This window comes from Schistocerca americana, chromosome 1 (assembly GCF_021461395.2).
Source record: "Schistocerca americana isolate TAMUIC-IGC-003095 chromosome 1, iqSchAmer2.1, whole genome shotgun sequence".
NCBI classification, from domain to species: Eukaryota; Metazoa; Arthropoda; class Insecta; order Orthoptera; family Acrididae; genus Schistocerca; species Schistocerca americana.
The window spans coordinates 13,182,335-13,254,423 of record NC_060119.1 but is presented as its reverse complement, the minus strand read 5'-3'; positions in this window follow the sequence as shown (position 1 = coordinate 13,254,423).

Here is a 72,089-nt window from a genome sequence, read left to right as displayed (position 1 = left end):
AAGAAAAAACTGACAATAATTGTCGTTAAAATAAAACACAGAACAGTGTCTCCATAGCATCAATGAGAACATCCTTTCAGCACCTTTGACCCAGGCAGTGAACACAGCAGCGGTCAGTCTATGACTTGCAGCAGGTGAATCCCAGTCAGCTGCATTGTTCATGCACCCCACATAAATAATAATAAACAAAATCTAACAACACACATAACCAAGGCTTGATTTGTGACAGTATACCACTGATGACGAAAAAAATTGGACCCAAAGATTTTGAGATGTGGTACAATATAACTTTTGCTCTAGTTGAAGCGGTAAGATGCAAATGTTGTATTCACACTTTTAAAAAGCTCAGAAAAGTGTTATAACTTTTTCAGAAGTCTAAATCAAACTACGGAAACTCTCGGTAGGAACTTCGAAATATAGGAAATGATAGAGTGCTACTTACCATAAATACATGTTAAGAAGTCTATTTTTTTTCTTTTAACAAATCTAGCACTGCATATTACTGCCAAATTAGTCAATACCTGTGATTGCCCCAGTGGCAGAAGTATGTATAATAATGTCAAAACATTTGTGACACTACACACTAGGAGAAGCTCAAGTTTCAGATACACATTGATTGCGTTCTTGATGATGCTATCCACATGTTCATCCACACTCTGCAAACCACTATGAAGAGTATGACAGAGGGTACATCTCACTGTACCAGATATTAAAGCTTGTTCATGTTTCAAGACCATTTAAATCTTTCTCTGCATGCTGTAATTAATCTAATATTGTCCTCATGGTTCCTATGGGAGCTATAGTTACAAGGTTGTAGCATATTCCTAGAGTCGTCTTTTGGTAAGCATACTTTCTTAGGATAGTGTACATCTTATCCTGAAGCGTCTGCCAATTCAGTTATTTCAGCATCTCTGTGACACTCTCCCTTGGGTCAAACAAACCTGTGACCATTTGATCTGCCCTTCTCTGCATGCGTTCAATTCCCCATTAATCCATTTTGATACAGGTCCCACACATTTGAGCAATATTCTAGGATGGATCATACAAACGATTTGTAGAATGACTGCATTTCTATGGTATTCTACAAAAAAAAATCTCACTCTTTCGCCTGCCTTACCCCTGAGTAGGCCCATATGACTGTTCATTTCATATCCCTACAAAGTGCTTCACCCAGGTAATTGTACGAATAGACTTAATCCAAGCAAGACACCCTGATACTGTAGTCATACCACACTGTGTTTTCTTCACTTTGCAAAATGCACGATTTTACATGTCTGAACGTTTAAAAGAAAGTTTGAAATTATCAAGATCTGACGAATGTTTGTACAATTTCTTTCAGACTGCGCTTTATTCTAGATAAATGCACTATCTGTGAAAAGAGTGCTTTACTATTAATATTGTCTGCAAAGTCATTAATGTACATGAACATGAACAGCAATGGTCACAACATACCTCTCTATGACACGTCTGAGGTTACTTCTACATCAGATGATGACTCCCCAGCCAAGATAACATGTAAGTCATTCCTACCAAAATATCCTCAATTCCAGTGACAAATTTCACTCGATACCCCTCACGGTAGCAATTTTGATAATAAGCATCAATCTGGCACTAAGTCAAAAGCTGTTCAGAAATCGAGAAATACTGCCTGCACCTGACGAGTCAGGAAGACGAAAGTTTGAAGGTCAGGTTGACAAAACAGATTTTTAATACTTTTGGAAAGAACCCTAAAGTTTCTGACATAGTTCAGGGGAATGACAAAGGGATCTTTGACAGGCTGGATTAAATCTAGGCGGCGTCTCAGACCGACCAGAGTTACAACTTTAAAGGCTTCTACGCTGAGCAAATACAATGGGCTGTTGGAGGAAGAGTGCAAAGGCAGCTTCTAGTAATGTGCAATTGCTATTCTGCGTGGTCTTTAATGGCCATTATCAAATTTTAAAAAATTAAGAATAACAATAACACAGTACACAACAGGAAGGGTACAGCAGACTTTCCCTGATTGTTCCTTACATTACCTTTCCTTGATTTTTTTTTTTTTTTTTTTTTTTTTTTTTTTTTTTTTTTTTTTTTTTTAAATGATAATGTTTCTAAGTCTTTCCTGGTTTCCATTGAAAGGTTTGGATTGCTTCAAAGATTAATTTACACATTTTTTAATATTTTAATGTATTCTAGGACAGGAACTCAAAGAGCACAAGTATAAAGAAACTGCATGTAGGACATTCATGTAAAGCTTCCCATTTTTAACTGCAAGGTAATGGCAGTCTATTTTGTTACAAGAAAATGAATCGGGACTTAGTTCTCCAGAGCTGATACTATTATAAGGAGTTGTGATGGAAGAACATGAGTTCCAAACAATGGATGCCTTGGATCTGTTTGCTGCTGCTTCTTTTTAATCTCTGCTGCTAATCCCATGAGTGAAAGATCTCTACCAATGAAAAAGTAGATTTGAATGACATCAAGTTTCTTCTCTTGTCAATAGTTGTTTCTACTGAAGAGAAATGAGTCTGGTCATCTTTGTCCATTTGCAGTAATTCAAAGGTGTCGTGGCACCTGACATGTATGCTTGAAAATAACAAACGATCAATATTGTAATTAACAAAAGTATTGACAGCAGTAAGCTGTATTTATCACATCCAAAAAGTTTGTAAAAGCTGTGGACCCTTGTTTTATCATGTCGATCCATTTGTGCCAATGGCTAACAGAGTACCATTCACCATCATGTCAAGTGGCAATAACAGTTTGCTTGCATCATAAATGGTGAGTGTCAAAAGTTAATTCCAACAATATGAAATAGGACAGATTGCTACTCACCAGTTAGAGCAGGCAATGGGCAGCAGACAAGCATACTGAAAAAAAAAGAAACTGTCAGATACTATATACTCAAAAAAACACTTAGGTACTGAAGGAATTATCCAAATACCAAATAGGGCTGAAATCAGTAAATGTGACATACATGTGAAGACAGAAAAATAATTACAGTTTCAGAAAAAACTGAATGATTTATTCAAGAGAAAGAGCATCACAAATTGGATGAGATGGTCCACCTCTGGCCCTTATACAAGCTTGGCTCTGGCTGATAGAGTTGTTGGATGTCCAACAGAGGGACATCATGCCAAATTCTATTCAAATGTCACGGTAGATAGTCAAAATCCCGAGGTAGTCTAACGGCCCTGCCCATAATGCTCCTTACATTCTCAATTGGGGAGAGATCCAGCAACTTTGCTGGCCAAGCTAGGGTTTGGCAAGCACGAGGACAAGCTGTGTGCGGACAGGCATTATCTTGCTGAAATGTAAGCAATGTATGGCTTGCCAAGAAGGGAAACAAAATAGGATGTACAGTATTGTCAACAGACGACTATGCTGTAGGGGGGGCATCCATGTCACTCCTACAGCATAGTCGTCTGTTGACCAAAAGGGATCTGTTATGAAAAGAAATCGCACCCCAGATCATCAGTCCTGGTAGTTGGACCGTATGGGATGTGACATTCACGGTGGCATCCCACCGTCTGGGGCGTCTTCAGACACATCTGTGCTGATCATTGGGGCTCAGTTCATAGTGGGATTCATCACTGAAGCCAATTATATTCCAGTCAATGCAATTCCAGACCAGGGACGTGCCTGGGGGCACACCAGATAGCAGTGCGATACCAGCCTGGCTGCTGGCTGCCATACAGCCAAACGAGGACTGATGGTCTACTGTGCCATTTCTTTTCATAACAGGACCCCTTTGGTTGTCATCTGTGTCACCACTACAACACAGACATCTGTTGACGATATTATAAACCCCATTTTGTTTCTCTTCATGACAAGCCATCATTTGCTTACATTTCAGCAAGATAATGCCTGCCCACACACAATTCGTCTTCATACTTGCCACACCTTATCTTTGCCAGCAAGGTCACGGGATCTCTCCCCAACTGAGTATGTCTGGGGCATTATAGGCAGGGCCACCCAACCAGCTCATGATTTAGACAATACAATGCGCCACTTGGATAGAATTTGGCTTGATGTCCCTCAGTAGGACATCCAACAAATCTATCAATGCCAAGCTTGCTCAAGAGTCAGAGGTGAACCAACTTGCTCAATTTGTGAAGCTCTTTATCTTGAATTAATCAATCAATTTTTCTGACATTGTAATTTTTTTTTTTTTTTTTTTTTTTTTTTTGTCTGTGCACGTACATCACATCTACATATTTCCATCCCACACAGATAATTCTTTCATGCTGCATAATGTTTATTTTTATCTTACGAGTGTAATCTAATGGACAGAGCCCACCTCAGCATAGGGAGTCTCTGCTGGTTGGGAGTGTGGAGGTGGACAGACAGAGAGAAGTGTACTAGGGGGACAGTAACAATGTGTGAGATTGGAATGGGAGCAGGGGAGGGCATTGAGGTGTGGGGCCACAGGAATGAAACCTAGAAACTTTAGCTGCGGCATATTCTTCACTCCTGTAAACCCCGTTACCTAAACCTTTGCTAGTCTCTCTGTCTCACATATCTAGGCCTTTACCTGCTCCCACCCCAGCCTCACACCACCACACCTGCTTGATGAGGGCTGTCCCATACTTTCTAATATCTAAAAATCTTCCTTCAATGTGCCAGTCTGCCACTCAGTGTCTCCTCTAGGTGGGGAGCAGAAAGCTATCCTATTTCATATTATTGTTATTCCATCCCAGATTTCCCAATGTTTAAAAATTAATTTTACGCTTGCCGTAAAGTATTACACAAACACTAAGTGGTGAGTGAAAATCTCATTCTGGAAACTAAGTGGTTATTTTTTCTGATATTCAAATTATATTTTACTCTCATTTTTGTCCCTTTACCTAATCAACTTTGCAGTGTGACATTTCACAAAAGTACGAGTTATTCAGAAAGTAGGTAAAAAGTAGTGAATTCTTCCTTTGAATCACTCTCACTTTGTCTCAGGCGCAAGCAAATGTGTGTACCCGTATATGCATTTAGCTGTATCAAATTATCTTCCCCAACACACAAAATGGGGGTCATTATTCAATTTATCTTGAAAGTATGTGTGAAACGCACTTTCCACAAAAAGGCTCAGATGCATAACTCTCAAAATATGTGTTTGCACAATAGGTCTGGAATTTTTAAAGACAAGGCGAAGAAACCATTGGATTGTATAATTTTTTTATTAATCACAAAGAACCAACATGATTCAAAGACATCAACAACAGCAATGGACGTTCAAGTAAAAATGGAAATGTCGTGTGGCTAGGGCCTCCCGTCGGGTAGACCGTTCGCCTGGTGCAGGTCTTTCGATTTGACGCCACTTCGGTGATCTGCGCGTCGAGACGTTCAAGTGAATTGTCTGCCTCCAATTCTGATCACAGAGAAACACTCCAATAGGAAGGAGGGCACAACATCCTGCTCCATTTTCAAAAGCTGCAATGTCAAATATTACAACCTGTAACAAAAAAAGGTCATGTGATAATTATTGTTTACATACCGATTACAGTAACAGAGGCATATATGATCTAATAGGAAGGGGGAACAGAAGGGCAGGACATGGGGAACAATGAACAGATGAGATGTGAAACCATGGTAAGTTAATAGTGGCGATAATGCCAGTTAATTACATGTGTGGGAAAAGCAACCACTCTTGCAACTCAGAGCTACTCTTGTTTCTGCAACTGATCTTCCGTTCTTTCACTGTTCCTATTTTTCTCATATTAATAATTCTAGTTATAGAAGGTTTTCTAACTAAAAGCTTATTAGCATTTTGTAATGAAACCGATAAACAATACAGTCTCATTCTCTAATGGAAGAACACAGTACATCGCGTTCGTAAATAACTTGATCCAACAAAACTTTTTATATGAGTATCTGGACATTCATTACATGACATTTAATTTTAAGTATCAATACAAACACTTACATAAAACATTATTTACACTCAAAACCCATTATTCAAAACTGATGTCCATATGTTTAACTGTTTACAGCAGCAATTATTAATATAGTTACTATTGCTAGCTTTAATATGGATTGTTAAAAAGTTTAGAAATGTTAACTAAAAAATGAACTGTAAGCAAAATCTTTTCTGTTAAAAAGTTAATGTTGAAACCACTGGAGAAACATTATAATGTATTATTGTAGTCATCATGTACACTGAAAAAAAAAAAAAGAAAAAAATTTGCAACACCAAAAAGTAATTAACGTAGAGTAATGAAATTTCAGGAACATATGTGTCTAAGTAACTTATTTAAGTGATTAATGTTGCAAGATCACAGGATAATATAAGTGCGAGATACACCATTGCAAATGTGATACACTAATACATTGAAATCCAGTGTAACTGCCCAAATGTAAGCATGCAAACATGCATGCATGCATTGTGCTGGATATGAGTTTGTGGGATGAAGTTCCATGCCTGTTTCACATTGTCATCGAAACAGGGATGGTTAATGCTGTTTTTGGGAGACACTGGAGTTGTTCGATGATGTCCCGTGTGCACTGAATTGGAGCCAGACCTGGTGATCAAACAGGTCAAGGCAACATGTTGACATACTATAGAGTCTACACCCATGCCTCCATCTTTGCTACCCTCCCTGTTTACCTCTACCCTGTTGCTTCATAACCTGGGTTGTGAGTAACTGAATCCACTTTCTCTTCTTCCCCTTCTTTCCCCTCTCTCCTCCCTGATGAAGGAACAAAGTTCCAAAAGCTAGGATACGTAAATTTTCTGTTATGTTTTGTGTATCTATTGGCTGTACTGGCCAGCCCCTCTATCTCTTTGTTAGTATTTGTTTCACGTCTTTATATGAGACTTTCCATCATCTTTATAATTTATGGACTTTATAATTTATGGACAGCCTAATCCATTATTTCCTGTCAAGGTTTGAAACTTTAGTAAATCATAATTTTTGTCTTGGTAAAATAAAGGTGATTAGATGTTTCCCTCATGCACATGTAAGAGACTGTCAGTTCACATCTACGTTTGTAATCTGCAATCCACCAGGAGGTGCATGGTACAGGGTAAGTCCCATTGTACCAGTTATCAGGGTTTCTTGCTGTTTCATTCATGTATGGAGCGTGGAAGAATGATTGTCTGAATTTGTCTGAATGCCTCTGTGTGAGCAGTAATCATCCTAATCTTATCTTCACGACCCCTGTGAGAGCAATATGTGGGGGGGGGGGGGGGGGGGGGGGGTTTGTGGTATATCCCTAGAGTAATCATTTAAAGACAGTTCTTGAAACTTTGCTAATACACTTTCTTGTTTCTTGGGATAGTTTACACCTGTCTTCAACAGTCTGCCATTTCAGTTCCTTCAGTATCTCTGTGACACTCTCCCATGGATTAAGCAAACCTGTGACCATGCTGCCTTTCTTTGTATACATTCAATGTCTCCTGCTAGTCTTATCTGGTACAAGTCCCACACACTTTAGCAATAGTCTAGGGTGGTGGTGGGGGGGGGGGGGGGGGTCGCACGAATGACTTGTAAGCATCTCTTTAGTAGACTGATTGCACTTCCCCATTATTATACCAATAAACCAAGGTCTACAACCTGCTTTACCCACAACTGAACCTATGTGATCATGCCATTTCATATTCCTACAAAGTGTTACACACAGGTATTTGTACGAGTTGGCAGATTCCGACAGTGACTCACCAATATTATAGTCACAGGATACTAAGTTTATACATTTCTAAACATTCAGAGCAAGTTGCCAATCACTGCACCATGTTGAAATCTCATCAAGATCTGACTGAATATTTATGCAGCTTCTCTGAAATAGCACTTCATTACAGATAACTGCATCATCTGCAAAAATCCTGATTTACAGCAAGGTCATTAATGGACAAGAACTGCAAGGGCCCCAACACACTTCCCTGGGGCACACCTGAAGTTACTTCTACATCTGATGATGACTCTCCATCCAAGGTAACATGCTGTGTCCTTCCTATCAAAAAGTCCTCAATCCAGTTATGAATTTCACTTGATACCCCATATGATCGTACTTTTCACAGTCAGTGTAGGTGTGGAACAGAGTCAAATACTGTTAGGAAATCAAAAAACACTATCTACCTGTTGCCTTGATCCAACGCTTTCAGCAAGTTATGTGAGAAAAGTGAGAGTTGGATTTCATATCATCTATGTTTTTGAAAACCATGCTGGTTGATATTGAGAAGGTAGTTCCGTTCGAGATACCTCATTATGTTTGAGCTCAAAATATTTTCTAAGAATCTACAACAAATCGATGTCAAGGCTACTGGATGGTAGTTTTGTCACTCCTACAACCCTTCTTGTAGACGGGTGTGATCTGTAACTTTTTCCAAAAACTGGGTAAGGTTTTTTGGATAGATTACAGTGAGAAGAGAGGATAACTCAGCCACAAATTCAATATAGAATCTGACTGCGATTCCATCGGGGTCTGGAGCTTTGTTTAATGATTTCAACTGTTTCTCAACACAACTGACACTAATACCTATTTCGTTCATTTTTTCAGTGTACGAGGATTGAATTGGAGCAGTTCTCCTGGGTTTTTATTTGCAAAGGAACATTTGAAAATCGAGTTCAGAATTTCAGCTTTTACTTTGCTACCCTCCATTTCAGTTCCTGTCTCACTTGCTAGGGACTGGACACTAACTTTTGTGCCACTAACAGCCCTTACATACGACCAGAATTTATTTGGATTTTGTGAAATGTCATTTGACAATATTCTGCTACAGTAGCCATTGAAGGCTTCATGCATTGCTCTCTTGACAGCCAAACATGTTTCATCCAGCGTCTCTCAATCTATAATCCTACACTTTGTTTTACACCTATTATGCAGTAATCTCTGTTCCTTTAGACGTTTTCTTTACAGTGACTGTATACCACGGAGGTTCCATCCCATTATGAACTGTTCTACTAGGAACCTATCTACTCAGTGTGTGGTCAACTGTTCTTTTCAAGTAGAGGAAGAGCACCTCTACATGCTCCTGACCTGTCCTGAAAGTTTCAAGTTCCTCACTGAGATAAGATATTACTAATTTCTACTTAGTTAACTGAACGCATAATAAGAGGATCCTCACGACACAGTAAATAACTGTGCATCAGTCGGGTGTGGCCAATGTGGAGCCGACAAACGACGACTGAGTCCCTGCGGGTGGCTCGCAGGGATGACCGCCAAACAGTCGTCGTCTCCTTGATACGACGGAGTTTGTTTGGCACAGGCAGGTTGCGCCATTCAGTGTCCCAGAAATCAAAAACTTTGCGGCGTAATAGTGCCCGCAAATCAGTCGCCGGGAGGCAAATCTCCAGAGGTGGTTTACTGATGGCCTCTTTCACCAGGCGGTCAACATTCTCATTGCCGGGGATCCCAACATGGCCTGGGGTCCACACAAAGACCACAGAGCGGCCGCTACGTGCAAGAGTATGCAGGGACTCATGGACAGCCATCACCAGATGAGAACGAGGGAAATACTGGTTGAGAGCTCGTAAACTGCTCAGGGAATTGCTACAGATAACAAAGGACTCACCTGAGCAGGAGTGGATATACTCTAGGGCACAAAAGATGGCGACCAGCTCAGCTGTGTAAACGCTGCAGCCATCCAGCAAGGAACATTGTTCAAAATGGTCCCCTAGCGTAAGCCCATATCCGACACGACCAGCAACCATCGAACCATCAGTGTATACAATGCCAGAGCCCTGATACGTGGCCAAGATGGAATAAAAACGGCAGCGGAAGGCCTCTGGAGGGACGGAGTCCTTCGGGCCCTGTGCCAAGTCGAGCCGAAGGCAAGGGTGAGGAACACACAATGGGGGTGTCCGCAAAGTGGCCCGGAAAGGAGGTGGAACTGTAAAAACCCTAAGCCCAGAGAGAAGCTCTTTGACGCGGACCGCGATCATACAACCTGACCGGGGCCGACGTCCAGGAAGATGGACGACCGATTGTGGGAACAGGAGACGATAGTTTGGATGCCCAGGCAAGCTAAAAACACGGGCAGCATAAGCGGCCAGTAAATGTTGGAGCCTCAATCGCAGTGGAGGGACACCTGCCTCCACAAGTATGCTGTCCACAGGGCTGGTGCGGAATGCTCCTGTCACCTGTCGAACCCCACAGTGGTGAACGGGGTGCAGCAGTTGCAATGCTGAGGCCGACGCTGAGCCATACGCCACACTCCCATAATCAAGCCGGGACAGCACAAGGGCTTTGTAGAGCTGCAGCAGCGTATTACGATTGGCACCCCAAGTTGTGTTGCTGAGGCAGCGAAGGGCATTCAGATGCTGCCAGCACTGACGCTTGAGCTGATGAATATGTCGAAGCCAAGTAAGCCGGGCATCGAACAGCAATCCCAGAAAACGGTAAGTGTCAACAACCCTGAGAATGGCATCCTGAAGATAGAGCTCAGGGTGGGGATGGACAGTTCGGCACTGACAAAAGTGCATAAAAAAAGTCTTTGCAGGAGAAAATTGAAACCCGTGAGATAGGGCCCATGCCTGCGCCTTGCGTATTGCTCCCTGCAACCCACGTTCTGCAACACTAATGGTGGAGGAGCTGAACAAGATGCAGAAATCGTCAGCATATAACGTGGGTGAGACAAACGACCCAACTGCTGCTGCAAGGCCATTTATGGCCACAAGGAAAAGGGGCACACTCAATACTGAGCCCTGTGGAACGCCGTTCTCCTGGATATGAAGTGAACTATGGGATGTGCCAATTAAAACGCGGAATGTCCTAACAGATAAAAAATTCTGAATAAAAATGGGGAGAGAGCCCCGGAGACCCCATGCGTGCAACGTGGCGAGTATATGGTGCCACCACGTCGTGTCATATGCTCTGGAGAGGTCGAAAAAGAGGGAGACAAGGTGTTGGCGCCTGGAAAAAGCAGTGCGGATTGCAGACTCAAGAAAGACCAAAGTATAGGCGGTGGAACGGCCCTGACGGAAGCCGCTCTGGCACTGAGCCAGAAGACCCCGAGACTCGAGCAGCCAACACAGCCGTCGACTCACCATACGTTCCAGTAGCTTGCACAGAGTATTTGTCAAGCTGATGGGTCGATAGCTATCCACAGTAAGCGGGTCCTTACCAGGCTTCAGCACCGGAATGATGGTACTTTCTCGCCACTGCGACGGAAAGACACCATCGCCCCATATGCGGTTGAAGATGGCAAGAACACATCGCTGACAGACCGGGGACAGGTGTTTGAGCATCTGATTGTTGATGCCGTCTGGCCCAGAGGCCGTATCGGGGCACTGTGCCAGGGCGCTTTGGAGTTCCCACAAACTAAATGGGGCGTTATACGTCTCAGGGTTGCGAGAAGCAAAAGAAAGCCGTTTGCCTTCCTCCTGGCGTTTAAGCGCGCGAAACGCAGGCGGGTAATTCCCCGACACAGAGGCCCGAACATAGTGCTGTGCGAAATGCTCGGCGATTGCATCAGCATCGGTGGATACCGCCCCGTTGATGGTAAGCCCTGGGACACCTGTAGAGTGCTGCACTCCAAAGATGCGCCGAATCTTCATCCACACCTGGGAGGGTGAAGTACGGGAACCAATGGTGGAAACGTACCTCTCCCAGCGCTCCTGTTTCCGCCTCTTGATGAGCCGCCATGCCTGAGCACGGAGACATTTGAAGAAAATGAGGTTCTCCAAAGACGGGTGCCACTTATGTCGCTGAAGAGCCCGACGACGTTCTTTAATGGATTCAGCGACCTCCGGAGACCACCAAGGCACTGCCTTTCGCCGGGGGCACCCTAACGAACGAGGAATGGTACGTTCTGCAGCGGAAACAATCGCTGCAGTCAGTGTCTCAACCGCCACATCGATGGTACTGTGGGGGAGAGATGCAACAGTGGCAGCAGAGGAGAATGTTTCCCAGTTTGCCTTGCTAAATGCCCACCTAGGCAGGCGTTCATGGGATCGACGCTGGGGTAGTGAAAGGAAGATGGGAAAATGGTCACTACCACACAAGTCATCATGGACTCTCCAGTGGACCGATGGTAAAAGCCCTGGGCTGCACAACAACAGATCTATGGCCGAGAACGTGCCATGCGCCACACTGAAATGCGTGGCAGCGCCAGTGTTTAAGAGGCAGAGATCAAGTTGGGAGATGAGATTCTCGACATCTCTGCCTTGGCCAGTAATCTTCGATCCACCCCACAGGGGATTGTGGGCGTTAAAATCCCCAAGGAGAAGAAAAGGCGTGGGAAGCTGGGCGACAAGTGCAGCCAATTCGGTCAGGGAGACTGTACCACCTGGAGGGTGATAGACACTGCAGACGTTTATGTCCTGGGTAGTCCTTACGCGGACAGCCACAGCTTCCAAAGATGTTTGAAGGGGCACAGGAGCACTATATACAGAGGTAAGGACATACACGCAGGCTCCACCTGACACACTATTGTAAGTGCTTCGGTTGCAGTAATAACCCCTGTATCCACGGAGGACAGGGGTCCGCATTGCCGGGAACCAGGTTTCCTGGAGAGCAATGCATAAAGCAGGTGTCAAGCTTATAAGCTGACGCAGCTCAGGTAGATGGCTAAAATAACCGCCACAATTCCACTGGAGGATTGTACAAAGCGTGTCCTGTAGAGGCATTCAGGCACTGAAAAGGCAAATTACTGGGCAGGGTCACATGCTGCCACCGACTGAGTGACGGACATCGCTATGGCCATCGTTTCTGAGGAGACGGCGAGATCCAGGTCATCAGGGGACGCAAAGAGCTCGACCTCATCCTCAGAGGCTGAGCTGACAGGAAGCGTTGGTGCGGGAACCACTGGGTCCTTATCCTTCTTGGAGAGCTTCCTCTTCTCTCTCTTGTCTTTCGGAGGAGGGTTGGCATGCTGGGAGGGCTTTCCTGACGCATTATCAGGAACAGAGGAAGAGCGTGAAGCCCTTCGACCAGCAGCTGGTGGCTTCTTCAGCCACTGGCTAGTGTCTTGTGAGACACTGGGGAAGTCCTTGGAAGGGACTCCCCCAAGGGATCCCTTCCGAACAAGTGAGGCCAGAGGAGGCTGTTGCGTCTCTGGCTGAGCAGCCGGAGAGAGCTGTCGCTTCCCCGGCTGAGGAGCCGGAGAGGGCTGTCGCCGCTCCGGCTGAGAGGTGGGGACCGACGTCCTCGGTTGCTTGGGGTGCACTGCTCCCAAACTGTGTGTTTTGGGAGCAGTGGAAGAGAGAGTGGCCCCCACCGGTGGTGGGGCAGGCGAAACATGACTGTTCGGTGGGCCAACTGTGAAAGGAGTCTTTGCAGGAACTGGTGGCTGCAGTGTTACAGCAGCATAACTCCTCAACATAGGTGTGGGGTTGAGCCATTCTAATTTCTTCCTCGCCTCTTGGTAAGTTAAACGGTCCAGGGTCTTAATTTCTTGTATCTTCCGCTCTCGTTGGTAGACTGCACAATCTGGCGAGCAGGGAGAATGATGCTCCCCACAGTTAACGCAGGTGGGAGGTGGAGCACACGGAGCATTTGGATGCGAAGGTCGTCCACAATCGCGACATGTGGGGCTGGCAGTGCATCTGGAGGACACGTGCCCGAATTTCCAGCACTGGAAGCATTGCATAGGGGGCGGGACATAGGGCTTGAAATCGCACCGGTAGATCATGACCTTGACCTTCTCAGGCAAGCAGTTGCCCTCAAAGGCCAGGATGAAAGCACCGGAAGCGGTCCTATTATCCTTGGGTCCCCTAAAGACACGACGAACGAAGTGTGCACCTCGTCATGCCAGGTTCTCCCGTAGCTCGTCATCAGACGGTAGCAGAAGATCTTTATGAAAGATAATCCCCTGGACCAAATTTAGTGACTTATGGGGAGTGACGTTAACAGGTATGTCACCAAGCTTCTCACAGGCGAGCAACGCCCTTGACTGTGCAGAGGAAGGTGCTTGTATCAAAATGGCCCCGCTCCGCATTTTGGAAAGAGGGGCCACTTCCCCGAACTTATATTCAAGATGGGTCACAAAGAACAGAGGCTTAGTCCCCAAAAATGAATCCCCATCAGTTCTGCTGCACACAAGATATCGCGGTGAATATGGCTCCTGTCTGTCCGCAGCCCTGCGTCCCTCCCAGGGCGTGGCTAGGGAAGGGGACGATTTGGGGTTATATGCCACAGCGTTAAAGTCTACTTTATTGCGCTTAGAGACGTTGGTGGTCGTGCGACCACCGGATTGAGATTGTACCCATTTCATTGCGGGGTATCCGCCCCGATGCCACCCACTCTGACCAGGGGCTCTCCCCACAGGTGGCACCCAGCCACAGCAAAGGCCACCTAGCAGGATGGCCGTTGCCGGGAGTCCTGATGCCCCAGAGAGACGGGTATCTACTCCTAGGCTTACGTGGGGAGGCGGCAGTTCAGGCATCGGGAGTACGATCCCTCTGTTGTCAGGGGGCTACAACCTAGAGGGTACATGACGACCCCACCACAACGGGCTGGCTACCGTGCTGGATTTTGGGTGCCATGGGTAGTCCATAGTGATCGTGGGTGCAGATGATGATGCACTAAGGGCGTAACTCACACAATCCATCAGGTGTGTATGCCCAAAATGAGGGATGGAGGGTGCAGTTACGACACCCAGACGATAAAGAGTGCCAAGGTCTTAGGGCACAGAGGACTGATGGTGCACCATGTAAGGGGTCCTTCCCCAAAAGGCTCTTACTTCTGTTGAATTTGGAAAAATGGAGGTCAAACCCTAATGGGGACCATCGCATTACAGGCCGAAACAGTTGAGACTCCTATTAGTCGCCTCTTACGACAGGCAGGAATACCGCGGGTCTATTCTAACCCCCGAACCCACAGGGGGGAAATGGACACAGGCAGACAGTGTTTTTTGGTAATGAGCATCACCCTGTGGCTAAATTTGCCTTGGTGCACGGCCAGCACACCTTGGCACAGTGTTACACCATCCGGGTTATCTGGATACTTCCCACTAACACCAACCTGTCAGAACTCCGGAGATGGGAACTTGCCCTTCAGTATATCCTCTCTTCTCGTTATCCGCCAGGCCTCAACCTCCGCTAATTTCAAGTTGCCGCCACTCGTACCTCACCTGTCTTTCAACATCATTTTTGCCTCTGTACTTCTGCCTCGACTGACATCTCTGCCGAATCTCTTTGCCTTTACAAATGTCTGCTTGTGTCTGTGTATGTGTGGTTGGATATGGGTGTGTGTGCAAGTGTATACCTGTTCTTTTTTCCCCCTAAGGTAAGTCTTTCCGCTCCCGGGATTGGAATGACTCCTTACCCTCTCCCTTAAAACGCATATCCTTTCGTGTGTGTGTGTGTGTGTGTGTGTGTGTGTGTGTGTGTGTGTGTATATATATATATATATATATATATATATATATATATATATATATATATATAAAAAAAACAATCATTTATTGTTGATGTGCCCTATTCTTGTATACACATAATATACAGAGAAGAATTGCATTTTATGTTCTTTATATCTGCTTTTTTCATATTCTATTCGAATTTTACGATTCCAACAGGACAAAAACATGCCACGTGAACTTACATTTGAAGAAATTCTAGCAGAACTAGAGAAACGTCAAGAGAGTGACGATGAAGATGATATACAGAATTGGCAATTATTCCACACGATGCAGATGTAATAACAGATGAAGAAGACACTGACGAAAATGTACTGTTGTACAAGATGACGCCGGTACTTTAGAGCTCACAACCAGCTGAGATGAAGTTAATGCTACAGTTGTACATCCAGAAGCCAAAAGAAGGAAAGTGTTGGGAGGTGGAGGAGAAAGTGGTATGTTATCTACAAAAAAATATATATGTAAGTGGTATAAATGTCAACCAACGTACACAAACAATAGTGAACCAGGGAAGAGCAACAAACATTATGATGCGGAATGTCTAGCAAATAACACAGTGCCCCAGGTGTTTGAGGATTTTTTTTTTCTAAGAAACTAATGGATACTATTATTGAACAAAGCGAAATTTATGCTTGCCAACATAACAGAATAAATTTTCTGCTAACCAAAGAAGAACTAAAATTATTTATTGGCGTACTACTTCTGAGTGGTTATCATAAGCTTCCCCACAAGATTAAGTACTGGGAACAGGCTCCTGATGTCGGTGTTCCTTTAGTCTTCAACTACGGGTCAAGAAATAGGTTTTGGGAAATAAAGAGATTCATTCATCTCAATGAAAACTCCAAAATAGACAGAAATGACAAGATGTACAAACTGAGGTTATAATTTGAAATGCTGAAATAGGAATTTGGTAAATTTGGCGTATTTCATTCAGAACTCTCAACTGATGAAATAATGGTACATTATTATGGCAAACATTCAGCTAAAATGTTTCTGAGGGAAAAGCCTATCAAATTTGGATATAAAATTTGGTGTCTTACAAGTTCCAATGGCTTTCTTTATAATTTTTCACCATACTGTAGCAAGACTGACAACAAACAGGAGCCTTTAGGTGCAAGGGTAATAAATGAACTAACCACCATGATTCCAGAATCAGAGTATCCGAATTATAAGCTTTTCTTTGACAACTTTTTCACCAGTGTTGACACACTGATCACACTCGGAAAGAGTAAAATGAAAGCTGCAGGAACAATAACAGAGATCCGAACTAATGCATGTCCTTTGATTGACTCGAAAAGAATGGCAAAAGGAAGGAACGAGGATTCTATGACTACATATTTGACAAAGAGAATGAAGTTCTGGTTGTGAAATGGAGTGACAACAAACCAGTATGTGTAGTGACAAATAACAGTACTATTATTCCACGAGTTCTGCTAAAAGATATTCATGGGCAAAAAAAAGGAAATATCTGTTGCACTGCCACATATCATTGAAGAATACAATGCCCACATGGGTGCCATATATCTACTGGACAAGCAGATATCACTTTATAGGACGAGGATAAGGTCAAAGAAATGGTGGTGGCCATTATTCACACAGATGATATATATCTGCATAGTAAACACATGGCGTGCATACCAAATTGCTAACTCTAATGAGAAGCTCTTACTTTTGGATGTCCGACAGAGAATAGTGATGTTTTTTCTATCAAAGGAAAAAGGATCAGTACCAAAACAAAGAGGAGCACAAGGAAGCAAATTGATGGGAGGACGGGTGAGCACAGATGTACGACTAGATCCAGGAAATCATTTCTTTGTGCCAAGTAAAACACAGAAGAAATGTGCTTACTGCAAGAAAAAAACAACAAAAATTTGTGATAGGTGCAATGTTGGTGGACATGACAAGTGTTTTGCTTCATTTCATACTGAATATTGTAATGTAATTAACTGTCAGAGATAAAGTTTATCTCACGCAAAAAGTACGATGCCCACAGTAGAGAGTTAAGGTAACTTCATTATGTTGCCATACAATGTGTTTAATTTATTTATTTATGAATATTTTCTTTTATGATAAATAATGGATTTGTTTGAGATGATAAATGTGGTATATTTATATGTATTTATTTATATGTGTCTTTGGAGTGTATTAAGGTCAGAGGACCAAAGAATCTGGAATGCAGGAATGTCTGCAACTTCCGGGCTCATGTTGGCTTGCACGCCACTTCTTTGTCGGTATTGGAGGGAGATGGACGTGTTTAAGTGACCAGTACAGTATAATGCATTTTTAGGGTATCAATGTTCGAAGTGAAAATATTGTAGTTACTAAACAAAGAGTACGAATAAATATTATTTTTAGCCGAAAGTAATTCGAACCCGGTAGTGTTTATTTCAAACAAGAAGAAAACCCAGGCCAGGCTTGTTAGAGTAATGTTTTGCAGACAAAACCCCTAGACAAATGAGATCTGCAGTGTGTAATCTTTCGGCAGCTACTAATAAATAAGCCTTGCTGAAATTGTGCTGGAACTACTCGTATTATTATCAATTACAAACACGTTGTGCGAAAGTGGTCCTACCACAATATACCGCGTAAGATTCCACATCATTCAGTTATCAAGAAACGAGATAGGTAACAACCAGTACAATATGGTGGCGTCGTCCGGGATTATTGAAAATGTTACCGAAATGAACTACCACCGAGATTGCGAAGAAAACGACAGAATTCATACATCCTGGCTGAAAATGTTAAAGGAAGTCAAATGCTGATACCTTCAAGACAAAGGAAGTCGAATGCTGATACCTTCAAGACAACGGGATGCAGTTACTGGAGCAAGAATAACGGCGCAATAAGTCACAAAAGAAGAAAAAAGTGTAAAGTGTTGTGCAACCAAAAAAGCAATATTCATATAAGTGTAGTGTTTCAGTGTTGTGAATTCCATCACGCACCAATCAACAAAGAAGACCTTATAAGAAATCAAGTAAACTGTGAGTAAAATAGTTTAGTATCCTTTAGAAAAGATAAATTTGTTGTGTTTTGTTTATTCCTGTGTAAAAAGATGACTATTGTAAAAGAGGAAGGTATTGACGACGGTGTCGCCAACGCTAGTACAGATGTGAATTTATCATACGAAAGTGAATGCAACAGTAATAGTCCGAATCCTGTAGACAAAGTTGAAACTCATACGGAAAGACAGAATGAAGTTAAAGACATGCTATCAAAAATAATGAATTATATGGAGGGAAAATTTAAGGCAACTGATGACACTATCAGACAAAACGGACAGTGGTTAGGAAATATTAAAGACAGACTCGATGCTAATGAGATTCGTTTGGATCAAATGGAGAACTCATACGGAAAGACAGAATGAAGTTAAAGACATGCTATCAAAAATAATGAATTATATGGAGGGAAAATTTAAGGCAATTGATGACACTAACAGACAAAACGGACAGTGGTTAGGAAATATTAAAGACAGACTCGATGCTAATGAGATTCGTTTGGATCAAATGGAGCAAAACAATGATGCTCAGTTAGACCAGACTCTCAAGCTCATGAGTGATAAATTTGAAAAACAATTCAAAGAATATGAAAAGAAAAATGACAATCACTTTCAAAAAGTAGAAGCAAAAATTTCCAGTTTGAGTCGTAATATGGTTAAGATCACTGGTAAGGTCAATTATGTCGGGAGAAAAGTTAAAAATGTAGATGCAAAAGTAAAAAATCTGAAAACTGAAGCAAGTACAGGTAGAGAGAAAATCCATAATGCGTTTAAAGTTGTGCATTCAGATATCAAACATGTAGAAGAAACAGTATCTGAGCGTATTTCTCTTGTAGATGATAAAATTGTTAAAGTAGAAAGCAAATTTGAACAAAAGATAGGAATTATTACTGAAAAAATAGATGTAAATAATCAGATAAACAAAAATGAAGTCAAGAGTTTAGAAAGTAGTATTAATGACATCACTAAGAAACTTGAAAGTGTTAGTAGCAATATGGTCAGCAATAGTTTGCCGAACAATATTGGCACTTTGTGGTACAATATTCCAGTACAAAACTTTTCAGATGAGAGCAGTATGCATCCGGTAGATTTCCTGCAGCATTGCAAGGATAACTTTTTTCCAAATATGAATGATAATTTGAAAATTAAATTTGTGAAAAGATTTCTAGAAGGTGAAGCATTGTCATGGACTAATCATTATTGTACTGAGGGAATGTCTTTTGCAGAGTTCGAGGAGAGGTTCTTAAGTAAATTCTGGTCAGAGACAGAACAGGCAAGAATAAAAAGCGAATTCTTGAATGGACCTGTTTATAAACATGAATTTGGTAGCATGAAGCAATTTTGCAGAAATCAGTTAAGGAAACTCACTCACCTAAGCAAACCTTTTGATGAACTCACTCAAATTGATGCACTCAAAAGGAGGCTACCATGTGAACTACAGTGGGAGTTAGCTTATGGTCCAGATGACACAATAGATCAGTTTTTGAAATATGTTGACAAACTAGACAGAATTATTGAGAAAACGAGTAAACCACCACACCATAGTCAAAACCATTTTCAAAGGACAGGGCATACAAATTGGGGAAACACACAACATGATAAAAAGGAAACACACAATTTTGGAAGTAGTGATTCTCATCAGAGAAATCACCAGTACAACTTCAAGGGATCACAAGGACACAATTTCCATTACAAAGGTCAGTATGGAAATAATCATAACCAATCTGGTAACAGACACTTTGGAAATAAACCAAAGGAGTGGAATAGTCATAATGGTATGGGGAGAACTGAACAGGAGTTAAAAAACTGAATGAGGCTCCATTGGCGGTCCGCAAGGTAGGAGCTACTTATACACAAATGGAAAGGGCCAACCCAAACTGTCTAACTAAACAGAAAGATACCTGTGACATAACGAGTAATTATTTCAAAGAGGAATGTTATCCCATTAATGTAGTATCTGTTACAAATAATATATGACATACAAATAAACCAGAAACAAAAGGTAAGTTATTTAAAGACACTGATTGCTTAGAAAACTGTGAAGACTTAAACTTAGATTCATTCTATGAGTGGGCTGAGAGGAGCACCTTGCTGGAAAATAGTTGTTCAAATGATCAAAGTGTATTAGGAATTAGAGAACTTATGGAAGAGTCTGGTGGGCTAGGAATGAAAAGAGCACCTAGTAAGGATGATTTAAATGTGTATCTGCATACTGAAGGTAAGAGTGCAGAGGATAAAGATGATAATTTTTGTGATGTTGATTGGGAAGAAAAGGAAATTGAGGATAGTAGTGAAGATAGATGTTTTATTGGTGTAAGTGAGGAGTTGGAAGCTTTAGGGATTACTAATATAAAAGAGGATAGTAATGAAATTAGCGAGGTACACATGAACACAGTTGACAATTTCAATGATAAGGATGCCAGAATTTCAGCCAATGAGTTATTTGATCTTAATACATGGAAGAAAAATGAGAAGGAATTGACAGCAGGTAATCTTAACAGCATTAGGGGAGTAGATGATGAAATGTCAGATAGTGAGCAATTTTTGTTTAACTTATGGGTTAACAGTAGTGCCATTAAGGATGATGAAAATTTCAGAAAGGTAACACTTGATATATGTGAAACTTTGTATCCAGACTGGTGGCATAGAATTAAGTATCACATTGCACAAATGTTAAGACAGAAATATAAAGGAGAGACACACAATAGCACAAATGAATGTAGTTGGCTTAATGAAATATTCAGAAATAGTAATCAGGCCAAAGAAAATGCAATTAGGGTAATAACAGCATATAACTCTGGTAGTAATGATACAGGTAAGGATACTGGAAAGGGATACGGATTCAGTGAAATTGAAGATGACTTATTACATGAGAATATTAACAAAAAATTTGACTTTGATGTAAGCAGTCCGTTTATTGATGTGCAGATAGGATCATGGAAAGGAAAGTGTTTAGTAGACACAGGAAGTCAAGTATCTGGGATATCAGAATCATTAAGTAAAAAACTGAAAACTAATAAGGATTATGTCGAGTTACCTGTGGTAGGAATTAAAATAAGAGGTGCTACCGGGAAGCACAGTAAATCAATAAGGAGTCAGGCTTTTATTACTTTTGAAATTGAAGGAGTATCATGGTCACATGGGTGTCTCGTCATTCCTGATCTCACAGAGGATTTTATCCTAGGCATGTCTTGGATAACAAAAGTAAGTGCAGCATTTGATTGGGCAGGGCAGAAATTAATGATGACTCTACCAAGTGGTGAAGTCATCACTACGAAACTACTTCAATCAAATGTGTTTTGTATGAATAAGACTGTGAACAGTATTGAATTTACAAAAGAAGGTGAGTACATTGAAAGCCATGTCACAGATTTCGATACAGATGAGATAGAGTTTGAAAAGTTAGTAAATGAAAAAGTAGTCGAGGCTAGAGAACTAACTGAGAACCAAAAACAAGATTTGAAATTATTTTTGTGGGAATATAGTGATGTATTTAGCAATATACCAGGTAAAGTAATTGGATACCAATGTACTTTACAGTTGAAGCCACATGAACCTTTCTTTACAAAACCATACAGTATTCCAATCTCGAAAAGGGTAGCAGTGGAGAAAGAATTGCAAAAGATGGAAGTGTGTGAAATCATTGAGAGGAGTATAAGCCCTTATAATAATCCCTTAGTCACTGTAAATAAACCTAATGGACAAGTCAGATTAGTACTAGATTCCAGACAGTTAAAAAAATGTTTATACAGAGAAACTGACCACCCAGAGAACATCGATGAATTGTTATATAAATTTAAAAATATCCAAATTATGTCAAGCCTTGACCTAACTTCAGGTTTTCATCAAGTACCTCTTGCAATTAGTTCTAGAAAGTACACTGCTTTCTTATACAATGCGAGATGTTACCAGTATTGTGTAGTGCCTTTCCGATTAAACTCATCAGTCGCCGAATTTATAAGGGCACTAGACTATGTACTTGGCCAAGAAGTTGTGTCAGAATTAACAATTTATGTAGACGATATATTAGTTTCAAATCAAAGTTGGGAGGATCATTTGAAGTTATTGAAGAAGGTGTGTGAGAAACTCAGAAGAGGTGGTATGACATTAAAACTGGAAAAATGTAAATTTGGTGTGTCAGAACTCAAATTTTTAGGTCATGTCATTACTAAGGAAGGGATAAGTGCAGATCCGGAGAAAATAAAATCTATCGTAAACTTTCCATCTCCTAGAAACCGGAAACAATTAAAGTCTTTCTACGGACTCTGTGGATTCTATCGAAAATATGTAAATGGACAATGCCTTAATGTAACATGTTTAAGCAACTTACTTAGAAAAAATACTCCATGGAATTGGTCTGAAGAGTGCCAGAAAGCATTTGATAAAATTAAGAATGAACTTTGTAAGAACAGTCTTTTACACAGACCAGATTTTAGTTTGCCATTTTGTCTTCACACTGACAGTAGTGATTATGGACTAGGAGCAGAACTATTTCAGGAGAAAATTGTGAATGAAAAAATCTTCATTGTACAATTGCATTTGCCAGCAGAATGTTACTTAAACATGAGAGAACGTACACTGTCACAGAAAAAGAATTACTCGCAGTACACTGGGCGTTTACAAAATTTAAAACATACCTGTTAGGACACAAGATAAAAGTCTATTCAGACCACAAAGCTTTAAGTTACTTGCAGGAGTGTAGACTATATCACAGTAGATTAACCAGGTGGGCAATGTTCATGCAACAGTTTGATTACGAAATTGTGTATATTAAGGGATCAGAAAACGTAGTAGCTGATGCTTTATCCAGGTTACCAGTAGGAGGAGATCAGGAAATGTTTGATCAAGAGGAAGAAAAGGAATTTAAAATAAGATACATGAAGGGAATCCAGGATGAAAAGCTCATAAAGACACTTTGCAATAACATCAGGAGGGGACAGAATAACGGTCCTAATTGGAAATTGGTTAAGGACTGTTTAGGCAAAAGAGGGTATGATAAACTTGACAAGTACTATAAGGTCTTTAAGGGAACACTCTTTAGAAGAACAGATGTGGACTCTGACAATTGGAAGCTATGTTGGCCAGAGTGTGAGGCAGACAAATTAATGAAGTACACCCATGAGAGTTATGGTCACTGTGGAATACAGAAATGTGTAAAAAAAGTTACAAGAAAATATCTACTTTTATAACATGGTAAAGAAGGTGAGGAACGAAATATCAACATGTGACAAATATCAAAGAGTAAAAGTAAGCAACAGAACATGTCAGGGAGAAATGCAGAACATCATTCCAGATAAACCATTAGATTTAGCAGCTGTAGACTTTTATGGACCTTTACCTAAAAGCAAAGGTGGCCATTGTTTTATATTCGTCATGGTTGATGTATTTTCCAAACTAATTAAACTTTATTCTGTGCGAAAAGCTACAAGTAAAGAGATCATTGCAAAAATTGAGAGAGATTACTTCAAGAGTGTAGGGAAACCTAAAGCTATACTATCTGATAATGGTTCACAATTTGTTTCAAAAAACTGGAAAGCATTCATGGAAAAAAACTAACACAAAACATATCTTGATATCCGTGTACAACCCATCTTCAAACCCAGCAGAAAGGTACATGAGAGAAATAGGGAGACTTTGTAGGACATATTGTAGTCACAAACATCCTAGTTGGTCCGACCATGTAAACAACTTCGAGGATATCATGAACAGCTTGCAGCATAGCTCTACTGGGTTTTCACCATATGAAATTATGTTTCACCTCAGACCAGCAAATCTTATTTCTGAATTAATAGACTTTCCACAATGTAGCTTAATATCAATGAAAGAACGTGAAGAGATTGTAAAGAAAACCATGAAGAAACTAGGTGAAGCTAGGAAAAACAGACATAATAGGAAAATAAAGGCTACCACATTCAGAGTAGGTGACAATGTCTTAGTGAAATCCCATGAACGATCAAAGTTACTAACAGCAGAACTCAAGAAGTTCTTTGACATTTACATTGGGCCATTTGAGATTATTGAGAACCCCATCCAAATGCGTACCGATTAGTATATCCCAAGTCGAGAAAGCTGTTTGGTCTTAGGAATGTTGTTTCTTTGAAGCCGTATATTGAGAAAAGAGCAAACTGAGCCTAAAAACATGCCTTTATCTGGAAAGAATTTTACTGGAAGTAAAGAAAGAAAGAAAAAAAATGCAGTCACCATACTATGCCATGTAACACATCTCATGGAAAACGATGTTGTATCTAGACTGATTGTCACGTAATTATATTATAAGATTAGATTTCATGATTCCTATGTGTTTTTAAAGTAATTTTACAGTATTTAATGAATTGCAAAATATGTAAACTTGATAAATAAGGGATTTTATTTTATTGATGATGCTAGGAGATAAGACATGTCACCCACGCTCACAGTTTGAGAATAGCAAATCTCATAAATTTTGAAATTTGTTCATTCACTTAAATAGACCATAATGCAAAAAAAAAAAAAAAAAATAAATAAATAAATAAATAAATAAAAATAATTGTATAGTTAATAGAATATATTTTCTTGTATATGCAAGTGTGCCTTTGTTTTACATCATGCTCACCATAACTGGTTTTATTCAGCTCTGTTTATAACCCCATAAAGATACTTTGTTGGCTTATTTTGCCTCTTAATTTTGATATAACATAATTCACAAGGCTCATGAGAGAATAGTGTTGTTGAATTGAAATACTTTTGCAAACTCACTGATGATATAGGAGTTAGTACTATGTTTGTTCTAATATGAGAAAATGTTTTAACTTTAGTATTATTTTATAGTAAATTTCTGGGCAACAAATCGACATATGTATTTATGTTGTGAGACAAAGGAGGAAGTCAATGGTTGATGAAAGAATAAACAGTTTACTACAGTTGTGATAAAAAGTTGTATACAAGCCAAGACAATGATGCAATTTCTGTATCGGACTGACAAGTGGACCAAGGTACACTTGCAAGTCCTGGTGGGCTATTGTAATGTAATTAACTGCCAGAGATAAAGTTTATCTCATGCGAAAAGTACGATGCCCACAGTAGAGAGTTAAGGTAACTTCATTATGTTGCCATAACATGTGTTTAATTTATTTATTTATGAATATTTTCTTTTATGATAAATAATGGATTTGTTTGAGATGATAAATGTGGTATATTTATATGTATTTATTTATATGTGTCTTTGGAGTGTATTAAGGTCAGAAGACCAAAGAATCTGGAATGCAGGAATGTCTGCAACTTCCGGGCACATGTTGGCTTGCACGCCAATTCTTTGTCGGTATTGGAGGGAGATGGACGTGTTTAAGTGACCAGTACAGTATAATGCATTTTTAGGATATCAATGTTCGAAGTGAAAATATTGTAGTTACTAAACAAAGAGTACGAATAAATATTATTTTTAGCCGAAAGTAATTCGAACCCGGTAGTGTTTATTTCAAACAAGAAGAAAACCCAGGCCAGGCTTGTTAGAGTAATGTTTTGCAGACAAAACCCCTAGACAAACGAGATCTGCAGTGTGTAATCTTTCAGCAGCTACTAATAAATAAGCCTTGCTGAAATTGTGCTGGAACTACTCGTATTATTATCAATTACAAACACGTGGTGCGAATGTGGTCCTACCACAATATACCGCGTAAGATTCCACATCATTCAGTTATCAAGAAACGAGATAGGTAACAACCAGTACAATATACATTCCACAACATTACAATATTCTTTATTTAATGTTTGTGTTGCTTCTTACAATATTATGCATGGAGAATAAGATTGTGAATTTGGATAGCGCATTTGGCCAATGTCCCAAAAATGGGGACTTCTGTAGTTTTTGTTCTAATAAACTGAAACTTTTCAAAACAAATTTTTATTCAATTAATCACTCAATGTAACATATTTATGTATAAAAGTTTGCAAAAAAAAAGATCCAATAGAGTTTTGGCCAGTAAAGGGTTAAGGGAAAACCAGATGTAACACAAAATGTCTGGCAGAAAATCTGCTACAGGAACTACATCACAAACCCCGACTGCTCACAGATTATGCAAAGGACAATGGTAACTTCTGAAAATTCTCAAAAATACACATTTATTTGCATTGATGTACAATGAAATTCAGGGGTGATGTATACTTTGGCTGAGCTGTGAACCACAAAGCATTGATTTGCTACATAAATTACGTATACAAAACACTGGTAGCACTAACTTACAAAGTATAGTTTTGCAGGCATCTCAAAATTCTGAAACTAAACTATTTCTCACATAATTGGACAACAAAATAAGAGAGAGACTATTTTGAATGAGGATGATAGGCATACTGTTCTAAAATTTTTTGAAAGAACACAGTTTAGTTTAAGCCTACAATTGACGGTAATAGTACTGGTTTATCACGGGATTCCCAAATGTTTGAAATTTCACAACATATCAGAATTCAAACAAGTATCGATACAATCAATGAAAAATTACGCAGAAGTGACATGAACAGCAAAATATACAAATATAGAACTTCAAACAGACACATTATCTAGTACAAACAGTCCCCACATAAGGGAAAATTCCTAAGTCAGCTTTATTTAAATGGGCAAATAAAATAAATAACAAAACTGGAAATTGTCCCTCCTCTTGCAATGAATTGCTACTGGACAACTGCTTTTGTACATTAAATGGAGAGTACAGTACACATCTAATTAACACCAATGGATTTCTGTTCACAGAATAACAATCTTTGGATACTGTACTGCATAGTGTGGGAATTCTGAGACATTCTGGGTTGCTGCAGAGTGATTCATTTTCTAAAATAGACAATGTGTAGTGGTGTACACTGTTAACACACTAGGCATATTACACGGGCCACTTGTTCACTCCTTTTGTACACACATCAGTTAGACTGAGGTAGCAATGGAGTTTAAAAGCAGACATTCATACATGGCACTGAATTTAAGATAGAAGTGAATTTAAAGCAGTATTTGGAATCTCTTCATGCAATAAACCAACAGTCTGCTGCTGATTTAATGATTTCTGAGACACACTCTTGAAGACTGAAGTCAATAATGACAGCCACTACTGAAAGAAACTAGCTTCACCTCTGGATAATGATGACTGAAGAGGACAGCTCCCCACTGTCTCTACCAACAAAATGAATGCAGTCTTTGAATCAGATCAGAACTAGTTTGTTGAGTTCCTGCATGGCAATCTTCAGATCAGAAAAATAGTTGTGAAGATCAGAAAAATAGTTGTTAGATACAACACCTTTTAACACTTGAGTAAAAAAACTTGCTGCTAAATCCTGATATTAAACAGTTGAAAAATTTGATTCTCAGTGGTCAAAAGCAGCATACAATAACTAATGACAGAAAACAACTGTACCAATCTTAGAAACAAACGTGTGATAGACCTTCTCAGAACACACCCATATCGCAAAAGTGAAAAAGAGGACACAAAAATTATTAATGTCATTGGATGAAAATGATATTTTTCAGCTTAAGATAATAGAGTTACTAAAAATATTTTTAATTAAGCAACTAGTTTCAGCTCGAAAAGCCATTTTTCGGTTTACACACATAGCGAGGTCCCACGGAAATAAAAAGGCAGCAAACTCACACTATGTGCTACTGTTCATCACGGCTTACAAATTACAGTAGAAATGCTACTGTTTGTTGTACTTTAAAAACATTTAAAATGGCTTTTTGGGCCAGAACTAACTGTACAGGGTGATTCAAAAAGAATACCACAACTTTAAAAATGTGTATTTAATGAAAGAAACATAATATAACCTTCTGTTATACATCATTACAAAGAGTATTTAAAAAGGTTTTTTTCACTCAAAAACAAGTTCAGAGATGTTCAATATGGCCCCCTCCAGACACTCGAGCAATATCAACCCGATACTCCAACTCATTCCACACTCTCTGTAGCATATCAGGCGTAACAGTTTGGATAGCTGCTGTTATTTCTCATTTCAAATCATCAATGGTGGCTGGGAGAGGTGGCCAAAACACCATATCCTTAAAATACCCCCATAAGAAAAAATCGCAGGGGGTAAGATCAGGGCTTCTTGGAGGCCAGTGACGAAGTGCTCTGTCACGGGCTGCCTGGCGGCCGATCCATCGACTGGGGTAGTTGACGTTCAGGTAGTTACGGACAGATAAGTGCCAATGTGGTGGCGCTCCATCCTGCTGAAATACGAATTATTGTGCTTCTTGTTCGAGCTGAGGGAACAGCCAATTCTCTAAGATCTCCAGATACTGTAGTCCAGTTACAGTAGCACCTTCGAAGAAAAAGGGACCAAAATCTTTATTGGCTGAAATGGCACAGAAAACGTTCCCCTTAGGCGAGTCATGTTCATACTGAGTTGTTTCCCGCGGATTCCCAGTGCCCCATACACAGACATTGTGACGGTTGACTTTCCCGTTAGTGTGGAAAGTTGCTTCATCACTAAACACAATCTTTGAAATGAAAGATTCATCTGTTTCCATTTGAGCAAGGATAAAATCACAGAAATCGATTCTTTTAATCTTAAGCTGTTGATAATTTTTTTTTATGATGCAACCAGTTTTGGTCAAAGACCATTTTTGAGGACCTGTTGTACCCACAGCATGGAAACAGGAAAAATTCAGGCAAAATGGATACTTCAAAATTGTATTAACAATACATACAATGCTTGTGGATATTTAATTTATATTTCTGACATTGTATTCTTTTGATATATATAGTTTTTGCTGGTAATCAAATTCTGTAAGTGTTGCTTGTATTGTTACTATAATATTCAAACATTCTTTTCATCCCAAATTTTCCCGTATCCACGATGTATATACAACAGGTGCCTGAAAATGGTCTTCAACTGAAACCAGTCACACAGTAAAAAATTAAGTTGAATAACAGCTCAAGATGACACATACTGTCATTTCTACAACTCACTGCTTTTGGTATCACCTGTGAGTAGCTGTACGCTTTGATGACGTCGGCACTGGGGTCGTGCTGTATTCTACCACCACCAGTGCACTCGGTATCAACGCCGAGGCCTTTCACCCTGTCCATTGTCTCATCGTAGACGTCCGAATGGAAGCCAACTCACTTGTATCCTCGCACCTAGTAGCAGGAACCATAGTCAAACTTTCAACTAAATGTATCAAGAGTACTAAGCAAGAAGAAAACACAAAAGTAGCAACGTGAGTGGAAATTGTGGGATCAAAAATAATCTGAAAACATAACTTAAAGGAGCTGTTGTTATATCCACTATCTATAGGAAACCCAAACAGGGGCTTCTGTTTGTTTCTTTTTTTTTTTTTTTTCCATACCTACTGCAAATGCAAACGAAAGCTTTTGTATATTCGGACATGTGTTCTCTCGGAAAACACTGAACATAACGTGAATCATCTAGCTGACAAGGTAGTCGGCAACATCAGCACACGGCTTTTGGAGAACGGATAAATACTTCACTGCCAACAACTGAACTCTTGTAAAATAGAAATAGTCTTGTCCTGAGCTGGTCGAACAGACATTTTAAATTCTTAAGACTGAAGATAGATGAAAAGCTCTCTCAGAAGTATCATGTTCAACACCTTAAGCAGAAAATGAACACTTCTGTCTTCACTATACACTATGTCTTGGACACAAACACAAAAGCTTGTTTACTTTTGCTCTGTTATCTCATATGGTGTTATAGTTTGGGGCAATTCTGTGCACTTGGCAAGAATATTCTCATCCCTGAAAAATGCAGTCAGCAAGGTCTGCAGTGCCAGCTTGTGAACATTCAGGGTTGCCGCAAGTTTCCCCAAGTGACGTTCCCTGATTTCCAGCAAGTTTTAGCATTTTTCCCTGACAAATTTCGAGGTCTCAAGGGCAAGTAAAGACATAAGTTCACAAAAAAAATGTAAGGACTTCTGTATTTCTTCCCCTCATGAGCAAAAATCTTAAGTACTAATGTCAGCATCTTTTGTAATGAACAGTTTTTAGATGGAGAAAGAAAGACAATGGTATATAATATTCCATGAAGAGCACTGATGTTATTTTATTTCAATAAAACTAAACATATTTGGTGACACAAATACGCATTTCCTTGGAGTCGCAAGACAGATTTAAAATACCTACACTGATTTCAGAAATAACCTCAGAAAAAAGTAGGCCTATTGAAAGTAGTATATAAGGCAGGCCAAAATATACAGGTACATAGCATACAAACCGCCTGTGACTGCCACAAGTTGTTCTTCCTATCGCTCATACTTTCTAATATACAGGGTGTACATTACATCTGGGAACACTTTCAATTATTTATTGCACAAGAACCAAACATAGCACAGATATCACACATATGTCTTTTTGAAGGAAACCCTGAAAGTTCTTTTTCATGTATACCACCGCAGCATACTTTGGTGATTTGCTGATAACACCAGTCATAAACATTGCAAGTTCAGGTGCGGAGCGAGCTTTCTGCGTGTTGGAGTTCGACAAACAAAGTGTTTGCTACAGCTGTTCAATGGATGTTTAGAACAAAGTATGGTAAGAAACCACCAATAAGGAAGGCACAACAAATTTATTATGACGGGTTGCTTGTGCCCAGCACAGAGAAGCAGACATCCCAGTGTGAGTGAAGTGAATTTGGATTGCATATGAGAGACATTCATAAGGAGTCCAAAGAAATTGGTGCGTCGTGCATCCCATGAACTCGAAATGGCTCCACTGACTGTGGCAAGTCATGCGACAGAAGTTGTCTATGAAACCATTCAGATTGGAGGTAGGGTAGAAGGTCAATAACAACGACAAAGACAAGTGTTTTGAGTTTTGTTCACAGTTGCAACAATTGAATAACGACGGGGATGGAATTTTTGATCGCTTAAGTTTTAGCAATGAAGCCACTTTTCACACTAATGGGAAAGTGTACAGGCATAATTGTCGAATCTGGGGTGCAAAGCATCCACACGAATGCATTGAATTTGGGTGTGATTCGCTAAATGTAAATGTTTTTTGTGCTTTGTTGTGTCGAAAACTGTACGGGCCATTCTACTTCGCCAAGAGAACTGTCACTGGATATTCCTACTCGGATTTGTTGCAGTAATGGCTGATGCTTCAGATGCAATTGGGCTCTCCGTTCATCTTTCAGCAGGATGGGGCACCCCCCCATTTTCATCGTGAAGTTTGCGGGTACCTGAATATGGAGCTGCCGCATCGATGAACTGGCCGTGCTACAGAAGGGAACAGCTGTTTCATGAAATGGCCTCCCTGATCACCAGACCTCACTCCGTGTGACTTTTTTTCTGTGGGGACACATTTAAGATCCGGTGTATGTATGGTCTCTACCACGTGATGTAGCGGAGCTCTGGGAGAGAATACGAGAAACAAATATCACAATCGACGATGCCATGCTGGGACAGGTATGGCACGAATTCGATTATTGTATTGATGTCTGCCGGGTCACTCATGATTCGCGTACTGAATGTTTGTAAAAAAAAAAAAAAAAAAAAGATATGTACATCCTGTATAAATTATTTTCTAAGCCCCAAAATGTACTACAATAAATAAAATGTTTATAAAACAATGTACCGCACACTGTACTTGCAGTGAGAAAGTCACAATTCCTGAACTCCATCGCCCGTGGCCTCTGGCCTGCCGAGGAGCACCACAGTCCTGAGTCCTCGGATAAATCACGAAAACCCACTGCATTATACCACACACAAACAGAGCCGGCCTGGGAACAGATCGGCGAGACTAGATACGATGGGCAGGGCTTGCACATTATTGGGAAACGATGGGCTTCAAATCGGCAGACCCAATCCGTTAGAGAGACCCACAGAAATGACCTGTGGTTTTGGCCCATCATGGAAGTCCATTCATGTGGCCAGCTTTACACAAGTCACTGACATTATGTTGACGAAATGAGATGGTGGTGATAAATCCATCAATTTGTGCAAATACTCTGAGAATTAATGCTAATGAAGATAGGTAGCAACTCAACGTAAAGATGATCGCTGAACCATGGACAGACACGTAGAAAAGACAATCACACTCTCACAACTAAATTTTTGGCCATAGCCTTTCTTGGAAAATAACACACACACACACATATTCACACAATCACTCAGACACAACTCGTGCACATATGACCGTTGTCTCCAGCCACTGGGTCAACAATCTCCAAGAATCATATCAAAACAAACCACCCCTCACGCCACCCATCGGCAGCTACTAGGCTAGTGGCAAGAAGTGGTGGCAGCACTGACTGCAAGCTGAGGGGAGTGGTAGGAAGTGGAGAAGCAGTAAGAATGAGGGAGTAGGGAAGCGGTGCATGTATTAAGCTGCACCCAGCCAGCGACGATGCAGGAAATCCCAGTAAACAAACTGTGTCATCTACTGAGACAAAAAACAAGATTTCTCCAGGGTTTGTTTTCCAAATTTCCCAGCAGGGCAGAAAAAAAGAGTGATACGCCTAAGTATTCAAATCCACACACAAAGGTTACCTTATGGTATGCTAGAATTCCACACAGGAGACCCTCACAATACATGAGAACTTCTCTATGCAACATGTAATTTATCCTAATTTCTCTTAATTTCATATTTTATTAATTCTGTAATTTTTTGTTTATAAATTATATATTCAGCTTTCTGTAAACTAGGTACCACCTCATCCCATGAGCTTTGGCTCAAAGTCTCAAGATACGCGATAAAAAAATAAATGTCAATCCCAAAACCTCACACGCCAATATAATGATCTGCATGCAATCATTCTGTTGATAATGGCACATTAAATTTGGAAAAAAAAAAATGCATTCAGCCCCCTCACATCATTACATCATCAGTGCAAACCAGACGATATTTCTCGTGTAAATCTACACAGCTATCTGGCAGTTCACACTTAAGGATACACGGCATTTTTCCAGCTCAATATTATGTAAAAATCAACACCTATTTCTTTCAGGCACTGTTTATAACGTATATGTTTTAAGATTTTTTTGTTGATATCAGGTAATAGATCACACTTTCTAAACAAATTAGAAGTATTTTGAATATTTTTGAACCTGCTTAGAGTTATTTAAAAAAAGTAACAAGGAAATTCTTCCTCAAACTGAGGTACCATTTAATTCAATGTTATACATTTGAAGGAGACCAAATTTTTACCAGACATGCATGACATGGCTGAGGTACTAGACCTATTTAATTCCACCTATTATGTATATTACAAGGATAAAAAAGTATCACATCTTACATTTAATATTTATAATTTTTTCCTAATAAAAATGTTATTTTTTCTATGATTTAGCTGATTCTGCAATAAAGCTTAGGTCTACTACATAAGTATGGACTACCGAAAGTTACAGAAAAAATGAGAGCAATGCTTTATAAACTTTAGGAAATATTTGTACCTGAATTCTGAAGAAAACAACTAGCGGGAAATTGCGAATGAACATATGAGTCCAATTAAACTGTGCCTCAGAACATTCCTGAAGCATAGTCTACATCCTGCAGCCTTTCTTCATCTTCAAGCTTCCTCTTGGCATTCCTTTTAGCACTTCTTGCTTCTTTGGTAACTTGAAGAGCGAATCTCTCAGCTTCATGCACCCGTTGTCTGTCACACAAAAGAAATTGATCTTTCATATTAGAGCCACATTTTATGCCTAAATTTCTCAGGACTTCCTACCTTCCTATCACTCCATCATTGAAACATAGCACACCATCTAGTACACCAACTATTAATGTATTTAGTCCTACAAAAACATTCTTGAGTAATCTTTCCCGTATGGAATGGTTGAAACTTTCATTTGTATTCTGAGTGCCCCCATGAAGACATTTACCGTATTTACTCGAATCTGAGTCGCACTTCTTTTCCAGTTTTTGTAATCCAAAAAACCGCCTGCGGCTTAGAATTGAGTGCAAAGTAAGCGGAAGTTCTGGAAAATGTTGGTAGGTGCCGCCACAACTAACTTCTGCTGTCGAATATATGTAGCGCTACACAGGCATGCTTTGCAGGCACAAAGATAAACACTGGCGCCAAACGCTCTGCATAATTGTATTAAAAAAAAAGAAAAAGAAAAAGGGGTGGCAGACAAGTTTTTCCTCCGCCTCGAGTTTCGACCACTGCATTTTCATACATTATCCAACGAAGTAAATACAAATTCCGTATTGTGCACCTTTGAATGTAGCAGCATTTCAATGCACTACGAAAATCCGACTGGCAAGACTGTTTGGGATGTTTGTCAATATGGCCAACTCTACGTTCTGAATTTTTTCCTAACTGTGAGAAGAGATGGTTCCTTATAGGAACTTTTATGAATTGTGAATAGCATGCAGTATTCTTTTCACATAAGAATAATTAGAATATAAACATTTTGCCATGTATTCTTTCATGTTTGCTGCTAACTCATTTAAATCCTGTCTGCCTAATAAACTACGAAACTAGAGTGAGACAACAGCAAACGCGGAAAAATATAGGTATCATCCCATGTTTATATTCGTATTATTCTTATGCCAAATAGTGATACAGTCAGAAATGAAGCACGGCAATTGACTAGATTTTTAAATCTAAGATGACTAATTTCAGTGCAGAATGTAATGTACTAAAGAGGTGCCTGCAAAGATTTTCAAACGGAGAAAATATTTCGCTAAACTCCCGTTCAGAATATCTTCTATCATACGCTGTCTATTATTTGGTTCTTGTTGATCATTCTCAAAGAAAGCAGGAGTGTAGGTAACAGCAAATAGCAGTCTCTTGCTATTGTTTTGCTAATGAAGTACGCGAAAGAGGAAGGTTACCCGTATAATACGGACGGAGCGCCTGACGCATAGTAATGGCTACCTGGTAAAGCTTAACTACTGAGCTTACGACTCGAACCAAACTACTGTAGCTGTATCGTCATTCATTTGACCTAAATTGTGTCTCATATTACAATGGACCAACTTTGTTTCGATTTGGAGGTGCGGCCTAAAACTTTTTTCTCCCCTTGAATTTCAAGTCTCAAATTTCAGGTGCGGCTTAGATTCGGGAAAATTTTTTTTCCTGGATTTCGAGTCTCATTTTTCAGGTGCGTCTTAGATTTGAGTAAATGTGGTACTAAGCAAAACAGGGTCCACTCAGGTCTCTAAAAATTGGTTTTATTTCATTCACAACAGGCTCAAGAAGATAATGCTTACGATATTTTGATAGTATATTTGACCACTTTCTTTTGCTTTTTGGTAACCACACCTAATAATCTGCTCCTTTAGTGCAAAGTCCATGAACAGTGTGGTCATCTGTGGACAACTTATGAAAGTAGGTGGCCCATACAGCTTTCCTCATTGCTGTATCATCATTCAGAGGTGCAGTTTGTCTAATGGCCAGTCCTTAATACCTCTGAAGGAGGTCTATTTCAGTTTCTGTCAATCTGTCTCAGCCAGACAGAGATTTTCCATCAGATAGCAATTTTCCTTTCATTTCTCTTCTTAGCTTCCTCAATCTAGCACCCATCCTCTTTTGCACATGTCCACAACACTCCAGTTTTGTTACGAAGCTATCACCATAAACATTGAACTCGTTAATTTTATTGAAAGCTTTAGATTCCCCATCACCTAGGTACTTTGTATATCTAATGTTATAAACGGGCACTGACCTCTGAAATAATTTTAGAACTCCATCACACTCCATACCTCTACTGTAACCATCATAATTATTATAACACTGATGTTCAATATGTCCTTCAGTGTTACTATGGCAGGTGTGGCAATAATTAGATAAGCACTCAACATCAAAAACTTTTCCATTCTCCACAGAAGTAGCACTTAAAACACCATTCAAGGAACGATGTCCTCGATGTTGCCATGTCCCATCAAGTGCAACAGCAATGTCCCTTGTTTCACTAATATTAACAGTTTTTTCTACTGCACATTTCACAGATGCTTTAGACACAACCGTCAAGGCACCTAAAAGTATTCTTATGTACTTGCTGAACCTACTGGGAGGAGGGAGGTCAATCACATGACAAAACGTTTGTGCAGCCTTTTTTTCCTTTTCCTATTGCACGCATTGCGTACACTAACTTCAAATTCACATCATATGAATTATGCACAATGTTCGACGTCATTTTCGAGGTAGATTTATTGCAGGATCTACACAGACCAACTAATTTTGACACTAAACCCTTCCTGCTACTTTGTTGTTCAGTTATTTCCAGACAGCCTACACCATCACATTGTTTACATTTTTCCACTTCCTTTATCAAAGAAGATAAGATACCCACACCAACAACAACAAATCCACTACAAACAGTGTAATTTTTAACACAAAAATTTGAATCACCAGGAGGTGTGCCATGTGCGAATTTCTTCACTGAAGAACTGACACGTAGGTTACTTTCAACAGTGTGGCTTGCTTTGTTTGTCAACTGGTTACCACAGAATTTCCTTTTATTGAATTTCTTGATGTGTGGCACACTAAAAAATATGTATTTTCACAAATATATGTAGCACTTGGGAAAACAAACGTTTATTAACATGTGAACAAACTGCTTCAGAACACAAAAGTAAATACTTGCAAAGATAATCATTTACAGACACTAGAAACCTGCACTGTTACCAACATATACAATGTATCATACATATAATCGCTGGAAACAGAAAGAAAGTGCACAGTTCTTTTCAAAATAATACTGGTTTCTGTAACAGAAATAAAGGGGGCATGGCAGTATACAAGGTGCGAATGTAAAGTAATGACACTGATGTGAAAAAAAATGTTGCTTACAGTTTTAGTCAATTTTCATGTTGTCTCCTTCAAAGTTCCCTTCTGATTGTACACACTTTTTTTAGCACTTCTGTCATTGATGGTAACATTTCTGGAACTCATCTTCTGTAATATCCTCCAAGACCTTCGTCACAGCTTTTGGGACATCTTGTGTTGTTTGAAAATGGTGTTCTTGACCGTCATTTTGACTCTTTGACAGAGAAAAAAGTTGCACGGAGCAATATTTGGTGAATAAGGTGGCTCTGGTAGTACTGAAACTTGTTTTGAGGTAAAAAATTACTGTACTGACAGAGCAGTATGGGATGGTGCATTATCGTGATGCAGAATCCAATTATCAGCAATGTTATTATTAGACGAACCGTTCCTCGATTGATGTGTAGTTCTCCTGCAATCATTTTCATGGATAACCTTCAATCAGATTTTACGAGTTCATGCACCCTGGCCAAGTTGACATCCATCCGTGAGGTTGACAGTCGTCCACTGCAGTCTTCATCTTCAACATTTGTTCTGCCTTCACTAAACATTTTATGCCAATCAAAAACTTGAGCTTTTCACATAACCTCCTCTCCAAAAGCCTTCTTAAGCTTACCGTAAGTTGTCGTCGCGTTTTCACTCAATTTAACGCAAAAAGAAATGGCATACTGTTGCGCAATATTATGCAGTTCCATTTCTGTGATGAGAGACACTAACACGTGTTAACTTATTACAGCACAACTCATGACTGAGCAGTTGCTTCAACATGCCGCTTGGACTAGAAGCGGCTTATAGACCAAGGTCACAGATATTGTGCCTACGCAAGCCTGCAGGGGTGCCACACCTCGCAAAGAAAATCAGTCTCATTACTTTATTGTCGCACCTCGTACATGACCGTAACTTTAAAATTTGGTATGTATAGGTCTTTTTTCATTTCAAACCCTACAGTGTATATATCAATGTAATCAGGAAAGACTATAGAATTTAATAAAGTCATTTAAAAAATTTTGATTTTTCCACCATTTATAAGTATCCTGTATCCTTAAGTGTTCGGCAGAGGATTCATCGAAAAGCCTTCAGACTATTTCTGTAACATTCCACTCTTCAACAGCACTGGGGAAAAATATCATTTAAATCTTTCTGTGGGAGCTCTGATTTCTCTTACTTTATCACGATAATAATTTCTCCCATGTAGGTGGGTGCCAACAAAATATTTTGCCATTCAGAAGAAATTTCCTGAAAACATCTCATCATAACAAAAAAACACCTTTGTTTTAATGACTGTCACCCCAACTTGTATATCATGTCAGGGTATACGCGGACAAGGAAAAAAAATTCCCGGATTTCTCAGTCAAAAATACACTTTCTCCCAAGTGAAAACATACTTTTTCCCTGTTAACTGACGGTATATTTTCTCTTGGAACAGTATAACTTATAAGTCCTTTGATTATGGTTTTATACACGGGCGTAGAATTTCCTGGCGCTTTAGAAAAAAAAAAAAAAAAAAACCACGCATTTTGGAAAGATCTTTGATGTGCAGCAACATGTATGCTGCATATTTTTGTATTAGGAAAGTATGAACTCGAATTCCACCAAACACCGCATGTTACTTTCCAAAGCATTGAAATTGAGATTGGGATGCACTTTTGTAAGTTAGTCATAGCTCATTTCATGCGATTTCGCCAGCCGATCACAGCAGGTATTCAGAGCTTAGGACACGTGATGTAGTCAACCAACAGCAACATCACTGTTAAGTAGCGCGAACACACAAACAGAAAAAGTTAATGGTTCAAATTAATGTAAATAGTGTTGCTAAACGAAACGTAAAGCCTTCACATATAATATTGGACTATCAGATTAATACGCTGCAAGAGAAGCTAAGCTTTCACATAAAATGTTGGTCTTTTATGCGCGTATTACAATTTAAGATGTATCACACAAAGGTGCCAGTAAAATTTTTAATAATGACATAAATGTCTGATCTTCCAGGCTCAAAATTCACCTAAATAGCTCATCATCAAAGAGTTGATTTTTAAATGAGAGTCAAACACTTTGTGATTTAAGAAATTCATCGTACATTACCTCACATAGTTCTGGTGTAACTGCTAGAATGGTACTTTGATGGTAACGATTTTCAACCCACCATTCGAAATATTTTCCCATGACCTGTTAGAAATAGGTTCGTTTCTGCAGTTGCCAGAGAGCGCCAGATGACAGGCATCACTGCGCAAGCGCAGCTACGATGTCGTAGGGAGCCCGCATGTTCGTACGTGTGAAACAATAAAAGATATTACATTATGTAAGAAACAAGACATCAGAGGATACTCCAAGAGAATCGGAATTTCATGACCCATACTAAAATGTTCACATTTAAAGTGCAAATTTGTATGTCCAGAATCCCACGACCTGTTATTAAGCTTTTCTATGTGGTTTTTTGGATGTAAATTTTCTTGGAGTACCAGTACTGTCCTGTATCATGTTTGGTTCTTTATTATGGCGTAATGCCAAATGTGCTAGAAGTTGAAAATGTGCACTTGAAATGCAGCAAACACAGTGTGTGGAATTAAACACTTTGTCTCAAATATATTGTCTGCATTAGTGGAAAAGATTAATGAAAGAAAATTTCTTTGGCAAACCAACAAAAATAACTTCATTGTTCTAAAAGGCAATTAACGCTTGACTGTCAGAAAGATGGAAATAAAATAAAATCTGCAACTAATAACACAGTTTAGCCTTCCATAATTATGTGAATGTATTTTAATTCACTTGATAGCTCCCAGCCACAGAAATCTGTTTTGTCTTCATTTGACGTGGGAGCAGTAAATGAAGAGGAAACAGCAAAAACACTAAATGTAAAAATGGGTCACGTGGAGACTACCCACTTCCCAACTGTAATTCAGACTGTTCTGCGCATCAGTCCCGGATCTCTAATATTTCCGAACCGGGGCAATACCCCGCCATCCCCTCGAGCGTTTGAGATAGGACGTTTAAAAAAAAAAAAAAAAAAAAATATATATATATATATATATATATATATATATATATATATATATATATGATGTGACTTACCAAATGAAAATGCTGGCAGGTCGACAGACACACAAACAAACACACAAAAGTCAAGCTTTCGCAACAAACTGTTGCCTCATCAGGAAAGAGGGAAGGAGAGGGAAAGACGAAAGGATGTGGGTTTTAAGGGAGAGGGTAAGGAGTCATTCCAATCCCGGGAGCGGAAAGACTTACCTCAGGGGGAAAAAAGGACGGGTATACACTCGCGCACACACACATATCCATCCACACATATACAGACACAAGGAGTCATATTTAAAGACCATTTTTTTGTGGGGGTGTTGTGAGGGTGACATGGTATTAGAAGGTGGAAAGTGTAACATGAGGTTGAAATGAAAATGAAAGATAAAAATATATGGGGAGAGAGAAAGGTGAACTAGAAAGCAACTGGAGATCTGGTATGAAAAAAAGGCGAAAAAGTGTAGGTTAAGTTGAGACAGCAATGTGCATAAAGGTTAGGTGGTTGTGTTGCCGCTAAAACACGTTAAAGGGCGGAGAAATTCGGGAAAATTTCTAAAAAACGTGTAATATGTCTGCTTGTGTCTGTATATGTGTTGATGGATATGTGTGTGTGTGTGTGTGTACGACTGTATACCCGTCCTTTTTTCCCCCTAAGGTAAGTCTTTCCGCTCCCGGGAATGGAATGACTCCTTACCCTCTCCCTTAAAACCCACATCCTTTCGTCTTTCCCTCTCCTTCCCTCTTTCCTGATGAGGCAACAGTTTGTTGCGAAAGCTTGAATTATGTGTGTATGTTTGTGTGTCTGTCGACCTGCCAGCACTTTCATTTGGTAAGTCACATCATCTTTGTTTTTTTATATATATATATATATATATATATATCATCAAGGACACCAACCACTTCCTTGAACGCCTGGAATCCTTACCCAATCTGTTACCCCCGGAAACCATCCTTGTAACCATTGATGCCACGTCCTTATACACAAATATTCCGCACGTCCAGGGCCTCGCTGCGATGGAGCATTTCCTTTCACGCCGATCACCTGCCACCCTACCTAAAACCTCTTTCCTCATCACCTTAGCCAGCTTCATCCTGACCCACAACTTCTTCACTTTTGAGGGCCAGACATACCAACAATTAAAGGGAACAGCCATGGGCACCAGGATGGCCCCCTCGTACGCCAACCTATTCATGGGTCGCTTAGAGGAAGCCTTCTTGGTTACCCAAGTCTGCCAACCCAAAGTTTGGTACAGATTTATTGATGACATCTTCATGATCTGGACTCACAGTGAAGAAGAACTCCAGAACTTCCTCTCCAACCTCAACTCCTTTGGTTCCATCAGTTTCACCTGGTCCTACTCCAAATCCCATGCCACTTTCCTTGACGTTGACCTCCACCTGTCCAATGGCCAACTTCACACGTCCGTCCACATCAAACCCACCAACAAGCAACAGTACCTCCATTATGACAGCTGCCACCCATTCCACATCAAACGGTCCCTTCCCTACAGCCTAGGTCTTCGTGGCAAACGAATCTGCTCCAGTCCGGAATCCCTGAATCATTACACCAACAACCTGAAAACAGCTTTCGCATCCCGCAACTACCCTCCCGACCTGGTACAGAAGCAAATAACCAGAGCCACTTCCTCGTCCCCTCAAACCCAGAATCCCCCACAGAAGAACCACAAAAGTGCCCCACTTGTGACAGGATACTTTCCGGGACTGGACCAGACTCTGAATGTGGCTCTCCAGCAGGGATACGACTTCCTCAAATCCTGCCCTGAAATGAGATCCATCCTTCATGAAATCCTCCCCACTCCGCCAAGAGTGTCTTTCCGCCGTCCACCTAACCTTCGTAACCTGTTAGTTCCTCCCTATGAAATCCCCAAACCACCTTCCCTACCCTCTGGCTCCTATCCTTGTAACCGCCCCCGATGCAAAACCTGTCCCATGCACCCTCCCACCACCACCTACTCCAGTCCTGTAACCCGGAAGGTGTACACGATCAGAGGCAGAGCCACGTGTGAAAGCACCCACGTGATTTACCAACTGACCTGCCTACACTGTGATGCATTCTATGTGGGAATGACCAGCAACAAACTGTCCATTCGCATGAATGGACACAGGCAGACAGTGTTTGTTGGTAATGAGGATCACCCTGTGGCTAAACATGCCTTGGTGCACAGCCAGCACATCTTGGCACAGTGTTACACCGTCCGGGTTATCTGGATACTTCCCACCAACACCAACCTATCCGAACTCCGGAGATGGGAACTTGCCCTTCAGTATATCCTCTCTTCTCGTCATCCGCCAGGCCTCAATCTCCGCTAATTTCAAGTTGCCGCCACTCATACCTCACCTGTCTTTCAACAACTTCTTTGCCTCTACACTTCTGCCTCGACTGACATCTCTGCCCAAACTCTTTGTCTTTAAATATGTCTGCTTGTGTCTGTATGTGTGGATGGATATGTGCGTGTGTGCGAGTGTATACCTGTCCTTTTTTCCCCCTAAGGTAAGTCTTTCCGCTCCTGGGATTGGAATGACTCCTTACCCTCTCCCTTAAAACCCACTTCCTTTCGTCTTCCCCTCTCCTTTCCTCTTTCCTGATGAGGCAACAGTTTGTTACGAAAGCTTGAATTTTGTGTGTGTGTTTGTGTTTGTTTGTGTGTCTATCGACCTGCCAGCGCTTTTGTTCGGTAAGTCACCTCACCTTTGTTTTTATATATAATTTTTCCCACGTGGAATGTTTCCTTCCATTATTTTTATATATATATATATATATATATATATATATATATATATATATATATATATATATATATATATATATATATATATATATATATATAATTTCCAAAAATAAGTTCATTTTGTAGTGTACGTCTTTCTGAAGGGTCTGATGCATGCAACATGTGTGTTCGAGGAAATGTAAGACATGTCATAAGTGTGCCAAAGTGCAGTGTCTCGTCTCCTCACACAGCATTCTTCTATCACACGTCACTGTACTTCGCTCTGTGGAATTGAAATGTGTATATTTTGTAATGGATGCCATCAAACCATATTCAGGACAGTGGAAATTAAAATGTCCTGTGGTGCCTCTCCTGTTTACAGTTGGCCGGTTTGACATTCTGTCCCTCTTTTTTTAAAAAAAAGAACTCTTCAGAAAATCTGCACTCTTTGTTCCCTACCAGCTAACAACTTGCTGCTTTGTGTGACATAAAATTAAATATACCCAGTAAAGACATGAGACAAGCAAGACAATACATGTTTCTTCAATCCTTAGCTCCTAGAATTTTTTACCCTCTAATCTTGGTACAGCTTTACATGGAGTGCTTTCCTTCTGTGAAAGAATCTATTACCTCATCAAAGTTCGTCAAACATTTTGCTACATGAAAAGTTGAAATGTCGTTGTCTAATACTGAAAAAGCTGTTAATACAAATAGGACCCAAGACTGGTGTTGTTTCCCGATCTGATTACATCTATTTTGTCACTGTCTGCTAGATAAAACAAAATAGGCCTTTCTAATACTACAACAATTGTAATACACACAAAATAAATGAGACTGTTTTGGCACAAACGGTCTTTTTTGTAAGGACAGAAAATAATTCACAAAGTACCAATATCAAATGCCTATTAGGCCAACTACAAGCAAAAAGCTTTACGTTAGGAAATAGTTTCACACTTCATTCCTACACTCCAGTTTCTCAAGCACGAGATCGAAAAGTAGTAGTATGAATTTTTTATACGAACTTGGAATCGTCATATTGTTCCATAATTTGTGTGATGCCCCCATTTCTTCTCCTTCATCATTCTAACAAACAGTCTTGTTATCGCTAATTCTGTAACTATTCCTGCCAATGCCAAAGCTTATTTGCAAGTTAACTTCATTAACTCTACCAGAATCACCGGTTTAGCTATCCCGTGATTATTCCCCGGTTAGGCGTTGTTACATGGTCGTACAACACATTTTCCGCGCTTCTTCCAGAACAGAACTTAAAGTAGCTGCTAGCTGTGGACTGTACAACTCGCCCTTACTAGTATAGTGATCTGCCCAAAAATATTTTGTCAAAATTTCATTTTCTTGTATACACCGAGAAGGTAATACGTAATCATTCTCACCTGTTATTTGTTTATTTCCACTCCTGTAGTCTGAATCTATGGATTCCGCTAGTAATTACAACAACGCTCATCATTCGCAAACACAGTCAACCACACAATCAGACAGCAGTTGGCATTCATCCGTTCAGCCTTACTTCGCTCAGCTCTGTCAGATTCCACTGACAGAGGAAACATGTACACTACGCACGCATTCACAAATCAACTTACGATTCATTCAAAATCAACTAGAATGTGTTAAAAATGTTCAAAAACCGACAGGGATGAGTTTCAACGTAATATGAATAATCGATATACTAACAAACTAACGTGCGCTGGATGCGAGTCGCTTTGTGAAACAAGGTTTTCTCCCCCCCCCCCCCCCCCCTCAAGAATATGAATTTTCCCCCTCCCTAGATTTGGACCTCCTGCGCATCTATAAATCTGGCAGCTTGGGCGCTCCAGTAAAATTTTTCCCGGTAGCATCTAGCTGCTTGCTGCGACTGCTTACACAGCCAACAATTTCTGTAGCCAGAAGCGGGAGAAGGTACTACTCAACTGTGCATGTGCATGATCGAGCTCGTAACTGTTAAAATGAATTTAATGTAAACAGTTGTGACGTCACGCTCAGCGGAGGCAATTTGCTGTTACAAAGCATTGCACAGTCTTCCTAAAGCCTTTGACACATTTTACTGTTGGCGGACACTTGTATGAGCACCGTTTTGTTGCTGTATATGGTGCATTTCCCTTGAAATTTAAGTTTTATTTTCGTTTTTTCTCTTGTTCATGTTTTATTGCTGCAGTATTGAGACACAGTAATATCCTTTGTTAGAGTATTGGTTCTTACCAATCAAAATTACAAAAATTTAACTGAAAACAAAAACAATGAAAAATTTCCCGGGTTTTTCCCCGGATCTTCCGGGTCGTATACACCCTGCATGTCCATGGCGCACTCCCCCTTCTTAGCAATAAAACAACATAAGTTGCTCTTCTTTGAATGCTTTTTCATATCTTCTGTCAACACTATCTGGCAAAGATACCATAGCACACAGGGCCATAACTGTAGTTCAACAGTGTTTCAGTGAAAATCTTTTGTGTGTTTTCAGTTGTATCGCCATCCACCATCTCACTTCCAATTTAACAGTAAACACTGAAACACTATGTTATGCAGATAACAACCAACCTTAGGCTACAATTCCCCATTGCAAGTCACCGACATCAAAAGAAAAATTCAACTGAGAAAATTGAAAAATGATGCTAACGACTGTCTCTCAAATAATAATGTATCACAAAGTTGACCAAATATTAGTTTACCAGTTACTGACCACTAATTTGCTCGGTTCTTTGCCATCAGGACCCTCTGGACCAAAGACAGGTATTAGAACATACTTAAATGTTCCTTCTGGGTCGATATCCACATCAGGAACAGCGGCAAGCTTCTCTGCTGCTGTCATTAGTGTCCTGTTAAACAGATGTTAAAATTATTCCAGAAATATTTATATACAACAGGTGAGAGAAGAGTAGTGCTGCAGTCACAATGTAAACAATACAATTCTGCCTCTAGGATTTATACTGGAAAAAATGTTTCCTTCAGAGAAATAATGATCTAATATTTGGATTTTGAAACGTGTGCCTATTGAGTAAATACAAGCATTCTGTGGAAGGTCGTACACCATCCAAACCATAAAACTATCAATTAATTGTATCCAAAGGGAAACATACTTGAGAAAGCAATAAAATTACAAAGAGAGACAACTGCATTCTCGTAGAAAGAATCCGCTGGGTGAATTCCTTCATGTTTGGTGGACTCAAAAATATTTTTAAAAAACATTTATTGGTTATTGTTTAGAAAGAGCAGCCATTTTTGTTTCAGGCTGCAAGCATTCTTCCACTTTTATAAGCGTCTGTGGTTTTTAAAATTATTCGGTAATGGATTGCCCCAGACCTTTCATATAAGAGGTATTTATTTCAGCAGACGCTGGACTATAAATTATGTATTAGGGAATACACTTTTAATGTCTCAAAGTTGTTGGTTGTAAATTTAAAAAACCCATTTTTAATACTATCTTTCCAAAGAGTAGTTTCTTAGCCTTAATACATTTTGTGGTATTACACTACTCACTACAGATACCTTTTTTTTTAGACAAACAATTATGACAAGCTTATACTTAAAAACACTTTAAAAACAAATGTTTTGAATTTTTTTCATTCTTTGGTCTGCAAATCTTTGTTAATGGACCAGATATAAATCTGAAAATTACACATTTAATAGACCTTTATGATATCAAACTTCTGTATAAATTTCAACCTTGAGATTCCATGGACAAAAAAAATTTCAAATATGAGTCAAAAATACGTTTCTTACTGTTTGCAATATCTGGGCTGATGGAAACAGTGTATAAATTACATAATTTAAAAATATCTAGGATAACTCTTTAAAAAATGAGACAATTCATTACATTATCCCATTCTCAACTTATTTGTTTTTACTATGTTGTTTACTGAACAACAGAGATATTTCTTCACTCATGTTGGGCACAGGGTTAAATGTTTGCCTAGTCACAGTCATAAATTCCAGGGGAGAAGACAACTCCTTTAATGATTTTTAACGGGCCTCTCGAATTGATCCTTTTCAAATTTTTTAAACGGGGTTCTTGGTGCTGGTAAAATGTAACATCCACATCTTGGTTTTGACGAGCAATGTTACCAACTTTGGCAATCCACCACTGTTCGCCATAGACACAAGCCACTATGTCCTTACTTTGAAGTGTCAGTGGTACAAGTTTTCCACAGTGATGACGTTCACTATCAGAGGATGTTGATGTGAACTTACAGTTGAGCAAGTTGTATGACTAAGGTATAAAACAATGAAAAGATCAGGTGCCTTTAATCTTCTGACAAGTTTTGAATCTTTCCTCCAAGACATTGGCATAGAGTTCTCGTATTTCCTCACATTTAATGAAACATACGTAATCCCTTTTACCTATTCTTTATACAGAATTTGAACATTTCTTGACGTGTCCAGATTTGGTTCTCATAGGTCCGTTGCAGACTAGCTTTTGTGGCAGCTCACTTTGTTGTACCCTTTATGCCATCACACTTATTCTTCCCAGGGCATGATGCAAGAAAGTGCTATTCTGCACCGAGCCAACGGTCTTTTTTTCTTTGAGAAAGGAGATATTAATATTTGTTTGCTTTTATATTGGCTTGCAGCACCATCAGAATAGTTCATCAGTTTGTTTATGGAACTGTCGTGCTGTTTTACGTAGTTTGTTAACTGCAGGTGAAAAGCATGCACTGCTGTAGCTTTGTGCTCAAAGTAATCATTTGCAACACAGAAACTATAACTTTAGTTTATCTGGATCTTTATAACAGAACATAAATGGACAAACTGTGGCCTGTTTGTTTACCCAGTGGTGCCCTTGTATTTCACTTGAACAACAAAGGAATAGTTTTCAGAAAAGTCAGCAAGAACTATACATTCATCAACTACCAAGGTTTGCTTTTGTCCTTCAGAAATTTATCCTGACTTTGGCAATTAAATGACACACTATTGAGTTTTCAAGGTTAGTAACCAACACTTAGAAAAACTATTCTCGTTATTTTGAGACTCCATTGTTCAACTGCACACTTCAAGGGCTCATTATTAACTAAGTGTGAGTGAACAGATGTTGGTGGAAGGGGGATGACAACACACAGATTTGTACAGGCTTGTCTACATCTACACGGATACTCTGCAAATCACATTTAAGTGCCTAGCAGAGGGTTCATCGGACCACCTTCGCAGTTCTCTATTATTCCAATCTCGTATAGAGCGCAGAAAGAAGGAACACCTACATCTTTCCGTTCGAGCTCTGATTTCCCTTATTCTATCGTGGTGATCGTTTCTGCCTATGTAGGTCAGTGTCAACAAAATATTTTCACATTCAGAGGAGAAAGTTGGTGATTGGAATTTTATGAGAAGATTCTGTTGCAACAAAAAATGCCTTTCTTTTAATGATGTCCAGCCCAAATCCATCATCATTTCTGTGACACTCTCTCTCATATTTCGCAATAATACAAAATGTGCTGCCCTTCTTTGAACTTTTTCAATGTACTCTGTCAGTCCTATGTGGCAAGGATCCCACACCGCGCAGCAGAATTCTAAAAGAGGACGGACAAGCGTAGTGTAGGCAATCTCCTTAGTACTGCCAATAAATTGCAGTCTTTGATTACCCTTCCCCACAATATTTTCTGTTTGTTACTTCCAATTTAAGTTTGATATCATGAAGATCCATTAAGTGTGTAATTTTCAGACTTTTATCTGCTCTCCTTACAAAGATATTGTAGGTCAAAGAATGAAAAAATTCAAAAAATCAATTTTTTAAAATAGTGTACATTTTGTGTAAGCTTCTCACTATAAGAAGTAGTTATACTGTATAGTGTAATAGCACAATAAATATTAAGGCTGAGAAATTACTCTTACTTTGGAAAAATACAATTAGGGTAGATAAAAAATCTACTCACCAAGTGGCAGCAGAACTCGCACATAAAAGACGGAAGAGGGGTGAAGGAAGAGAACTGGAGAGGTCTAGGAAAATTGGTAGATATCGGGAAAGTCACCCAGAACAGCGGGTCAGAGGAGACTTACCGTAAGTAATGTCTTTCCTTCTCATCCCGTACGGTAAGTCTCCTCTGACCCGCAGTTCTGGGTGGCTTAACCAATATCTACCCCTTTTCCTAGACCTCTCCAGTCTTCCTCCTTCACTCGATTACTTCCCCTTCCACCCTTCTGCCTGAAGAAGGAGCCACTGGCTCCAAAAGCTTGCCAATTACAGCTGTTTTTTATGTATGTGTTCTGCCGCTGCTTGATGAGTAGAATTTTTATCTATCCAATTAAATAGTTTAAAAAATGAGCTTTTTTAGCTTGCAATCAACAAGTTTGAGCCATTAAAAGTAGGGCCTATATTAAGGAATACATTCAGCATGGTTATCATGGTTTTTAATTTATAGTCCAGTTAATGATTCTTATTTGAAATTTCTGGGGCAACTCAGTACTGAATAATTTATATAAAAACAGATGCCTGTAAAAGCAAAAAATAGCCACTGTTTCTAAATGTTGAGAATAAAATTTTTTTAAAAATGTCTTTAAACCCATTAAACATTCGGGAATTCATCCAGCAAATATCAATTTTTTTCTGAAATGACCGAGCGACTGGTTACTTTTTTCCCTGGCCAACTAGTCCTAGCTTACATAACAGAAATTTTGATTTTTATCAATACCAACTGTCTGCTTTCACCTATCACATCATCAAAATGCTGGACATAAATAGCTCATCGAAATCAGCCACACACTGCAACGACATTTTTATCTATTCTCATAACGAAACAATCATAGGCTCCCCAACTTGCATTTAAAAATAATGCAGAAGCAATATAAATACGGAAAAAAAATGACATACTGTTTTAGAGATAAGGGATCTAAAATTCTTTTATATATTTTTTGACATAATCTCACAAGCATTTCACAACGCTGTATCCAATTTTGACAAGCCAGCTAACGCCTTTAGGGTAAAGGCACATACTGGTTTCCATTCTGTTCTCAACAACATTGAACACAACAGAAACAGATCTCTGTCTACCATCAGCTTCAGCATATGCCTTTCGTCTGAAGACTACCACTGACTGGTTGAAACTAATTACGGCATTGTGAAACAACCCATGTGTTTGTGTGGAAGTTTTGTGCATGGATATCACACACACCACATCATCAGTAGCATGCTACCTGTCAAAGGCAGTGTCAGTAGATCCAATTAAACCTTCGGAACTCAGCATTAGGGAAGCATCCGATTTAATACATCTGCTTTGACCCATGATGTCATCTATATGACAGAAACGCCTACGTCCAGAGTATACAAAATGTCGACAATATTGTCACATGTACACATGCCAACAAACCTGCAGGAAAATAGAAACAGTGAAAGTAATCTTACTTCAATGATAAAATGAAACTACAGAACAACCACGGGAAATAGGGGGTCTAGGGCAAGGACAACCTAATTTTAACAATACAAAACATCACCCCTAAAAAAGTCTCAACCTACGACATAATGCTACAGCCACAAAGCCAGCAGGAATCATACAGTTCACTCGACCTATATAGCTCAAACCAAGCCCACAATACCAAAAAACCAACATCTGCAATAACGAAAATGGCACTTACGCAGTTTAGGGGGTACATGCGCTGATCATGAGAAAAATTCCTATTTTTGAAGCAAACACATATTTCTGAAGATATAAGCATATATATGCATGGAACGCCAAAAAAGTACTTATTTTCATATGGAGGTGGGGGGAAAAAAAGATTAATTAACTGTCTGCTTTCACCAGGTTATTCATGTTGCTATGCCAATATGCTGCAGACATTTTAATATATTTCTTCACAGAGTTTTTTAGCCATAGGTAATGCTTACAATTTCATACATCCTTAGCATGATAGCTATTGTTGGCTTTGCATATTGTTGCATATGGTATACGTCCCTGTTGCTCACAGTTATCATCTTGATCAGTGCGCCCAACAACCTATATTTTTCTGTTGAGGCTGTCCATTTTGAAGTATCGTATATTACTGCGTGTGCCAAAATGGCGAGAAATTTTCCAGATTTGAGCGACTTTGTAATGGAAGATTTATACCATGTTATGGAGAACACCCAAAGCTCAATACAATGGGCTAGGCAACAAGGTCTTATGAAGAACGATATGGTGTGTGAAAATGGGTATTGTGATGGATACAACGAGATGAAGCTGGAGAAAACTACAGGGAAAGATGGCGAAATTTGGAGCTGCTCCATTGGCAGGGACTGTAGAAAGAAATGTTCAATCAGGAAAATGTCATTTTTTGCTGGCAGTCATTTAGACATTTCTAAAATTTTGCAACTGTCTTACATGTGGGTTTTCGAACTCAATAGGCAAAAGTTTTTAATGTGGGAGCTCAAAATTGGCAGCGAGCACACTGTGGTCGATTGGTGCCAATTTTGTAGAGATATCTGCCATGAACATTTCTTAATTGAGCCAATAGTTTTGGGCGGCCCTGGCCATACTGTTGAAATAGACGAGAGCTGCTTCGTCAGCACCATCGAAGTCATAGGTGCGAGAGCAATGGGTCTTTGGTGGTTATGACGTTGAGACAAAGCAAAGCTTTATGGTTGCTGTGCCACAACGTGATGCTACCCATTTGCTGCCAATTTTGCAACAGTATGTTTTGCTACTGGAACCACAGCAGTTTCTGATTTGTGGCAACTTACAACACCATAGGTAACTTGGGCTACAATAATCTAGCTGTTAATCATTCGCTTTATTTTCTCGATCCCTTTACAAACGCAACCACAAATCACATGGAGTCAGTCTGGCAAAAAGCTAAAGAAAAAAATCCTATAAGGCCTTTCAGAACTCACTGTGCTATGCTGAATAACTACCTGGCGGAATTTCTCTGGCGTCAACATTTTGGGGAAAATCCATTCCACAATTTTGTTATTAATTCCACCTTTCTTGAAGAGAAAGAGAAAGAGAGAAAGAGAGAGAGAGAGAGAGAGAGAGAGAGAGAGAGAGAGAGAGGGAAAAAAAAAATTAAATTCCGTGCATACATATGCAATATGTCATTTTTGATACAAAAAAATTTTTTGAGACAGTTAACTGATTTTTTCTTTGCATCCAAATGAAAAATAAGTACTTTTTTGGTGAAGAGCGCGTCAGATATGACTGTAACACTCAAGTTTTGAAATAAAAAAATTTTTTGTATTCAGCGCATATATATGCTTATATCTTCAGAAATATGTGTTTCCTTCAAAAATAGGTACTTTTCTCGTGATCAGCGCATGTACTCCCTAGACTGCATAAGTGCCACGAAAAGCAGAATCAGATGTTTCCCTCGACCTATACAGCTGAAAGGAAGCCCAGATAGCAAGGAACCAATACAGCTGAAAGGAAGCCCAGATACCAAGGAACCAATAGCTACAACCCGAAGAGTGGAATCAGACATTTCCCTTAACCTATGTAGCTCAAATGCAGCTCTCAATACCTACCAGCAATAATAATAATAATGAAAACAATGTAAACTTCACACACCAACATAACTCAAATAACACCACAAAAACCAAAACCTTCAACAACTCGAAAACGCAAAATCCTGTACATGCACCAGATCAATTAAAACCAACCAAAGTACGATAAATGTAAAACAGACAGAACATCAGAATTACTACAGATTAAAACCAAAATAAAAGTTTATTACCAACAAAAGCATGCAACAAAATCACCTAGGTTGACCGCCGCTACCAGTACACACACACACACACACACACACACACACAAAACTAATCAAACCTAACAAAATGCCACACACATAAAAAACCATCACTGAAAAATGAAGATTTCCAAATCCACATTGCAGCACTGGCTACCCAGACTCAAATAAACCCATGTTACCATAGTGATAACGAACCCAATATCACATGTTAAACTCAACAAACACAAACCAATTCAAAAACACACACACAACACCATTATGTCATGGGTCAAAGGAGACAGGTGGAATAGAACACTTCCAATGGCCCCTTAACTTAGTTCCTACCTCACGCAGACAGACAGGATGTGAGGACAAGAATGAATAGTTCTGAAAAATAAGATTAGTGTTTCACTTTTAAAAGTGTTAATCAGCAGTAGGGCCTCCTGGGATCTTGCTTCCTTGACTATCAGTAGTGACCAGCCATACTGTTTCTTTATAAAACAATTCCTTAATAACTTCATTGTTTAATATTTGGATTCTTGCACTGATGTCACCTCACATGTAAGATTGTTCCCCCTATTGTTATCTAGACAACAAACTTGAACTCTAAGACATGATATCACAGTATATAAAACGATTTTTACATGTTAGTCTGAGAACGTGGACAGTGACCAAGAAGGCATACACTAAAATTGCACTTACTTTAAGTTTTCAAAATGTCACAACCCCTTTCTTCTGTCATTTATCACTCTTTAACCTCTGGAAACAATCTGTTAATATAAAAACTGCACTGTTTTTAGGGTTCATGTTAAACCACAGACCTCTCTACAACTGACTGGTTGGAGAAAGGCAAGACAAAGAACTGGTTATGAACTGTTGTGTCCAAATCAATCTTTGAAATGCCAAAAACAGGATTAGTTAAAAATGTGATACCAAGCTTATGAACGACAACACCCTTAACGTGGTGGAGATATAAGACACAGAACTGATCAACTGCTCACCTAACTAATAACACGAAAATGTTAGCGAAATAAAATGCTAGAGACTAACAGGATCTCTGTGAGAAAAGGTAGTTTTGGGCCCAGGATGTTCTTTCTATTAGTCCTTCAAATATATTAAAAACTTGAAAATACCAGACCCCAATTCGAAAATGGAGCCTCACATAGGTACTAAAATATACCTATGGAATGACCTACCAACCCAACCTATCCTAGATATACACTCCTGGAAATTGAAATAAGAACACCGTGAATTCATTGTCCCAGGAAGGGGAAACTGATTGACACATTCCTGGGGTCAGATACATCACATGATCACACTGACAGAACCACAAGCACATAGACACAGGCAACAGAGCATGCACAATGTCGGCACTAGTACAGTGTATATCCACCTTTCGCAGCAATGCAGGCTACTTTCTCCCATGGAGACGATCATAGAGATGCTGGATGTAGTCCTGTGGAACGGCTTGCCATGCCATTTCCACCTGGCGCCTCAGTTGGACCAGCGTTCGTGCTGGACGTGCAGACCGCGTGAGACGACGCTTCATCCAGTCCCAAGCATGCTCCATGGGGGACAGATCCGGAGATCTTGCTGGCCAGGGTAGTTGACTTACACCTTCTAGAGCACGTTGGGTGGCACGGGATACATGCGGACGTGCATTGTCCTGTTGGAACAGCAAGTTCCCTTGCCGGTCTAGGAATGGTAGAATGATGGGTTCGATGACAGTTTGGAAGTACCGTGCACTATTCAGTGTCCCCTCGACGATCACCAGTGGTGTACGGCCAGTGTAGGAGATCGCTCCCCACACCATGATGCCGGGTGTTGGCCCTGTGTGCCTCGGTCGTATGCAGTCCTGATTGTGGCGCTCACCTGCACAGCGCCAAACATGCATACGACCATCATTGGCACCAAGGCAGAAGCGACTCTCATCGCTGAAGACGACACGTCTCCATTCATCCCTCCATTCACGCCTGTCGCGACACCACTGGAGGCGGGCTGCATGATGTTGGGGCGTGAGCGGAAGACAGCCTAACGGTGTGCGGGACCGTAGCCCAGCTTCATGGAGACAGTTGCGAATGGTTCTCGCCGATACCCCAGGAGCAACAGTGTCCCTAATTTGCTGGGAAGTGGCGGTGCGGTACCCTACGGCACTGCGTAGGATCCTACGGTCTTGGCGTGCATCCGTGCGCCGCTGCGGTCCGGTCCCAGGTCGACGGGCACATGCACCTTCCGCCGACCACTGGCGACAACATCGATGTACTGTGGAGACCTCACGCCCCACGTGTTGAGCAATTCGGCGGTACGTCCACCCGGCCTCCCGCATGCCCACTATACGCCCTCGCTCAAAGTCCGTCAACTGCACATACGGTTCACGTCCACGCTGTCGCGGCATGCTACCAGTGTTAAAGACTGCGATGGAGCTCCGTATGCCACGGCAAACTGGCTGACACTGACGGCGGCGGTGCACAAATGCTGCGCAGCTAGCGCCATTCGACGGCCAACACCGCGGTTCCTGATGTGTCCGCTGTGCCGTGCGTGTGATCATTGCTTGTACAGCCCTCTCGCAGTGTCCGGAGCAAGTATGGTGGGTCTGACACACCGATGTCAATGTGTTCTTTTTCCATTTCCAGGAGTGTATGTTTACACTAGTCTACAGATCAGCCTGTCAATGTAAATGAACACATATATACATCTTGTATGTCACAAGCATTCCCCCAGTCGAACACCATCTCCAGTAGGCCTAGACTTAAAGTACACCTAGCAAACAATACAGTCTAAGCTACCAGCCACAAAAAATAAACTTCATATTATGATCAAAACACACACTCAAAATATTTCACTGAAACAAACAAAATATCCTAGATGCCATATCACATCACACTTCATATAGGCTACCTATGGCTCATGTTGTTCACTGGACTCCAAACACGTTTATTTTTTCACACACAAGCATTTATTGCTTAGTCCAGTTTCTTGAATAAGTATCATGAGGCTATCGTGGTTAAGTTTGTCAAATTAACTGCCAAAAACATCTTTTTGATAGCAATATTCTTGAATACTGGTTGTTTCTCAGATTCCACACCCCCTTCAGAATACCAGCTTGGTGCTTTCTGGTGTTTAGATATTAGCTACACAGTCATAGTTATGCTACCAAGACCTTGTAATGGATCTGGGAGATGTTATTTTTTTACCGTATTTGTCGATACCGAATTGTAAATGTTTTCTTATAATTTTGTCAGAATTTATTATAATTTGTCTTATTATATGTTAATTTACTTCTGTTTTTGAGAGTAAAAGCATATTGATTACTATTAGAAAATGTATCCACAGTCTAATATAACAGTCGCGACACACACTGCTGTAAAAATTGTTGCCATTTGACAGATGGAGCGACACTAGCGCTCCAAGTGGCAGGTAAGGTGAACGTCAGACGCGTCGTAAGCATAATGTTTGTTTGCATCCATTGCCTACTTGATTTCCGAATTATTTGAGTTATTTTCTTGGCTCCAAGGGTTTATGTGGTACCAGAAGGCGTATATGTTTCTAAAAGTGATTCTAAAAAAAGCGCAAGTAATGACAAAAATCATGAATAGAGTGGCAAGCTACAACACATTCGAGAAGAAACACTTGTGACATTTGACAGAATTGCAGCTTACCACGTTGATATCAAAAGAATATAAACACACAGATTCACATGTAGGAAGCACAGACATGTACCTCTACATGCAAAAACGACCGTCAGCTCGTTTATCGTTCTGTAGGCCTACTGCGTTTGTCATTTTCGCCTGTTGCCACAAATACGACCTTCATCTTTATATTATTCTAAGTGGGACAAGCAACTGCAAAATAGTGGGAGAAATATGCTAAAAACATTATAATGAGCTGATTACACTACATTTCAAGAAAAACCAAATATTTGAATAATTTTCAATCAATCAGTCAGTGCACAAGGTGCTGACAAAATAATGTCATCACACGAAAGAAGCAAGGAAAATTAAATGACTAACAACAGAAGTGAACGAAATACATACCAAAGAAATCAGCAGCCCAAATGAGCCAACTTCTTCAGTTTCTTATTTGCTTTCTTGTTGTTAGAAACTAAGTCTTGATTCCAATATTTGAGCCGGTAAACGAGACTCACTTTAACAAATATCTTGATTAACAGCAGCTTAGTTTCTTCACAACATCCAGGGGGAAAACTTGGGACAGCCATCAACAAGTTTACATATAATTCACCACAGTTTTTCTTGTGAGAATGTTCATCAAAAACTGAAGCCATCTGATTTTCACAATCCCTCAAAAATAAACAAATATTTTCACTGCAAATAACCAAGCTTCAAAATTGTCTTCGTAACTTTTGAAATGGCAATAAAATTTGTCATTTGCATCTAAGTCCTGGCTGTTGCACTTGACACAATTATGTAAAGAAAAAAGTTTCTTCAACATGTAACCAAACCCATATCTCATACTGTTTTGTTCTCCAAGGTCTGCTGGAACTTCCACATTTGGTAGCTTTGTTGAAAAACTTGTATCACTACTGCATAACAACTGTGAGACCTTTAATGTTTGAGCAGATTTCATGTCCAGTATTGCCTGATCCCAGTCAATTCCTTCACAATTACTGTATGCCACATTAGGAGAATTTATCAGTTTGCTTAGTGTACAGTTGTTAAATGCAGTACAAAACTGCCTTGGAAATGGGTTGCTGCAAAAACCACCTCTCTGCCTCATAGTTGAAAAAAAGTTTTCCAATGTGTCTTGGTTAATTTTATGTGAGAATAAGTACAATTTTGTTCCAGTCAGTACCTCGGCAGGAAGCATTTCCAAAGCACATATATTGCTTAGAAGCCCCTTTACACATTTTATCCTCAGGGAGTAATCTTTTCCATCAGAGCCTACAAATTTCCAAGAGTGAATCCATGGCTTCATCACATGTAGAACATCCAGATGCTCTGAATCACTCCTAATACAGTTCCTTAGATGCACAGGCCCTTTCACACTGTATGTATTAAAGAAATCAAAAATGTCATTAACATTCTGACAAAAGTCTGAAGTGCCAGTTGCAGATAATGGCATACTACCACAAAATACAAGTGTGTCAATACCAGCTGCCACTGTGTGGCTTAACACACGAACTGCAGTACCCACTTTCATTTTTGAAAAAGCTGGCAGTTTGACAGCTTTTTTAGTCAGCTTCGGAGCTAACTTGTATTTCCTGTGCAAGTCATTTGAATAGAGCTGAGAAATGTCCTTCCAAGAAGCAGTACCAACCAAACCATCATTTGATGTATGAATTATGTCATACCTAAATATGTTGTTTCTGATGCTCTTAAACAAATGTGGGGTATCATAGAAGAAATAGATCTTCTGCTCCTCATATACCAAACTTGGATTGTCTTGTGTAACTCCCAGTCTCTTTCTCCAGCCCACAAAATTTGAACCCCGATCAGTCACACAGGTCTTTACAACCAAGCCAATTTCCTTAAGTCTCTTGAGTACTTCATAAAATATAGCAGTCAAATGCATAGCTCCCACTGTTCCTTTACAAAAACAGTACAGCAATGGTTGTTTGAAACATGAAAAAATGCCACTAATCATTATCACCAACACACTGTTCGCAATTTTAGCTGTGCCTCATATGTCAAATTTGCCAGACATTTCATCCAATGACATATTCACAAGTTTATCATTATAAGAAAAATGTTGCACCTTTTGCTTTAAAAGATGGAATATATTGCCACTTATCCCACATTTTATTTGTATGCCTTCCACATACCTTTGTAATGTACGCACTGATGGAAGCATAAAACATTCTGACAAAAACCTGTATGCCTGAGTGCTGTAATATAATAAATTTAGATCAAACAGCTTATTTTCGTCTTTCCATCTTGCAGCACGTTTCTCTTTCAATGGCATGCTAATCTGGCTTAACAACAAGTCAAGAGCACCTTTCTTTAAATATGGGGATCCTATAGTCTTTAACATTCGTTTGTCCTTGTTCACTTGCTCCTTCTGATACAGTTTCTGTCGCTGTCTGTAGGCACTTTCCTTTTCCCATAATAGTTTCGCTCAAAGTCTAGCGATTTGCACATTCTGACACTTCACACGCTTTTGTAAGACACGAACAGCTGCACTTAATCTAACCACTTCATCGTCAAAGCAAGTCTGTGTTGACGATTCACACGAATCTGGCACTGATACATGCAGAGTTGAACCGGCTGCTTCTGTGTCATAGGACTGTTTTACTGCTTTAGATTGACTGTCGAATCTTTGTTGCAGTTTCCTCTTCATCGTCAGCTGAGGTGGCTTATTTGGAATGTCAAACAGTGTGGGTACTGCATTCCACACGAGTTTGTTGTTGTCTGCGTTCATGAACTGGTTTTGTTCGAAATGTAGCGAACAAAACCTAATATTATTATGCAGGTACACTGGTTCTTTTTTAATGAGGTCTTCTAGCCTGCTATTAACAAGCCATTTTCTGCTCCTAAAACGAAACATTCATCATTTATACACATATAGTTTGCAAGTGAATCCTGACGATACAGTTTAGTAACATGATGGTATATACCTCTCAGGATCCTTAGGAAACCTAAAAAAAGACAGCTGTGGTGTCTTCTTCCTGTTGTTGGTGCAATTTATTGTGCTACAAACGCTCCTGCCAGTAAAAGCCATTGTATAAATCAAAATAGACAACCACTATTCTCTTTCACGATCGCGCCGAATCCACAGTCTAACCTACCATCCTCTTGGGGCGCTGTAGGCAACAAAATCGAGGCGAAGTGTCGCGACTGTTATATTAGACTGTGATGTATCGAAGAATAGCAAAGAGACTGATTACAAGTGGAAACTTGTGAATTGTGTAAAATATCTTTGACGTTGGAGTCGTCTTTGACTATTGTCTTGGTGTGTGTTGACGGAAGAACAATGTGAAGGTCGCCGTCATAAATAATTTTGAATTTTGTTACTATTATTTTTGTATTAGCTAAAAAGAAGAAACTACATTTGAAGAAACTGTATTTGAAACACCAAAATGAGAGAAACACGTTGAACCACGTCTTTTCTGCAGCCGACAACGATGCATTGTGGAATCATACTTTCAACTGAAGCCAAGACTAATTTCGCCTTGCAAACGTCTAACGGAAAAGGTACTGTCACGAAATATGGCAAATTTAAGTAAATAAAAAAATAGTGATCATATTTTCAACTTGTGTCTTAGCCGGGATGCCATATTTCAACTGGGGACTGTAGCCGGGATATTGTGTTCACGAGATTTTCAACAGTGCTACGAGGAAGAACAGTTTTGTGTGTTAATACCAGTTTCTTCAGAATGTGTGTTACAGTGTTTGTGTTCATCTGGAAGTAAAAGTTTTGGAGAAGAAATGTTTCGGCAAAAAATATAATTTTCGACAGAAGAAAATACTTCAAGTATTTTGGTCAACAATCATATGGATGGAAAACGTGGTTTTGCAACAGTAGAAGAGTGTTCCAGATAAGTCACGAAACCCTCGTATTTTGTTAAAACAATATTTTTATCTTGTTTTATATTGTGTATAAATTTTTGTTCTTCACAATAACTTATGAGATTTTCGAGAGTATTGTGCCTAAAGTAGAAAGTAGTAATTTAATAGACTTCAAACATCAGGACAGGCCAAATCAAAGATAAAGGACCGATCAATTTGATTTAAAAAGTTTTCTTGTAAATTTCACGAAAGAAATTAAACAATCAGTTGACGACAATAAGACTTACTGGGATGAAAAAATTGATAACATTTTGTTGCAAGTCCAAGCAGTCAATACCCAAGTGGGTGAGCTTTCGAACAGAGTTGGCAGTGTTGAGGAAAAAATTGAATCTGTGGAACCAAAAGTAAATGAAATTGACCGGTGAAATTAATACTGTAAAAAATGAGTTACTGGTAGATAGGGAACGAAATTTAATGGATTTTAATGAGATAAAAGGGGATATTAAAAATTTGGATGAGAATACAAAAAGTTGGGTCGACAGAAGCGTCCGATCCAATGCGTCGGCTTTGACCCGTGACGTAAGGGTGTCGTGTGTGACGTCATAACGGCGCGGAGTTTGGTTTGAGTGTGGCTGTCTCCAGTTCCGTTTTATCTTATTTTATTTACTTTTCTGATCTGTTCGTTCTATCTCGTAAGATTTTTTTAAATTTAAAAACACTTATTACTTATTTTAATTATCTGTTTCCTCGAATTTCTGTTTTAGTTTATTATATTTATCTTTGATCTGTGCGTTCTATCCCATGAGATTTTTTTTTTTTTTAAAGACAAAAAACACTAATCAGCTACTGAAGCATCTTTATCTTCTATGGGTTGCAGGGGTTACGACCCCTGGGGAGGTGGGTCGGTATTCATGCATGGCTGTCTTCACTTACACGTTGTAGGTACGCAAGGCGTCTAAATTTGTTTATATTTAGTTTGCCCCCCACCCAGAACACCCCATTTCCTGTGCTTGTCCCGTTAGTGTCATTGGGCTTCTTGTGGAAAGTGTGTGTGTTTGTTTTTGTTTCCGCCATATTTGTGACGTCAAGGGTCAAAGCAGACGGTTGGGATCGGACGCTTCCGTATTTCACAAAAGTTTCAGTATAAAATGTAGGACAAAAAACTGACAATCGTTTGGTTACTCTAGAAGAAAAAGTAGAATGCAATGATTTAGAAAACAAAAAAATCTGTCAAAGAACTTAGCGAAAAAATCGAAAGTTTTAACATTGAATTTCAAAGCAAAAATTACAATGTCAACACATGTAATCTTGTATCTAGTATTCCATTGAAGCACTTTTCGGTAGATGGACCCTTACATCCTGTTGATTTTATGCTGTATTGTAAGGATTGTTTTTTACCTCACTCACCAGATGAAATAAAAATTAAATTTGTGAAAAAATTCTTGGAATGGGAAGCTTTGACTTGGGCAAACCAGATTGTAACTCTGGAAAAATTTTGGGATGATCTTAAACAAACTAGAATCAAAAGTGATTTTTTGAATGGGCGAAACTATAGAGAATCAGATGGGAACATGAAACAATTTTGCAAAAGTGAACTTCAAAAACTTATTCATTTAACAAAACCTTTGGATGACTTGATCAAAATTGATACCTTAAAGAGAAGATTGCCATCAGCAATGCAGTTGAGTTTAGTTCATTGTCCTGATAGTAATGTAGAGCAGTTTCTCAATTATATTGATAAGTTAGATAGGGTAACAACACGAACACACAGTGGGTTTACTCTGAAAGGTAATGGTCAAAATTGGGGAAATGACTTTCAAAAAAGGGAACTAAACAATTATCATGGCGTCAGTCAAAATTCAGGGGGATATAACAATTTTGAAAAAAAGGACCATAATTTTTATCCAAAACAAGAACAACATTTTCACATTAATAATCAACAAAATAGAGAACACTTTAGGGATCAAAATCACAGAAATTTTGATAGAGGTCAGTACAATAGGAACTACCAACAATCAGGTAATGTTTGGCATAGGAATGGGATCAGAAATGTTGATCAGCGTAGACGCCCCCTTGAAGGTCCGCAAGGTTGAGGCAGAAGGTGAGCATGATGAAAGGACCAATGGATGTGACTATCATAAACCCAAACATGACAGTTCCAAACCTAAGCTATCACATGAGGTTATTAGTTGTTACTTATTGAAAAAATTTCAAGAGGAAAATAATATTGATAAAGATAAAATTTTCAGTACACAAGAACATACAGTAGATAAAAGTAATTGTGATTCATTAAATTTAACAGAGTTTTACACTAGGGCAGAAAAGAACAACACTTTGTCAGATGATGTAATTTGTAGTAGTTCAGAGATGTGTGTGAATGAAAGAGAGAATGCATGCTGTGACAATGAAAATGTTGGTGAAAGGGATCTGGTAACTTTAGAAACGGGAAATAATATTTTGGGGAATAATTTGAATGTGTGTGACCTGAATATGTGTAATGATAATGATGTTGTTGATAAAGTTGATAATGATGGTAATGGTATTGATGATGATGTTGAGGAAAGGTATTTCATTAGTTTAAATAGGGAGTTGGGTATACACATGGTTGAAAATGGATTAAATAGTGAGAATATTATAGAAATTCCCAGGGATGTTACCAGGATGAATAAAGCTCACAAGCTGGATGTATGTGAAAGTGTGAATTTTGATGTTGTTGGTAAAGAATCTGACTACACAAATAACGATGACACATGTATAGCTTGTAACCTAAGTAAAACTTTTACAGATACTAATGATACACACACATTTCTTATGAATATATGGCTGTACAGTGAAACTATTTCTTTTGACAAGAACTTTAGAAAGATGCTTATTAATGTATGTGAAACTGTATGTCCTGAGTGGTGGAAAAAGACGAGATATTTTATTTTTGAAAAGCTGAAGGATAAGTACTTCAGTAGTATACAATGTGATTTGGATGAAAATTCTTGGCTATTTGAGATAATAGAGAGTACTCATGACAATTTTGTGTCTTGTACAAATTTTATAACTGTGACAAATAATACATGTAATGATATGCCATATGATTCTGATAAGTATAGGTTTGGGGAAATTGAAAGTGATTTATTACATGAGGATACAGGTTCTGAGAAAAGTGATCAATTTTGCAGTCCCTATATAAAAGTTCAAATTGGGTCATGGATTGGTAAATGTTTAATTGATACAGGAAGCGAGATCTCGGGAATATCTGAAAGGTTAAGCAAGAAATTGAAAGTGGGGAAAGATTATGTTGAAATGCCAGTTGTTGGGGTAAAGATGAAAGGTGCTACTGGGAAGAGCAGTAAATTGGTAAAGAGCCAGGCTTTAGTGACATTTTTAATTGAAGGCAAGTTGTTCACACATGGATGTTTTGTAATTCAGGAATTTAATGAGGATTTTCTTTTGGGTATGAATTGGATAGTAGAAGTAAATACAGCATTTGATTGGGTTGGAAAAAAACTTTTGTAGAAACTAGTGAAAGGGAATACATTCAGACAAATTTTGTGAACACACTTGGTGATCAGAGTAATAGAAATTTTGACAGTATCAATTTACTAAAAGAAAATAGATTGGAGAATATTGAAACTCATAGATTTGATACTGATGAAGTTGAATTTGGGAATTTAGTAAATTTGAAAATTTCAGAAACACAAAATTTATCTGGGGAGCAAAAACAACAGTTAGAAAATCTGCTGTGGAAATACAGTGATGTATTCGGTGACATACCTGGAAGGGTAAAGGGTTATCAGTGTGAGCTTCAGGTAAAACCTCATGAACCATTTTTCATAAAACCATACAGTATTGCAATATCAAAAAGGCCTGGTGTTGAGAAAGAGCTGAAAAAGATGGAAGGATGTAATATAATAGAAAGGAGTATCAGTGCATATAATAATCCTCTAGTAGTAGTTTCGAAAAAAGATGGTGGAGTAACATTGGTTTTGGACTCTACACACTTAAACAAAATTTTGTTCAGACAGACAGACCATCCTGAAAATATTGATGAGTTACTCTATAAATTTACAGATTTAAAATATATGTCAAGTTTGGATCTAACTTCGGGTTTTCATCAGGTACCACTTTCGGTTAATCCTAGAAAATATACTGCTTTCTTGTACAATGGTAAGAGTTACCAATATTGTGTTGTGCCATTTGGGTTAAATTCTTCTGTTTCTGAATTTATGAGAGCTTTGGATCATGTACTGGGGCAAGAACTTGCGTCTAAACCGATAATTTATACAGATGACATTTTGGTTACAGGGCAAAATTGGGAGGAACATTTTTTGATTTTGAAGTCAGTTTGTGAAAAACTTAGAAAAGGGGGGATGACATTGAAAGTAGAGAAATGTAAATTTGCAGTTTCTGAATTAAAATTTTTGGGTCATATTGTCACAGACAAGGGAATTTTGGCAGATCCAGAAAAAATTAAAGCAATTTCAGAAATTCTTATTCGTAAGACTAAAAAACAATTAAAGTTGTTCTTTGGGTTATGCGGTTATTACCGAAAACATATAAGTGATCAGAGTCTGAATGCACCATGTTTCAGTCAATTACTTAAGAAAAACACTGTTTGGGTTTGGGATAAAAGTTGTCAGGAAGAGTTTGATAAAATTAAGCAAGAGTTGAGGAAGCAACACTTATTACACAGACCTGATTTTAATTTACCATTTTGTTTGAACACGGATAGCAGTAATTATGGGCTTGGAGCAGAGTTATTTCAAGAAAGAGTAGAGAATGGAGTTAAGATACATTGTACCATAGCATTTTCAAGCAGAATGTTGCTCAAGCATGAGAAAAATTATACAGTCACAGAGAAGGAACTTTTGGCAATTCATTGGGCTTTTACAAAATTTAGAATTTACCTTGTTGGACATAAAACCATAGTATTTTCGGTTCACAAAGCTTTGAGTTACTTACAAGAGTGCAAATTATACCACAGTAGATTGTCCAGATGGGCAATTTTACTGCAACAGTTTGACTTTGAAATCAAACACATAAAAGGTTCTGAGAATGTAGTAGCTGATTCACTTTCAAGTTTACCAATTTGGGGAGAAAAGGAGATTTTTGAACAAGAGGAGGAAAAGCAATTTAAAATTAGATACTTGAAAGGGGTGGAAAATGAAAAAACAATTAGAGCTATGTGTAACAAAATTAGAAAAAATCAAAATTTAGATCAGAGTTGGAAATTAATCAAAGAATGTTTAGGCAAGAAGGGGTATGAGAAACTTGATAAATTTTACAAATTGCATAAGGGGATTTTGTTTCGGAGAACAGATGTAGATTCTGATAATTGGAAACTGTGTTGGCCAGAGGCAGATGCTGATAAGCTGATCATTTACATACATGAAAGTTTTGGTCATTGTGGGATGCAGAAGTGTATTCAAAAGATACAAGAAAATGTTTATTTTTACAATATTGGAAAGAAGGTAAGAAAAGAATTGGCAACCTGTGACAAATGGCAGATAGTTAAAGTGAGCAATCAAAGATGTGGTGGAGAGATGCAAAACATTATTCCGGAAAAACCTTTAGATCTTATCGCAGTGGACTTATATGGAATGTTACCAAAGAGTAAAGGTGGTTACTGTTACATATTTGTTATGGTAGATGTATTTTCAAAATGAATTAAACTATATCCAGTGAAAAAATCTACTAGCCATGAAATTATAATAAAAATTGAAAGAGATTATTTCGAACAGGTGGGTAAACCAAAAGCTATATTATCAGATAATGGTTCACAGTTCACCTCTAAAATTTGGAAAAAGTTTATTGAAAGATAAAAATTGAAGCATATACTTATATCTGTTTATTCTCCGTCCACCAATCCTGCAGAAAGATATATGAGGGAAATTGGGAGACTTTGTAGAACCTATTGTAGCCATAAACATCAAACCTGGTTTGAGCACATTCGAAATTTTGAAGATATTATGAATAGCCTACAACATAGTTCCACAGGATTTTCACCATATGAGATTATGTTTAATATTAGACCTCCAAATCTTATATCAGAACTTATTGACTTTCCTAAATGTACACCTTTAACTATGCAAGAGAGAGAAGATATTGTCAGGGAAACTATGAGGAAACAAGGGGAAAAGAGGAATAAAAGACATAACAATAGGGTAAGATTAACCACTTTTAAAATTGGGGATCTTGTTCTGGTCAAATCTCATGAAAAATCAAAAATGTTAACTTCAGAAATTAAAAAATTCGTTGATATCTATATTGGGCCTATTGAAGTCATAGAAAATCCACACCCTAATGCTTATCGTTTGGTGTATCCTAAGTCAAAGAAATTATTTGGTCTCAGGAATGTTGTCTCTTAAAAACTGTATAAACAGAAATCATAATTTCAAAATTTAAATAACCTATTATCATCTAAAACAAAAGTTCTCCACTGGAATACGCTTGTTAGAACAAAACTGCCTGTACAACCAAGTGTGTATATTTGCATGTATAAATTAATAATTTGAAGTCACATATTAATTGAAACTGATGAAAAAACACTGTTGTAACAAAGAATGAGAGAAAGATTTATTTTTACTTTTTTACAAAAAAAAGTCTCCATAGTGAGCATTTCTGAATTTTTCTAATTTTTGGAAGCTAAGTCTTCCCTGTGGGTGAAGGCATGCATGTGAGGACATGCATGCAAAGGTATAAGTTTCAAAACCAATTTTAGATAAAGCCTCATGATATATGAGCAGTTTATTGTTGTTTATACTGATGTTGTGGGGAGTAAAAGTACTCTTCACAAGAATGTGACTTGTAGTAATATTGTAGTAGAGAGGAAAGTGTACATAAATAATTGCAAAAAATTTAGGTAATACTGATGTATCTTTAGCTGTACTAAAAGAAGAAAATCATAAGAAAAAAAAATACAAAATAAAAAAAAACCTAAGTAAAAAAATTTAAAAAGAAAATCATAAGCAAAAAAAATATACAAAAAACAAAAAAATCCATGACTAATAAAAAAATATAAAAATTAAAAAAAATCAGAAGTTAAAAATATATATATATATAAAAGGCAAATATAGAGAAAAACACATTACACTATATATGTCCAATATCATTTTTACTGTACAATATGTAAGCATAATAAAATTAACATTAATATTTAAAAAAAAAATTAATCTTATTCTAGGAAATGAGTTTTACCTTTCTATTATTTTCAATCTGTATGCTGTATGTTAGAATATTTCTCATGTATGTTTTATACCATGTATATTTGTCATGTTAAATAATTTCTTTACTTGAAAATTTTGTGTATGGGATTGATGGGGAAGTATCATTGCAACAACAGCCAGTAACAAGTCCACAGATTCAAAGAGTCCAAATTTGGAAGAGGTTATCAGACTGCATCATTAATGTACTAATTGTGTAATACAGATCCATCACTGAGTGTTGTCGGGATTTTGTTGTATATGTCCATAACAACAAAAGCCCTGGGGAGCAGTTTAATAGATCTGGGAGATTTTATTTTTTTACCGTATTTGTCGATACCGAATTGTAAATGTTTTCTTATATTTTTGTCAGAATTTATTATAATTTGTCTAATTATATGTTAATTTACTTCTGTTTTTGAGAGTAAAAGCATATTGATTACTATTAGAAAATGTATCGAAGAATAGCAAAGAGCCTGATTACAAGTGGAAACTTGTGAATTGTGTAAAATATCTTTGACATTGGAGTCGTCTTTGACTATAGTTAGTCGGCAGCTAACTCTTGGTGTATGTTGACGGAAGAACAATGTGAAGGTCGCCGTCATAAATAATTTTGAATTATGTTACTATTATTTTTGTATTAACTAAAAAGAAGAAACTACATTTGAAGAAACTGTATTTGAAACACCAAAATAAGAGAAACACGTTGAACCACGTCTTTTCTGCAGCCGACAATGATGCATTGTAGAATCATACTTAGACAACTGAAGCCAAGACTAATATCGCCTTGCAAATGTCTAACGGAAAAGGTACTGTCACGAAATATGGCAAATTTAAGTAAATAAAAAAATAGTGATCATATTTTCAACTTGTGTCTTAGCCGGGATGCCATATTTCAACCTTACCAATGATTTACGCTACAATTAAAACAAAACTTATTCGCAATTCCAATTACAATAGCTACACATTTCATGTACCGGTTTTCATAAATACAGATCTTTACATACTTGGTTTAGGTGAAATAATGCCAATGCGTCACAATTATTTCAATGTGAGCAATGAAACTTCACATAAAACATGACTGCGATAAAATGCGTAATAAAATAAATATACCGAGGTCTAGAAATAAGCATGATTACACATAAAAGGGATGATTAATACAGTTCAATATTAAAAATGTGTATTCAACAAAACCGTAGTCCTACAGAACTGGAGGGGTGTGACGGTAATGGTTTTATTTTATCAGTGAAATTACATACCGGTACTGGATGTTACTAATGCTCCTGAAACCATCAAATAAATGATTACAAAGTTAATTTACCAGTTTTTCTCCCCCGGAATCCAAAACATCAGACAGTATATATAATAATGGTATGAGACAATGAAGGGAGATTATTTTAGGACGTATTTTCATCAATTTTGAGACGTTATGATTCGTAATAGCCCTGGAGACGTCTTTTACAACAATCGAATAATTTGTAGCAGTACACCGATAAAAATAACTGCTTGCAACTAGCAAGTAATCGCGCAACGCGCAACCAAACTTTGAACACACAAATAACTTCTTAACACGATACGATTACATGACAATGGACACCATACGCATACTCAAAATAACAAACCTAGGTGAACACAGCACCGGTTTTCGTACGCCTCCAAACCAACTGCTTTTCAGAGATTGTATTTTAATAAATGAAGACATACCGGAGCAGTGGATTTTAATAATACCAACAACCAAAGACAACAAAGCAACTGAACTACACACTAGAACAAGCCAGTTTATTTGATTAATTTAAAATGTGTTGTTATTTGCTGACATGAATCCATGGCTTTTTAGATTAAAGTACTGACTTCGAAAGTGGGGGCATTTGATGACAGAATTAAAAATCATTATTGACAAAGCCAATCCAATCCAATAGAGACCGTAGATCTTACACTAATAACTAAACAAGAAATTTCCAGAAACTTACCTCCGCTTATAAAAATGTCCACAGTGTGCGTTAGAAAAATGTGTAGAAGAATGAAACTCAAGGAGAAAATACGAATTGCTTTGGAAGTAAAGGATACTTATTATAAATGTCACTATCTTTATCGTAAATTTTGCATATGATTTTTACGGCTTAATGCTTTGGTTGCTATTATTGGCTCGTTGTAATACGAGAGTTTCTTATTTAAATTTGAACAAAACCATTAAACAGAGGCACATTTTCGAAGTGTTGTTTGACTGATTTAGTCACTCAGTACAAAACACCTTCCTATACTCTTTACTAGTTTCAAAAAATGGTTCAAAAGGCTCTGAGCACTATGGGACGTAACTTCTGAGGTCATCAGTCCCCTAGAACTACTTAAACCTATTTAACCTAAGGACATCACACACACCCGTGCTCGAGGCAGGATTCGAACCTGCGACCATAGCGGTGGTCTGATCCCTGAAAATGTTACTGCAACTTTTCTGAAGTGTATAATCCTTGACTCATTTGCCAGATTTATGCCTTCTGTAATCTCACTAGATAACTCAAGGAAAATAACAGAGACAGTTCTATCCTTCTCCAATCCGTGCATGTATCATGTCTTCAGTGAATTCGGAACCGACAGGACATTACGAATTTTACTTTTTTAAATGTCCAACCACACATGCATATTTCCTTGTCCAGCAGTTCATTCGGTTGGGCAGTCTCCAGTATACGTTTCCTTCTGTGTTTTGTTTGTGCAGACATACCGGAGCAATGATCATTCACGTAGATTTTAACTTATTTTTTGCCAGTGCACTGTTAGTATCTGCGAAAACAAAAACTGCTGCACAAGCTCTGCAAACAACAAATGTGATCTTACAAAACATCAAACAATGGTTCTTCAACAATAAAATGAAAACGAATGAAGAAATAACACAACAAAATCTTACATGCAGCCTTACAAATGTGGCGTACCCCGATAATATGGAGGCTATCAAACTGCTGGGATTCCTGATTGACAGCAAATTAATAATGAATGAACAAACAGTGTATGTGTGCTCCCAGCTCTCCGATGTACTGTCTGCAGAAAGTAAGTTGACACTCGGCGCCGTGGCTTATGGGAATGACTGTAAATGGGAGATGCCTCCACTGTCACTCGCTTCAGTCACTGCGCCGAGTGTCAACTTAGTTTGTGTGTACAGTAATATACCTTCTGAGGAAAACAGAAGGTGTATTAGCTGACCCATACCTTATAACAGTGCATTATGCAATATTTAATAGCCACATCAATCATGGCCTACTGTTATGGGGATATTCTGAAGGCTGCAAGTATGTGGCAGTGCTACATAAAAAAAGCAGTGAGAATCTTTGCATCAAGCTAAAGACTGCAGCACTGCAAGCCTATGTTCACCGAATTAGGAATAATGAAATCTACATCCAGTACGTGTTTTTATGCCGCATCAGAGTAAAAGAAAACCAAGGTGTTATCTGCATGAGGCAGGACATGCATAATCATGAAAGGAACATTGATACAATGGTTGCTTTAAAAATATTCAACTCATTGCCCCAGAAGTGCAGTTCCTGTCACCAGGATCATTCAAAAGGACAACTGCACAAGATATGAAAGAGTAATCTTCTCTCTCTCTCTCTCTCTCTCTCTCTCACACACACACACACACACACACACACACACAAACAAACACCGAATCGCCAAGGAAACTGGCATAGGCATGTGACTTCAAATACAGAGATATATAAACAGACAGAATATGGCAATGCCAGACAAGACATGTCTGGAGCAGTTATCAGATCGGTACCTACTGCTACAGTGGCAGGTTATCAAGATTTAAGTGAGTTTGAACATGGTGTTATAGTCAGTGCAAGAGAGGTGGAATACAGCAGCTCTGAGGTAGCGATGAAGTAGTGATTTCCCCATATGACCATTTCTCGAGCATAAGGTGAATATAAGAAATCCAGTAAAACATCAAATTTACAACTTCGCTGTAGCTGGAAAAAATCTTACAAGAATGGGAAAAACGACGACTGGAGAGAAGCGTTCAGTGTGACAGAAGTGCAACCCTTCTGCAAATTGCTGCAGATTTCAATGCTGGGCCATCAGTGTGCAAACCATTCAATGAAACAGCATCAATATGGGCTTTCGCAGTCGAAGGCCCACTTGTGTATCATTGACAACTGCACAACACAAAGATTTACACCTCACCAGGGCCCGTCAACAATGACTGATACCATGTCGCCTCTTTTCAAATTGTATCGAATGGATGGACATGTATGAGTATGGAGACAACCTCATGAATTCATGAACCCTGCATGTCAGCAGGCGACTGTTCGACCTGGTGGAGGCTCTGTAATGGTGTGGGACGTGTGCAGTTGGAACTAAATGGGACCCCTTATACTTCTAGATACGATTCTGACAGGTGACACATATGTAAACATCATGTCTACCTGCCTCCATTCATGTCCATTGTGCATTCCGACAGACTTGGAAAAATCCAGCAGGTCAATCCGACACCCCACACGTCCAGCACTTCCGCTGGCCTACATCTCTCCAGACATGAACATGTTTGGGCATACCTGGGATGCCTTGCAACAAGCTGTTCAGAACAGATTCGACCCCCTTCTAATCTAGCAGATTGATGGCCAGCACTGCAGCATTCATGGTGTCATTCCTTCCATGACTACTTTAGACATTAGTTGAGTCCATGCCACGTCATGCTGCAAAACTTCTACATACTCGCGGGGGCCCTACCCGATATTAGGCAGGTGTACCAGTTTCTTGGCTCTTCAGTGTGTGTATCATATATATTTCCTTATATATATGAAAAATGATAAATAACTCTTGCATATTTAATCTTCACACAGTCTGTCCAATCATGACTGGTAAACGACGCAGATCCAGAAATTAAAAACATCAAGTTACTGGTATTTCTATAGATACGTTAACTTTGCACACCTTATGTTATGAAAGTAAGAGCTCTGGAAACCAAGGGGCTGTTACTTCTGTTTTGCATATATATCTACTTGATTAGTTCTCATTAGTTGGAAAATAATATTGTGGAAATATAAAATCTACCACCCCAAGAAACGACAGTGAGAAAATGGATGTCATGTAAAAATAACCAAACAC